The sequence below is a fragment of the Sceloporus occidentalis genome, unplaced genomic scaffold (assembly GCF_023333645.1).
Source record: "Sceloporus occidentalis isolate IW3139 unplaced genomic scaffold, rSceOcc1.0.p SCAF_2, whole genome shotgun sequence".
In the NCBI taxonomy this organism is placed as follows: domain Eukaryota; kingdom Metazoa; phylum Chordata; class Lepidosauria; order Squamata; family Phrynosomatidae; genus Sceloporus; species Sceloporus occidentalis.
In genome coordinates, this window is record NW_028316982.1 from 105,488,569 (window position 1) to 105,549,516 (window position 60,948).

Sequence of the window (60,948 nt, forward strand, 5' to 3'; positions counted from 1 at the left end):
ATATAATGTCTTTTTTAAAACCATGACTTTGAAAGGTAAGATAACAGTATAATTCACTGTACATGTTTACTCTTAAAGACATTCGATAAGAGTATGCCACATTGCGCAATAGTAGCGGTTTGATACCATTTTAAATGCCATTGCACCATCATATAGCATCCTGAGATCTATACTTTCATGGGGTTCTTAGAATTCTGTAGTGAACTCCCCTGAACTTCAACACTAGAGGTCTCTGGCAAGAATTTTAATTCTAAGCACTTCATCAGTGTACAGATCTTAGCATTTCATAGGATGGAGCCATGGCAATGAAAGTGATACCAAACTTTGAAGCAGTAAGTGTATCTTGGATACAGTAATAGATTATATTAGAAGATAAATAGATTAAAAATGATGCAGGATTATAAAAAACATTTTTACTAAGGGGTGTGGCTAAAATATAAAGAAAGGATATCTTCTAAAATTCTGGGTTGGCTCTCTCCATGGGAGACAGTATTTAAGCAGCAGTTGCGAACTGATAAATGGTTAACATACAGAGAGATATTAAGAAAAGGAATAGATGAAGGGAAAATTAAGGAACTACAACAAACAAAAGAGGAAGGGATTAAGCTTCAGTGGCTGACATACTATCAACTGAGAGAAAGGGTAAAAGAGGATTTAAATATTTGGCAATATGAAGAGGTAAAATCTGAATCTGAAAAATTATTAGAGATGGATCATAAGTTGACAAGTAAACTGTATAAATTTTTACTTGAGTGTGACATGGGGGAGGAGCAAGTCAAGGAATTTATGACTAACTGGGCAAAAAGTTTAGTTTAATATTTACTTTGATCAATGGGAAAATATCCGGACAAAAGCTTTAAAGTTTACATGTTCATATGATCTTAAGAAAAATCTTTACAAAATGATATATAAATGGTACATCACTCCAGCAACTCGGCTAAACTTTAAAAAAGAGTAATATTTACTGGAAGTGTTAAAAACCAACCAGGAGCTTTTCTTCATATGTGGTGGGTATATAAAAAAAGCTAAGTATTGGTTTAAAATTAACAAGTGGATGTATATTTTGGGATCAGAGATAGGTTTGGATCCAAAATTATGTCTACTGAATATCATTATAATGGAGTATAAAACAGAAAGGAAATGCCATAATTTAACTAGCTATATGGTTACAGCAACTAGGGTGCAAGATACTGGAGAAGTGAAAGATTGACCAATTTGATGAAATAGGTGGAACAATTGATGGAAATAGCAGAAATGGATCAATTAATTAATTTGATTAAAAAAATAATTCATTGAAGGGTTTCTTGGAAACTTAGGCCTGTTACAGACTGCCAAAATAAAGGTGCTTCGGGTCTCTTTGGAGGTATGCTATTTAAATGATGCATAGGTCCTAAGAGTCCGTAGGTCGCGCCAAAGCCACACTCCATTCCTAAGCACTGGAGTGCAGCTTTGGTGCAGCTTCTGGATTCTTGGGATGCATGCATCATTTAAACAGCATACCTCCAAAGAGACCCGAAGCAGCTTTATTTTGGCAGTCTGTAACAGGCCATGGAGTCCATTTATGGGATATATAAAATGTCAAAGAGGAAAAGCAATGATATTAGGGTTTGAGTTATAGGCATTAAGAATGTAGTTAGAATTAATATAGAGAGAAATACAAAATAATAGATAAATTTTGGATTATTTAGATTTAGTGCATTTGTAATTGTCACAAGTGTATTTGAAAAGTACTATTACAGAGAAAACTGGAAGGAAACAGGACGTCTTTCTCAAAGGAGGTGGAAAGTTGGTATTAAACAGGGATGTTGGTGTATTAGTAATTGTTTTAATGATGTGCTTTATTTGGTTGCTGTTGTCATTATGTTTGTCATATATGCTTTGGTATATGTTTTTGTTTGTATGGTGTTTGTTACTGTCGTATTGTAATATGTAGAAAAATAATAAAATTATAAAATTCAAAAGTAGTACCAAACTGCTACATAGATACACCCATATGTTAAGTAGGATTTATTTTCAGGTAAATGAATCCTAAAGGTTGTACAGTATATCCTAGTATCCACTGTGGGTTGGTTTCAAGATCTCTTGTGAACACCAAAATCTGTGGATACTGAAGTCCCATTACATACAGAGATGTAATAAAACAGTGACCTTTATATAAAATGGCAAAGTCCATGGTTTGCTTGGAATTTTTTGGCAGGTGGGAGGGATATTTGCAAGCTGTGGATATTTTCAAGCTGTGGACACGGAGAGCTGAATGTATTCCTATGCAAATATACTTTGCAATAAATCCCACCAAAACCCTAGGATTTATTTCTGAGTGGATATGCATGGGATCGGGCTGCAAATCTAGTTCAGTCTAAATTTTGTGTGTGTGACATGTGCATGTATTGCTCAGCATATTAAAAGTAAATTGGAAATAATACCGAGATTATGAATCAGAGATTGCATTCCAAAAACTATTTTTGCATCTGTACAGTGATAATATTATGAAGGGCCCGGGTTAACAAACCCTCCTGGCAAGTTCACGCAAAATGCTAAAAGTATAATTTTGACTATAATCCAAAGCCTAGGGAAAATATTCTGTGTAAATGAGCAATATCATAGAAAGCCACTGTAAAGATTGGAAACCTTATTACTCGGTTCCTAACATGAGAGGCCAAGTCTTAAAAGAAACAAACATGGACATTAGGTTAAAAGAAACTTTCATGCAGCAATTATATATTGTGAAATATGCAAGTCCATCAAAAAGAACTGGAATTAGATTAACGTTTCTTGTACTTTATCTCCCACTGCCACCTGGCGGTCCTATAAAAAAATAATGTTCATCTATAGTATTGCAGTTTTTCCCAGCTGTTCTACTGTTTTCTTTCCCAAAATGGGGTCACCAGATTGATAGAAGCATGAGGATTGCAAAGCAAAAAAGGGTGAGGAGGTGATGGATGGAAGCAACTAGCAAACAAACATCCCAAAGCAAGAGGAAAAGAAAATCAATACCAACTGGGAAGTTTTTCAAAAGCCACCTTGGGGAAAAATGAATTTTAACAGAGCTTGTCCAGGAAAACTTCCCAATGAATTGTGCCCACAATTCTTTTGCATGTTTCTGAGGTATTAGGCCTGGGAACAACAGCCCCATGAGACCACTCTGGAAAAACGATTTGAGGCTTGCAGCCAGAAATGCTCTCAGATGTGTATTACCTCCAACATTCACTTAAAGTACAAACACTCCACTTCATGAATGTCTTACATCTTGCCAACGGCCAACAACACCATTATCAGTTCCACGGTAAATAACTCCCTTCCCTATTACCTGACAGTTTTAGATTCCGTACCATGGGAAGCCATTTCTCCCCAGTTCACAACATCACCAAAATACAGTTTGTATGTGTGTTTTAATGCCAAACAACATTATTACATGTACTTTCTTCAGCCTAGCCAGAACAAGTAAGCCTGGGTAGAAATTTCATAAACCTAATCCTAGGTGTATTATTTTACACCACTAGGTTCCGCCATATCATTAGTCTTCAGTAGGGTTGCCATAAGTCAGGACCTCCAAACCGGGACAAATGTAGGACAAATGTAGGATGACATTTTCAAATGTAGGACACAGTTTTAATAAATGGAGGACACGTGGAAAAAATTGATGATTTTTTTTAAAATGTTAATATAAATGCATGTTTCTTAGGCATGATCAAAATGAGGGACATTTTGAAATTTGACAGAAGAGGGCATGTCCTGGAAAAGGAGGAGGATGTCTGGTCACCTTGTCTCTGGTCCAAAATACACTGCAGAAATAAAACATAGCTGGACTGAAATGCCCAGAGTTCCCAGCATTCCCAGGATTCCCTACCATTGAGTTAAAGCAGTCTCAAAGTGGGTTATTACTCCTGCAGAGTGTGAGAGAGATATAAAGGATAGGGACTGGATTCATTCATTAACTCACAAAAGGGATATATGTGTCCAAAACACACTGCTTTGACTGCCAGGGCTCAGTGCTATGGAATCCTGGGAATTGTAGTTTATTGTGGCACCAGAGCTCTCTGACAGACAAGGCCAAATGCCTCACAGACACCAGAATTCCAGAGCATTGAGCCCTGGCAGTCAAGGTTAGAAAAAATACACAGGGGCAAAATAAATATTGAAAATGGCCACGCACCTCCTCCTCCTCATCATCATCATCATCATCCTCGCCTCGGTGCCAAAGGAAATGGCCCTCTCCCTGCTGCTGCCTTGCTGGGACCAAACAGGGGAGGAGCTCCTCTTCCTGAGTCTGGCAACAATTGTTGCCAACAAGCCTCGAAGATAATTCCCCAAGCGTTTGGCCAAAACTCACCAAATCCCCCCCCCATCTCTCACCAAATATTCAGTCAAAATCCCTGGAAAGTCCCTGTAATGTTAATATGGCAATAAAACGTAGCCCTAATTGAATAAAAATAATTGGAACTTATTTCAACTCTCAAAATTACCATTAAAACCAACCACCAAAATCACACCAAAGGCTCTGAAAGTACCCATTTTGGTGTGAAAGTCACCAGATTGGCAAAACCCAGGACAAACCTGAGTCAAGGAGGAAACCGTGCAGGGACGCCCCCTAATGGTGACAAACCGGGAATGTCCCGCCGGCAGGAGGGTTATGGCAACCCTAGTCTTCAAAGAAATGGGGGCTGTTTTACTACAATGGCTTTATTTCCTGGTACAGACATGTCCAACAGTAATTTAAGAAGAGAGAAGTGGTTGCAAGAGGAAACAGACAATGGGTCTGAAGGGGAAACAGCCATGAGATGTGGTTAAGCAAAATGCTCTCCTCTTGATCACACTCACTACCCAGTGCTTTCACTGCAAGTGGAGAGATGGTTTCACACAGGGAGAGAGCAGCTGGAATATCATTTTAAAGAGGAAAATAGTCACTCATTAGTTATTTTGAAGACATGTTTTCATGGAACTACTTAGCATAGTAGGCCACATGTCCTCTTTTACAGAAGACAGTCCTCTAATTAAACAGCTACCAGAGGACTTGACAGGCTGTTCAGGAGGACCAAGGCTGATATATATACAATGAACCATAAGAAGGAAGATCAGGATCCCTCAAGTTGCCCTATTCCCACAAACATTTGAAAACAGACTCAAGAGTTTATCATACAGGAGGGACACACCCAAATCCCATGAATAAAAGGGGTTTAAACCCGGGAATATCCCTCAGGAGCGGGATTATTTTCAGACAACATCACACGACTTGGGCATTAATGCGACATTAACATGTGCAGAAAGCCACAAAATCACACCGCTTTTTAACATCAGGAAAATCTCATAGTTAAAAAGCAGTGAGATTTTGTGGCTTTCTGCATCGCCTGACATGTCTGAAAACAATCCCGCTCTTGCAGGATATTCCCAGGATTTAAACCCTATTTATCCACAGGATTTGGCACTTTGCTTGCACTGTGATAAAACTCTTCAGTCTACACACAAGTTATCTGGTCACATTCATCTTGCCCAGGTTAGATATATCGTTATCCTGTTTAAATAACAGGAAAAAAATTGCCTAAATTTGTAAGTGTACATACATATTAACTAGCATAGGCAACTAGGTAAAGAGAACCTCTTTGGATATGTATAAATGGCCACTCTTTCTGTTAATTGTTATTATAAGAGCAATTGGTTAATCATGTGCTACTACATTCCATTAAGTTTTCTAAAAAATTAGTAATACGCTTTTTAAAAATATAGAAAAGGCCTCTAATGCTGAATAGTCTTTCCCTCTATTGACTGATTTCCAAGTGAGTCCTCAAAGCCAAGGTGCTTTGGCAAGGCTGCCTTCGGAAATCACCTGTCCTGGGGCACAGGCAGTTTTCCAAGGCAGCCTTTCTAGATAACCCTGGCTTCAAGGAGAGACCCAGAAGCCAGACAGTGGAGAAACAGGCTGCTCAGTGCTGGCAGCATTCTTCACCCAACAGTGATGGAGAAAGGATTGCGTATCTTCCTTTTAGTAAAACACAATCATGAAAAAAAAAATCCACTACAGAAGTGCAATGAACTGTTAGCTAGCAGTATGTACCAACAGAAATTTGCCCAATGTTACCATTGGCATCAATATTCCGTATAGAAGCTAGCACATAGATTTAAAATGATTCACATTTAACAGCCCCTCCTTCCTAATTTTTTAAGCAGTAAGGTGCTAGAATGTGTGTTTAGACTTCTACACAGTATTTTTTAGGTTACATTGTCTATTACAAATGTTAGGTTTATAAATTGAAACGGACCACTGGATTTTTAGACATTTCCTGCCATCTAGAGCATTGCAATGAACACTGCATACAGAAAATGTCATTTGGATTATTTGGGTAGGCAAGTTTCACCCATATTTAATGTTTCATTGACTAAGCAGTGAAAATTCTGGCAAAACCATGTGTTTTCCTCTCAATGCACTACTTTATTTTAGGACCCAAGAACCAGGGATGTGCAGGTTATGAGCCTCATAGCTCACAACCATTGGCTAAGAAATGTAAAATAAAGATGTTTTTGCTGCAAAATTTGATTATGGATGAAAAGGAACTGTCTCTGTTATGGTAAAAACAAGTAACATTGTCTGGTTTCCAAAAAAGAAACATTAAATCAGGATGGGAGAACATAGGAAAGCAATAATTTTTAATGATTGTAAAACAAAAATATGGAACCATCTATACTGCCAACCCAGTTCATGATACCAAATGCAAACTGATTTAACCACTTGATATAAATTTTCTTGCTCGTACTACTATTATACATAATTGTTTAAAGAGTACATGAACATGATTCCACAAAGGTTATGTGCATTTTAAATCTCCTGGTTTCATTGGATAATTAATGTATATAATCATGCATAAGTCAACCTCATGTATAACTTGAGGGCAGGTTTTTGGGCAAAAATTAAGGATGTTGATACTATACATGGATAAGTTGAGGGTAAAATATAAAGATGTGTAAAAAAAGATGTAAAAGATGAAGCAAAGGAAAAAATGCCAAAGCATATACATAATTCTTTCTGTGCTGACCATAAAGGCTGGATGGGTGAGGAGAAAACTACAGTAAATGGTGGCTGTACAATGTGTGGAGGTGGCGACTAGGCCTGGGCAATGCTAAGAAAATAATAATAATAATAATAATAATAATAATAATATTTATTTATATCCCGCCTCTCCCTGTATTGGATCGATAATGTGCACATGTCAAAAAGGATGAAAAAGCAAAGCACAGAAAATGGTGACTACATTAGCAATTATTACAGCCTTTAACTTTAATGTGATAATATTGCCTGATTTTAACCCAGAAAAGCTGACTAACATACACAGATGTTGTATTCAAATCCTGCAAAGCTTGCTTTCTCATTGCTGGAATCCCTTCTCTGAGCAGAGTGGAGAAATGTGAGAGTTTAGACCATCCCAGCAGAACCCAAAAGAAGCATCAACACTCTGTACTCTCTTGATGCTCCTTTGAGAGGAAACATCGAAGAGCTGCCATCATCACTATTTTCCCATCTGGGCATTCAAAATGGCCAGGAGCAGCCCCATGGCAGAAATAATACAGGGGCTTAGTGCTTCTTTCAGGTTTTCCCAAGATGAGCTAAACTCTTGCCATTCACCATTCTATTCAGAGAAGGGAAGGGCTCCTTTAAAAACAAACAAACAAAGAAAGAAACAAATAAGAGTTAATGTACAATACTTACATTGATCCACATGGATAAGTAAGCCTAGGTTTTTGGGGTTGGTTTTTTTAAATAAAAATTTTAGACTTGTACATGAGTATATACAGGAAGCATTGCTTGATTCTCCCTCACTTGTAGCCTAAAGATGCTCATCTTTGCCTGAATCATGGCTCTATAGTATACCTAGAAATGCAATTTTTAAAAAGGTTAGAAAAAAACAGAGAAAGTTAAAGAAAAATTCTGAGTATCTTAAAATTTCAGATTATGATACTATGGTATTATGATATTATGATACACATGGGCCAAAAGTGGTGTGGCGCCGCCAATACTAGGGTTCCAGAGCGCACAGCAACCACATGCTCCAAAACCCTAGTCCATACAGACTCCATCATCATGGCGGTCTCCTGTCCACACGACGGCGGCCATGATGATGTTGCCGTGTCCCTTCCCCTTTACAGCGCCACAAAAAAGAAGCCACTTAGAGTGGCTTCTTTTTGGCAGTGCATCAGTGCTGCGCAGTGCGGCTGCTGTGGCACCAAGCCGTCCATCTGTACTGCCCTTATAGCAATTTTGTTTTCAAACAAGGGCATGTATCATGGGTAATTTCTGGTACCCTACACTAGTGCAATGGCTCATTACATTAGCATCTGTACCTCTTCCAGGTTTACAGAGTAACAGCACGGGAAGGAGATAAGGCTGCCACTGTTGTCACCAGGGGAAATTATCAGGTTTCAGCAGTCTGTTTCTCCAATGCCTTTCTTCTAGAGGAATCCTTGGAGTATAGATATTCTGCAAAGGCTGGCTTGGAAAATCATCTACCCAGTATATTTTCAAGCCAATATTCCCCAGCTCCAAGAACCCATTCAGAAGCTAGGCATCAGAGAAACAGTCTGCTCAAACCTGGAAGCCCTTCCTTCCTGAGAACAGTAGTTTTATCTGACTTTTCTTCATGGCTGCTGTATCTTAGGCCTTTTTTCTCTTACTGCTACAAACATCTACAGTGGGTTTTTGCTTACAGTGTAGTTACAGCAGAAATATGACTCTTCCTCCACTGAACACCAGTTAAATAACATCACAGTTGGTGGGCAGAGAGTCGAGCAACATTTGGGTAAATATTTCATTCTGTTGCTTAGTATTCAGATGCACTTCACTGGTTTTCAATAGTATTCTTGCTGAAGTTTGCAGTTACAGTACTTTAAAATTTATCCAGTTCATAATGCTTGGCTACATTACAGACTGAGTGCCATTTCTTGCAGAGGTTGTTCTCTGGATCACAATGTACTCTGCCCAGGAGAAGTAATAATTTGGTCAACCAACTACCCTAGGTTAGTTGCTTTCCAAGGACATGCAGAAAATTTGTTTAATGCTATCTTCTTATTCACAGTTAAAATGCTGTTGATTGCTTGCTATAAATTGCATGATAAGACCATGGGACCTAAGAGGCCTTTTGTTTGGTGACTGTCTTGCTTCTTTGGATCCCTCATTTTGACTCTTTCGGTGGTTGGGCTCACATTGTGGAACTCCTTTCCAAGGGGGACCAGGCTGCTGCCACACTGCAGAATCAATGCAGTTTAATCTAGGGATTTGTAGTTTATTGTGGCATAAGAAGGCTAAATAGCCCACAAAACCACAAATTCCAGAATTCCTTAGCATTGGTCCATGGCAGTTAAAACAGTATCAAAGTGCATTCATTCTGCAGTATAGATGCAGTCTAGGCTGCCACTCTTCCTGCTGTCCTTTCATCAGCAGGAAAATATGTTTTTATTCAGGAAGAGTTTGGGCAGCTGACTGATTGCTGAGGAAAGGGTATTAATGAGGAGGCCCTTATGATGTCTTTTTAATTGTATTTAATTGTTTTAATGTGGTAATTTGTCATTTGTAATTATATTTTAAGATGATAAATAATTGGCTGAGATCCTATTGAATTCTGACAGAGGCTGAGCCCAACAGTGATCAGCATCAAGTTTGTCCAGCATGCACTCCCCAGTGGTAGCCAGCTTTATTCAGAGCTTCCTCCTGCTTCAATGGCTGGCTTCAAGGGAAACTTCATTTTAAAAAGGCTTTATGGAATGGGTGGCTTAGGAAATCACCTATGCCTTTTTGGCAAAGTTTCCCATCTCAGCCTTCCAATAGTGCCATGACTCCAAAGATCCTGTCAGAACCTGATGTTGAAGCAACAAACAGCTCTGAGTATAGCCAGCCTCGGTTGGGGGCACTTATTGGGTAGTCACCGTTTCTTTGTCTGCAGTCCACCACAATTCATTATTGCTGGTGCTGTCATTTCCACATGGAAATCTTGGACATCTCCTTGCATCAGCAAATGAAAATGTCCAACTGGTGGTGCAACAAGGGGTTGTCTCACTGTAGTGCCTTCATAGTATTGAGGCCTTAATATTTGTTAGCAGTCTTTGTATAAAATAAATAAATAATAAATTAACACATATATAAATTTTATACAATTTAGTCATGTCTCCCATCCTCATCCAAAACCTTATTTTGTTTGCAGATGTAATTGCTGGGCAAAAGGAGAGCTCATCTTCCAAGGGTTTGTCCTCCGTGGCCAGTGTTCCATGGTGGAGTAGAGGACAGTTGACACAAAACTGCAATTCCTACAAGGCAATGCAACAATATGTGTGTGCAGTGTACTATCAGCACTCACTGTAAGCCAGGAAAGAGCTCTCAGAAAACAGTGGAGAATTTTGCCAAATGCTTACAGGGAAAGTATGTGAATACCAAGCTGATTCTGAATTGCCCTAGTAGGAGTTGGCACAAATTTCCAGTTGTTTAACAAATGTTCAGCCCATGGTTCCTGAAATCATTTCTAGTCTATTGGCAGGTGTCCCCCCAGCAAGGCTTCATTGTACCTAGTGCTACCACTGATTCAAATTCATAGCAGCACTACATTCCAGAATAGGGGGTCCACGTTTGCATCTCACAAACAAGGTAACTATTTCCCTCAAAGATGAAATGGTTTCTCTTGATGGATGGAATAAAAGAATCAAGAACAATAATGACTGTGATGAAGAGTACAAATCAAGCTGCCTCATGCACTGGAGTTGGGAAGTGATAACAGCTCTGTATTGCACAGCAGGAATAACTGCAAGGCTAGCAAGGAATTGAAAGCGAAAGGAATGTGCACAATTTTGTCATCAGGAGGGAATGGCAAAACAAAATTCAGAACGAAGGGCATTGGGAGATGTTGGAGATTATCACAGGAGCCTTCATTCTCACCATGATTGCATTGATGAAAGGAAATGCATACACACCAGCTTTGGAACAATCCCTATTACACATGTCTGCAATCACTGTACCAGCCATTGTCAGTTCAGGGGTCTCTTTCCAAGCATGCTCCCTAACCCCTTCTCCCCTTATTGCTTTACTAGCATGCCTTTATTTTATTTTAATTTTTAATTTTTATTTCTCTCTCTCTCTCTCTCTCTCTCGCACAATTTAGGCATTATGGCTGTGATGGGAGGAAGAAACTAAAAGTAAGTTTTAAATAAGAAAACATGCTGCTTGGGAATAGTGGTGGAAAGGGAAATGTGAGAGCAGGAAACTGACACCACATAAAGGCCCAATGCTGGGACTGCAGCCCAGACATTATCATACACAAATCTAATGCTACAGCTATGATACTGGCAGAAATTGATGAGGAAAGCCCCTCAATGAAATGTTGTGAAAAGTCATGGAGAACAGACCAGCTACAGCTTAGCCACAGTGTCATCTGATAAGATTCAGCCATAGACATGTCTTTTCTGCTTTCCACTTTTTAGCCTCATGTAATAATCTGCCTAGTATTAAGTTCTACCCTGGTGGAATACACTACATTTCCTCTCACACTTTCCACAAGATGCAGCTACCTCCCGGACCATTTTTTAGCCAATGGAGAATGAAAGGCAGCAGGAAAGCATCTGGCTATGTGACTTTAGCCAGATACAAAATGGCAACATCTTCCTACAAATGACCCTGGGAGAGACTGTACATCTGTGGTAGAGACATAGCTAGATGCTTCTCTGATGCCCCTCTCCCACTCTCTATGTTGTCGATGTGTGCCTTTAAGTTGCTTCCCAACTTATGATGATTCTAAGGCTAACCAATCATGGGGTTGTCTTGGCAAGATTTGCTTGGGGAGGAGGGTTGCCTTTACCTTCCTCTGAGACTGAAAGAAAGTGACTTAGAATCATAGAATCGTAGAGTTGGAAGAGACTACAAGGGCCATTCAGTCCAATCCCCTGCCATGCAGGAACTCTAAATCAAAGCATCCCCGACAGATGGCCATCAAGCCTCTGTTTAAAGACCTCCAGGGAAGGAGACTCCACAACACTCCGAGGGAGTGTGTTCCACTGTCAAACAGACCTTACTGTCAGGAAGTTCCTCCTAATGTTGAGGTGGAATCTCTTTTCCTGGAGCTTGCATCCATTGTTCTGGGTCCTGTGCTCTGGAGCATCAGAAAACAAGCTTGCTCCCTCCTCAGTATGACATCCCTTCAAATATAAAGGCCAGCCGGTAGTTTTCCATGGGGGATTGCAACCCTGGCCTCCAGAGTCCCAGTCCAATCCTCAAACCACTACACCACAATGGCTCTCTATGCCATGCTGGCTCTCTTCACACTGTCCAGGGGCATCACTAGAGGGGTGCAAGGGGTGAGGACCATACTGAGTGACACCCTAATTTGGGTGATGCTACTGCTCCCAGATGTCAAAAGTGGGGGGGTGTGTGTGTGAGGTGTGGCTCAGTGGGAAGAGAAAGGAGGCACTTGCCTTGCTCAGAGTCATAGAGTATCTCCTCTTCCCACTGAGCCTTGAAGGCAGGGCAGAGAGTGAAGGTCAGTGGGCAGAGAAAGGAGATGATTGCCTTGCTCACCGTTATAGTCAGCGAATGATGTGAGCATCAGCCATGGATTCCTCTCCTTTCTTCATCTCCCTTTCCTGCCCAGCCAGCACCCAACCATCCAGACCAAGAAGAGGGTTTTATTAAATATAAGAAGAACCAAATATATTTCATCTATATATCTAAAACATACATATATAAACAACAAGAAAACTATAAACACTACTAAACAACAAAACAAAAAACTAACAAAACTAACATTACTGACTTCACATCCCCTAACAAAACTAACATTACTGACTTCACATCCCCTAACTGATGAGTATGTTTCCCTGTGTATTTCCTTTAAATTATAATATATTTATGCTTCTACATCGTAATAAACTCTATTTAATTTATAAAATCTAAAACTTGTATAAGACCCCCACGAGACTGTAGAAAGTAATAAACAATTCCCAGTCTTTCTTTAAAATATTCAAGAATTTCTCCTTAATCAACCTTGACAATGTGTCTATTTCAGCAAGTTCAATTATCTTCACCAGCCATTCCCCTTTTGTTGGAATGACAGCATCCTTCCACCATCATCTGCCCCTTACTTTCTTTACCTTATATATATTTCACCCTCCCCCATCTTTGCTAACCTTCAGCTGAATCATCCCTCCCATTTAGTTTCACTCCAGTTTTTATTAGTCTCTTGCTACGTTTTCCTTCATTCCTCTTAGATTTATGGCTCCAGGAAATTAATTATATATACTGCTGGAGCATTCTGAATGCATTTTCCAGGGGTGGAGTTGAGATGAAGTTAAACTCTCCTGGGTTTTCATCTCTCTCTTGCATTTATGCTCACTTCCTGGTCTTCTTGCTTGTCTGTTGATCATTGTGACATAGGCTACTGTTAGTCTTCCTTCTCATCCATGTTTGTTTCTTCCTCTGTTTTTTTGCTACAGATTAAGTTTAATAAAGCGTATTCTTGCAGTAAGAATCATAGAGTTGGAAGAGACTGCAAGGGCCATCCAGTCCAACCCCCTGCCATGCAGGAAATCTAAATCAAAGCATCCCGACAGATGGCCATCCAGCCTTTGTTTAAAGACCTCTAAGGAAGGAGACTCCACTACACTCTGAGGGAGTTTGTTCCACTGTCGGACAGCCCTTACTCTCAGGAAGTTCCTCCTAATGTTGACGTGGAATCTCTTTTCCTGGAGTTTGCAGCCATTGCTCTGGGTCCTAATCTCTGGAGCATCAGAAAACAAGCTTGCTCCCTCCTCAATATGACATCCCTTCAAGTATTTAAACAGGGCTATCATATCTCTTAACCTTCTCTTAGGGTCATAATGCTACTGTATATCACAACAGTTTTAAAGGAGAAATCCTACCTATACCTGAGGAGGTTAAAATGTGGTTTTAAGACATGTGCCATCATAATCTTACATATTTTGTACCTGTCAATTGTTTTTACTTTTTAAAAGTTATTTAGCAAAATGCAACAGGAGATGGAGCCCCTAAGCATCTAGTCCACCATGTTGTGGTAGTGACATATATATCCTTTGGTACATATTTACACTGATTTCAGTGAGACATCTTCCATTGCCCTCTGTTATAGTGAGAAGCGAAGAAGAAGTGGTGGGGTTGTTTCTTCCAGCCTGGGCCTGAGTCTCATTCATAAACATGGATGGGGCTGTGGCTATTTCAGTCCAGGCTGATCTACATCAGGGAGCACAATCTCCTTCACTATTGATTGATTTATTTTATTTATTTCCTTTATATCCTGCCTTTCTCCCCAGAGTGACTCAAGGCGGCTCACAGATAAAACCTTTAAAATCGTTGTAGAATTCAAACAATAAAATGTCTGTACAGTGGTACCCCGGGTTACGAAATTAATTCGTTCCGCCGCCGCTTTCGTAACCCGGAAACTTTCGCTAGCCGAAAAGCCCATAGGCGCTAATAGCGAAAGCCGCGATTTCGTGCGAAATCGCGCCGAAAAGCACCAAAAATTTTCTTCGTAACCCGGAATAACCTTCGTAACCCGGAACTCTTTAATTGAATGGATTTTCTTCGTAACCCGGAAATTTCGTAAGGCGGCGCATTCGTATCCCGGGGTACCACTGTATATAAAATCACATAAAATACATTGGGCTCTTGTTTTCCGCTGGGGTTTGGTTCCAGGATCCCCCATGGATAACAAAATCTGTGGATGCTCAAGTCCCATTAAATACAATGGCACAGCAAAATGGTGTCCCTTATATAAAATGGTTTGCTATTTGGAATTTATACTTTTTTAAATATTTTCAAGCCGTGGATGCTTGAACATGGATAAAAAATCCATGGAAAAGGAGGGCCAACTGTATAAACAATATAAAATATAATATAAAATTACATAAAATATACACAAGTTACAGACTAAAAACCCACCTGCTCCATTTCACTATTCCATTCCCCGCTTTAATGATGCCACTAAGGGGGTGCAGGGGTGTGATCCACACTGGGTGACACTCCAAAAGAGAGGTGATACCAAGTCAGACCATCCTCCTGCTGTGAGGTGGGAAGGGCTGAGCACACCCCTCTTGGCTTGCCATAGTGGCAGTGGCCTCCTCACAAAGACGCCTCTGCCACCATTACAAAGGAGAAACTGAGTACACCCTTTTGGCTGCCCCCCCCCAACAGCCACCCCCTGCACCAGGTGACACCAAGGAAAAGGATGCCATTAACCAGCTTAACTCAGTGTAGTCAAACAACCCTGAGAAAGAACAGGTTAGTCTATCTGTACTGGAGGAAACAAACCCAACCAATGTTCACATGGAGCATCCCTAAATCTGTGCTGCTGTCTGTCATAAATGAATATTGTGAAAGACTGGTACCACCCAGCTTTTCTCACAGTATCTCATTTCCAGATATCAGCTCTTGCTGCCAGAATCCCTGATTTTGAGGAAAAAAAAGGGAAACAATGGCTGGGTGGGAAAAGTAATGCTATCTCTGGTACAGTAAGGCTTCACCCTTTGCATGCCAAGGGGAGTTGCTAGACTGAACTCTTGGAAGAACTTGTATTCTCTCTGTCACTTACTCAAAAAGGCAGAGTCTTAGGCCATCTGCCTCCACTATAACCACCAAACTTATAGACAGTCCATTTTTATAAAATAAACACTAGTTCTGGGACTATGAAAGAAATTAGCCCCATCTCTGACAGAGCTCTCAAAGCACTCTGAATTAATGATAAGTAGGGATATGATGAAGAATGCACTTTGTTGCAGGCCTCTATTATGGAAATTTAAGTGAAAAAGAACTCCATTCATCCGTCATAAGATGATACAGATAATTATAATTGCAGAGATGACCCATGAGCTGAACTAACGGAGAACAGTCCCTTGAGTAATGCCTGCAGTTCCATGGAAGCCATTTGTCATTTCCTGGAGAATCAATCCCCATGACTGGCAAATGGGTCCTCTTTCTTCTTAGCTCAAGATGTTGATGAAGGAGTTGTTAATGTATTTGAGGTGAATTGAATTTGGGATGAATTCCATTCTTGAAATTCCATCTGTCACTCATGTGCCTAGCAGACAATGCTGGGGTTATCTATCCATGCAGATGACTAATACTGAAATATTGATAAATGGGTTCAGCCAAAGTCCTGAACAGAGCTTACTTTGATCCCTATACATGTAAAACTGAGGACCCTGCCAAGGAGCAGTGAGCCTTTAACTTCTGCCCAGACTTTGAGCAGAGATCCAAGATGGCAGGCACAAGCTCACATTGTCATGCCTACAGATATACCCATAGGGCTGTATTCTAAGGTGGGGGGGGGGGAGTACGCTTTCTAAATAAGTTTTAGGAGACATGGCCTAGCATGCTGTTAGTGGCCCACTGAGTCATATGTCCACCTTAATCTATGTATGTAATTGGTTTGGTCACCTTTAATCTCCACAATGGCCCCATAGCCAGACACAGAATCTGATCACAATGTTTGTTGAGACCTCTGGAACTCTCCAGCAGATGATTTAATCATTCTGTGTCTAGTTATGGAGACGATGGTAGGTCTAGGAGAGTGGTTCTCAACCTTTGGGCCTCCAGATATTTTGGACTTCAATTCCCAAAGTCCCAGTCAGTATGCTCATTGTTCAGGAATTCTGGGTGTTGAAGTATCAAAAATCTAAAGGACCAAAGGTTGAGAACCACTGGTCTAGGAAGTGTTGAATGGCCAGCTGTAGTGTAGCTTCACATGCCGAACCCCATTACATTATGCTGTGCCATATAGAATCTTGGTCAGTAATGACTGGAGGACTAGATGGATGCCACCAGTGATATCAGCAGCCCCACTCCAGCCATGCTGAGGTAGTCAGTCCAGTCAGCCACTCTGGACTTGGAAGATCAGTGGTGTATTGGAGATAGGACTCACAGGGTTGAATCCCCAGGACATTTTGAGTAGGAGGCATTATGGCATCATCTGCCCCTTCCAATCCTTGGACCTCCTTATTCCCTCCAAGTTCTGTCGCAATCCCCACAATAGCTGAAGAGGAAATGGACATTCCTAGTCACAATGCATTGTTATGAACTATCCTCTAGTAACTGAAACAATGTTAAGAAGATGGCAAGATCCATAAACTTTACAAAAGACTTGCTCCCAATGGAGATGAAAACTGCCCAGAAGTTAGGGTGGGAAGGAAAGCAACACAACCATCTGCATTTATTTATTTATTTTACTCTCTTTGGGGATGTTACTGTAGACTGGCTGTCCTGGTGATTCACTATACTTCTAAAGGAATTATCCAAAATGCTGAAGCTATTTGGAGGCTACATTTCGGTCTCTTGGATACCTCCTTTAATATTGGGGCTAAAACCCAGAGCAGACTCACCACTACGCCAACATGGATGCCACAAACTGCTCCCAGTAAAGGGGAAGCTATTTTAAAGTTGCTGCAACCCCAGTAACCACAATCAGATATGGTTCATTCCTTGTTATTAATGGCACTGAACCAGAGATCATGACTTCTGGGGAGGGAGATGAAAACCTTCTTCGATCAGCCAGCACAAATTGGATTGCCGCTCCTGCATTGCCACTACTGATCAGTAGCAGCAGTTTGGTCATGTCTACGTCTAGGCTGTGATCACTCCTTCTGAGTTATCAGCAAAGGGGATGCTGTGATCTGTGAGGAGGTGATCCTGCTGAGGTGCAAGTCCCCTCTAATGACCTAGTATTTTTCTCCCCTATATAATCTGATTTAAAATTAGAATGTCTTACCTGAAATTTTACTTGACATCTTCTAATTTGGCAACCCTTTCTTATATTCCTTGACTTTTGGGTCACCAAAAGTCAAAACGACTTGAAGGCACATCACAACAACATAGCTTCTGATGATATACGAATCCAACTACTTGATTACAGTCACCCAATTTGATGTACTATCTAACGGGACCAAAATGATAAACTGTAATAATGTTTTGGTCTTGTACTACCAACTACTTTTGAGTAGCTCCCAAACAAAATTCAGATTTTTATTCCAGTTCAGATTTATTTATTTTGCCCTCAAATACACATTTATGAACCAATTGTGACCAAACATGGCACTTAGGCTGAGATTGACAGTCCAAACATTTTAGGGCAACTTTCTAATTAATCTGCAAATTTTGGGTTTTGGAGGACATCGCTTATTTTGGTCCATTTTGCAAAGAATGTAACATGAAACAAATTTTAAGGAGTTTAGGTTACCAGTCTTCATTCTTCATTCAAATCATAAGTGAAATCATCAACATCAGTTTAGTAATGCTGGGTAAATTTGCTAATTCTTTAAAGGATTTATTCAAGACTGTTTCATCTCCATATGAAATTTATTCTTACAGTATGAATGGGTGAACTTGATACTGCAGTTTACACAAGGCTCTTACTAGCTTTACACGCAAAATGAGTTACATACTTTTTTATTTAGTTGTTTTTTATTGGTTTATAAGGTATATTTAATTAGTGTCCACACATCAAGGCACATAAATTATTTGTGCCAGACAATGAAAATGATAACAACCAGAATGGACCAGAAGAAAGCCAAATGTTATGCCATGTGATGTATCTCTTATGAGAATACATATATTGTAGATAAAAACAGACTGAAAATGTGAATGATGCTTCATCATTTGTCAGTCTCAACCGGTAAGTAAGTCTCACTGTACAAGTGTGTTCTGCACCCTATGATATATTGAGTTTTAACTTCAGCACTACCTTGAAGCTGGATATTTGTCATTTGCAGTATGATGGATTTAAGTCCTAGGTTTTTGTATCCACAGGAACAGACAGCAACTCCAGTTATCATGCCAGTGAATTGGCCATTCCACATCACAAGTACCTAATACCATATACACAGGAAGGATTGCACAGAAGTATCCATAGGGATACTTTCCATAACAATGGAAAGAATATTCAAAGTTATTCATTCCCATGGTGGAAAATGGGTTTCCCACTTGGGGAACACCAACAGAAAGAATAATAGACCAGCAAGAATTTTGTGCAATTTCCTCCCATTATTCAAAAGTCCTGAAGTGCTGGAATCATTATACACAGAAAAACATGTAGTTCCCTACACAGAAAATAGGTTCCCAGCATGCATGAATGCACGCACATGTGCACACACACACGAAATCAGAACCAAAATCACACTATTTCTTGCACAGGAACTCATTCTCTACACAGAATACAGGATTTTTCCACAAGCAAGGCACTCCTTTTGTCTGCAAAATAATTTTAGGACATTTGAACAAAGAGAGAATACTGTAGAGGAATATTCATTTTCTCCCAAAAGCAAGGATAAAATAACCTAAGAGCGCTACTGCACAAGAAAAGAAAGCTGAAACAGAATGAGGGAATAGCAAATTTCTTTGTGCCTCTCTGCATGCCATTCTAGCATTTCCATTCTCTTCCGAGGGAGACAATCATAAAACTGTGCCTTTTGTTACAACAGATTTTTTCAGCACAAAAAAAGACATGTTTTTACAACCATTTCCCTTGGGAAGTGAGCAGAAGTGCTACAGTGCCATACAGAGAGGCATGCAGAAAACCACTAGCCTCTCACTCTGTTTCAGCTTTCTTTTCCCATGCTGAAATTATTCATCCTTCCACTGGTGTGTCACCTAGTGCCGACCACACCATCGCACCCCCTAGTGATGCCATTGATTACTAAGAGGGGTACAAGTGTTCATTTCTTGATATCTTGATTAACAAAAGCTGGTATAGAAATAGTCTGGTATAGAAAATCTGGGAGTACAGGCAAAGAGACAAGGGAGCCACAGGCCCAAAACAGATGGGCCAAATAAAACAGCTTCCAGCTGCTTTGGTGGCATGGCGTTTACATAATGCACATCCCTAAAGTGGCTGGAAGTTAGTTGGAGGCCATGCCGGATAAGCAAGAGTCTCTTGATTTAATCTGCTCCCACCAGTGGGACCACGGTGGCAGCCCACTTCAGGAGCAGGCTGTGCAATCACCTCAATCCTGGCGTGATCAGAGCTGGAGTAGCCAGAGATGGCTCCTTTTGGGCTGTCTGCTTCGGCCCATAAGAATATTAAGACTACCTAGGTAAGAGCAACATACAGAGAACTCTGAGCCAAAGCAGACGGCTTGGAAGGAGTGGCCTCAGGCCGCTCCAACGCCAATCACACCAGCACTGTGGTGATCACACGGCCCGCTCCCAAATCAGGCCACTGCTGTGGTCCCAAGCAGGCCACTGGCAGGAGCAGATTTAATCGGTTCCTTTTTGGCCAGCTCTTGCTGCCTTCGCGCAGCCTCCAGGTGGCTTCTAGCCCCTTTGGGGACATGTGTCATGTAAATACCACACCCCAAAGTGGCCAGAAGCTGCTTTATTTGGCCTGTTATTTCGGGCCACTGGTGGAATGACAAAAGTAATTATTTTACACTTATCATAAATATATGAAATTAGTGACTGTCTTAAAAAGGCAACGGGTGACACAGGAAATACAGAAATGTAAAGCACTGCATGGTTTTTTGTTGGAGTTTGTAGCAAACAGCCCCACTTATTTCAAGGAAACCTACTGAAATTCTAAATGTGCTTAGAATTTCAGATCCAGATACTCTTTACCCATGCTAATATACTTAATATTTATTAATAAGCAATGTTCTATACATGTCTGAGGATTAACTGTTGAATGCATATTGATACCATTTATACCCATTTAACCTTGATTAGTATCTGGCTTGTTCTCTCTTTATCATCTCCAGTTAATATTTCCTTTTGCTTTTTTCAACAGATACCAATTAGTTGTAAAAAGCAGGGCAGGGAGTGTGGGACAGATTGGTGTGGTACAATGCTATGACAAGTTCACAGAGGTTTTTTTTCCTGGGGGTGGGGGGGGGTGGTTGTTCTATGTTTCAGTCCCTTAAACTTCCTTATGTCACTTCTGCAGGTTTGAGAAATCTCAGGAGTGCCATTTGATGTAGCATGAAAGGCTGAAGCTTAATAGAGCACACAAAAAAGGGGGCAACCTCTCTACACATCCATAGCAGCACTTTTCCATTCCATCACAGATTTCTGGATCTAAGTCTTTATATTGATAACCTACCTCATCCTATGTCTAATCATAAATAACTTTCAGTTATTAAAGCCTCAGTGCATTAAGCTTCAAACCTACTCCATTTAACAAATCATTGGCACCTTCTTTGCTGGGCAGCACATCAAATTTAGCTGTGAATCCCAAAATCACCCAGTCGGCAAAGGGAGAATCTGACCTTCTCACAGCTAAGTCTGATGTGCCCCAGACTATTTTTTGGCAATTCCTGGCACCAGTGTCTACATTTTAGTCCCACCCTCACAGGGACGTAGCGGGGGGCGGGGGTTCTGGGGGTCCGGACCCCCCCCCCTTCCATTAGAAAAATGAATGGTGTGTGCTGCTGCGCCGCCGCACTCAAGCCCCATTATAATGGTGGCACTTAGTCTGGACCCCCCCCTTCCTAAAATCCTAGCTACGTCCCTGACCCTCAAGTGAATTGCTTTTTAATTCCAAGCCATATTGCAACAGCAACAACAAAATCCTTCTTTTTTCCCTCCCACATACAGTTACACTGCATCACTGAAATGGCACCTTTGCACTGTAACACAATAAAGTAAAATTTCTTTTTAAAAGAGAAAGAGAGAGCGAGGAGGAGGAGGAGACATTTTTTACTTCTGAACATAGGATCACATCAGCAAACTATGACCTTGATTTAAAGAAAAAAAATTGGAATAATGCTAGTGCAGGTCCAAAAAATTGTTACATAGAGCCCCAGAATGGATGTGGAGGAGACAACTGGCAAGTGTGAAGCAGATATATTGTGTCTTACTGGTTTTGTTGTGGGGATAAAAGTAGGATGGACATACATGTCACTTTAGGTTGCTTGGAAAGAGACTAAGAATAATAAAACAAACATGCAGTTTAATAATACATGTGAATTATTGTAATTGCACTAGCCTTTAAAAATAAATATCCTTCTTTCACTTTAGTTAGTTGGGGTCACATTTCAGAATGGTAGGCCATTGAAAATACTGTTTTAAAATTTGTTTGTTATAAAATTGACTCAAACTGTTGATCAATGCAGTCAGTATATTGTCATATTTTCAGTGGGATTTTGTTCCCTTTTGAAAGAGAGAACAACTTATTCAATTTCACAAGTAATTAGCTTCCTTGCACTTTCTGTTAAACACATCAATATTCTTGCTTCCTACATTTGTCTTTTTTCAATATTCCAATTTGCACAAACTTGACTATTAAGAAAACAGAACAGCTTGTACCGATCTTTGGTGTTTTACTGTAAATGAAAAGGTAGCTTAGTCAGTTGGAATCAATCTTAAAATGATAAATACTTGATGTGCTATCTATAATCTACTAAAAGAGGACTGCTTATACTTAGTTGTTTGCAAATTCAACATTATTTAATCTCACTTAATTAGATTTTTCATAATTGAAACATTGATAGTTGAGTGTTATCCTATTAAGCATCTGTCATGTGTACTAAGTTCCTCCAGCTCCAAACTTAGAACCCAAAAATAAGCAATAAAAATATAAACCCTGCCAATTATATTACTTCTTTGCTGGTTGATTATTAGTTTATTTTAAAATTCAGGAGGAGAATTTTAAGGATCAATATTAATAATATTCCACAAAGTGAAAGTGAGTGGTTTATTCTGTCATATGAAAGCTATGAATCCAACCTTCTGCAACATGTGCATCTCCAGTAGCAGCCCAATCACTGCATATATCCATGTATAAGTCTAGACATTTTAGTCAAAAATTGATCCAACCAATCTGAGTCAATTTATCCACAGGCCAAAGCAAGTACTTTACTTTAACATTTTGCTTTTTAAGAAAAGGAACAATTCCCTGGTGGTTTTTGGTGGGTTTTTTGGGCTATGTGGCCATGTTCTAGATTTTCTTCCTGACGTTTCAACAGCATCTGTGGCTGGCATCTTCAGAGAAAGATTGGCAGTCACATTAATTTGGTATGAATATATTGATTTGTAATTAGAATGACTTCCTTAATGGATATTGATATTATTTCAAGAGAATGTAATTAAAGAGAATGTTCACTAAAGAAAAGACCTCACATTCTGAAAAACCTTGCTGACTACCTTAAAGTCATTGAGCAAAACAGATGCCTTCCAACAGGAAGAGTTTGCTAGGTGTAAATTATATCTGTGTTTCAGTAATCTTAACACAAGAGATACAATTTAAGTTTCAGGTTTACAGCTGTAACATTGATTTTAGCCTTTGAAATACACAAGTACCTTCAGATTTGGATGACAATATTAATAAACAGAATTCCTACAAATTACTAGCTACAGGATATAAGTACTCAGTGCAAATCTTCTAGAAAAATTGGTTACCATTTATGGGATGTGAGAACCGATGAAGATCTGATGAATTAATGAGTCTGGATGTTCTGAACGGGACATAGGGATCTTCTACTGAAGTTGTATTAATCTGAATAGTCAACATATTTACCTTCTCTCCTATATGACATCATGATGTTGATGGAAAATGAAGAATAGGCAATTCCTTCATCCTGCCATCTTCTTTCCATGCTGACTCTTGTTTAAGTCGACACAGGTTCTTTGGGTCAATTTTGTAGGATAAATTTTCAACTTATAGATGAGTATATATGGTACTTCAATCAGATTTTGACTACTCTGGACATGATGTAGAACGATTGCGAATAAGGTCACTTCCTAAGAGAACCTAGAACTGACACAAGCATGGTTTATAAAATTTAGTTTGTTCTTAAATTCACTATTGAGTAAAATTTCTAATAATTAGATTAATATGATGAATTATATAAATATTCCACTCTTGGTTGATTACATGATTTTGCTTTTGGAGGACACTGCTGTTGTAAGGCAATGCCAGTATGAAGATCTTCCAACGGTGACATGTTTTGCACAAAACTAGGGTAGAGCCTAACCTGTTTTCCGCAACTTACCAGCTCCTGTTCCACCTTTCACTTCAGCCAAATGTTTTGCGTATTCATATTAAGACTAAAGATAATGGCAAATACTAGAATTACATGAAAGAATTTTATGTAGCTTATGTATAGAATGTATCTTGTGTGTGTGTGCCTTCAAGTCACCTGTTGGCTTATCACGACCCCATGAATTTCACAGGGTTTTGCTAGGCAACGAATACTCAAAAGCATGTTTTGACATTTCCTTCCTTTGAAATATACACCCACAGCACCTGGTATCCATCTTAGCAGGCCAGAAATGCTTGGCTGTCATCTTGAACCTCAAGTAATCAGAAGGACATACTCAAAGTGCATCCCCATACATATTCTTCTCTCTTGCTCATAGATCGCTTCTGTTTCTTCAGATAACTTTGCGTAATAGTTCACATTCTCACTGTCAAAGTACTGAAAGGATTTTGCCCTGAATATCCAGACAAGGTGTTAGCTTAGCAAATCATTTTCATATAAATGCACAATTTGATTTAAGCATAAATATATACATCCTAACAGAAAAGAATACAAATAACTGTATTTAAAATGCCATTTTGTTTATTAAGTATTTTTATACCACTGGAACAAAAGGAAGGCAGAATAGCCTCATTAAAGATACATTAAATATTTACCATGAGAGCTATTTCATCATGTGGCAATAAGCTTAGGGAAAATTATCTAGGCAACAGTTTTCTGCTTCCACAGGAGCAATATTTTTTATTGTTTACATCATATTTTTATTACAAAAATATAGATTTATAAACCTTTCCATAATAATAAACCAAACTCCACATAAAAATTGGTCACATTTCCCCCCCCCCCCCCCCCCGCTGTTTGGACATTAGCATTGAAGGAAGGTAATGGAGCACCAAATGACACTTAGCAACAGTTCTGCCAAGTATGTTACAACTTACAAAAATGAAATGTATGAAGGACCAGAGCTTGGAAAATTTACCAAGCATGATGGGGGATTCTGGAAAACAGAGTCCAAAACAGTAACTTTTCCAAGGTCTCAGAAGTAAACATAAACACACACACATGAATTCTTGATAGTCTACCCAATTTGCTCCCTAGTTCTAATACATGATAAATATGTAAATAAAAGTGTGAGATAGTCTTGGTTTGCTGGGTTTTATTTGGTTTTCCTATGTGTACAGCTTCTTTTAAAAGGTGACCTTCAACTAGTTAAATCCAAATGTAAGCCTCTGTCAGCTGAGTTTGCATCAGACATCAACCTGACTTGACAGTAGTGAGCCTGAATACTGCAAACCACAAGCTCATGGCTTAGAGAAACACAGGCTGTCAAAAATACTACAATTACCCTCAAGGCTCCCCTGCAAATCAAGGCCAAATGCTGTGCAAAATATTCCTGTCCTTCAGGTTGGATCCAAAAGAACTTCACATCAAAGTGTAGCACAGCTCTGCACATGATTATGCTGCAGACAGCATAACAGCACATGCAGTGCTACACTATGTTGATTCCGCAGTGGAGAAGCAGAATGTCTGGCCCACATATCTGGGACTCTTTCACACTAAAGAGTTGTAACACTGTAATTCCACTTTAACAGCCATAGCAACATCCTGTGAAATCCTAGGATCCTAGTTTGTAGTTTGAGGAGGTACTAGAACTCTGTTTTAAATACCCCTGAGTAAACTACAAATCCCAGGATTCTCTACAATGGAACCATGGCAATTCATAGCTTATAATGGTATAGTATGAGAGGGCCCCTCTGGCAGATTAATTCTGGCCTGTGAAGGTTCCCAAAAGCCCTCTCTCTTCAAAGCCCTGCCCCTTCCAGTTGGGAAGAAACACAGACAGGAAGGAATTTGTTCTCTACTTGTCTTTCTCATGGCATGGTTATGTAAAAAGATACAAAAACAAACAGAAGAACTTTGGGATTTACTTTCACTCTTACATCTTGTACTAGAGAACAGCTTTTCTACAAGCAGATGATATTTTAAGCATCTGGAAGAGCACCTCTGGATCCATTTCATTGTCCTATGCACCACTAGGTTCTTGTTACTGTCTGCCATCATACATAAAGGCAAAGAGAACTATTCCACATGCAACTTGCAATTGCTAGCTGACCCCTTACTTGTTCCCAACACCAGATGTGCACTGTGATACATTGAGCTCATACCTCAGATATGATATACTGAAGCAGTATTCAAAGGTATTTTGGTCTTTATAAATATTTTGGAACATTCATTTCAAATCATTAATATAAAAATATTGGCAACATTTGGAGCTTGTAAAAATTAAGAAGTTGGTCTGTAGTCCTCCAGTCTGACAGTACTGGAAGAAGCAGTGTGCTGTTAATTCCAAGTTTTACTCAAGAGCCTATTTATATATGGCTAAACACAGAGACATCAGTTAAGTGTTATACTTTCTGCTTGTCCATGTGTTTAGGTTAACTGTCAAAACTGCCAATATGAGATTTTACCAGCAGCCTTCCAATATGTTCAACTACGGCTCCCATCATTGCCAGGCACCATAAGGCTGACCGAAGCCCTACAAGAATTATTCCCTTTGTTACTCAAATGAAACAACCAGATACTTTTGAATGTCCTAGAACAGAGAGTGCCAGTTTAAGATACATACGTAGCCACTTAATATCTCCTCATCTGTTTTTATAACCCACAATCACTACTACCACCAATCTTCACAGTTTATGTGCAAATATATCATTCAGCATAGTGGAAATCCCAAAGTACTTTTCAGTGTTGCAGTGTGATAATCTTGATGGCACCACATCTCAACAGGGGAACCACGGTTGTCATTTTCAATCAGATATGGGTTTTGCAATATTTAACTGTTTTCTTCTAACTGATTTACCTGTTAAATAGATGGAGAAATGCATTATTATTGTTGCTGCTGCTGCTATTTGATAGTGTATAAACTGCCTAAAACTTCCTGCAGCAAAGAGTCGTGAGGCATCTTAAAGATGAATATGTTCTATTTGGCATAAGCTATGATCTACATCCTATTTTATCAGATGCACTGGATTGGATATCATAAACATTTATGCCAAATGAAAACTAATGCCTTTAAAGGCACCACAGAAGACTTCATTGTGATTTTTACTAACCAGATTTTCTAAGCAATGTAGAGACTGAAAAGCAAGTTTAAAAGACAAAACTGTCCTCTGCTTGAGGGCACACAATCTAACAGATATGGTGAAAAAGAAAACAGGAATGAGAGACAAGAGGAAAGAAAGCAAATTCAGATGACAGAAGTAACATCAAATTTTTATTAGACACATGCCTGGCCTTTAAGAACCGATTCACCCCAGCAGACCTTAGTCCTCTGTCTGATGAATATCAAAGGCCAAGATAAGCTTCCCTCTGGTCCTGCAGTTCTAGAGCAATTGGCAGCTGGAGCAAAGTGACACTGTAACTAATTTATCTGATACCAAGTTTATATGTTATCAAAAAAAGAGAAAACTAATGTTTACCTTTGGTTTTACCAAAACAGGAAAATAAGAAAACAGTATGCTAAACTCCCACTGGCTGTGGACTGATCGGAACAGTGAAAAAGGACATCAACAATGGCAGAGCGAGGTCCCCTGCTTGGGCTGCCAGTATGCTAAACAATCCAGTCTTCAATGATGTCTCATTCTTTCAAAGGTTTTATTACATGAATATTTAAGGACTCGTAAAAGCTACTTGTTAGATTTCACCATAGCTAATTATCTAATTTATATAGTTATAATCCTATATTTGCTTGTGAGACTTTCAGAACTCCCTCCCCCTAATACTCTGTGCCACCCAAAAACCTGACTCTAATGGTCTGGAGGGCCACAGGAGGCTGCAGTGGAGAGTCAAACAAGATCCTACATTTCTGCAAAGTTATCCTAGAATCCTGACTCTTTCTCCTCTAAGTTTCAGAAAATCCTACAATTCTGTCAGCAGAAACCCACAATTGAATCCTACTTCTAATAAATTATCATTTATAATTCTATACTGAACACATCTGCATGTGTTAGTGGCTACATGTTTTACATCAAACAATTATTTCTGAAAAATAATTGTCCAACTCCTTTTGTTTTGGGGGAGAAACATCTGACTTTTTTGTTTCATCTGATATGTGGCAGAATATGGTCAGATTGCTTACCTGTAACTGTAGTTCATTGGGAGGTCATCTGTGAACTCACACAAATAGGTTATTTGTGCCTGCACAGTGCATCATCTGGAACCTTCTGGAGCTATTATATAAGCTTTGTGACATCAGCCCTGCCCACACTCCATGTGGCTAGCCAGTGCACTTCACATCTAAACTGTCAGTTCCATGAATGCCCTAATGCCAAACTATCATGGGGTTTTCTTGGCAAGTTTCTTCAGAGAGGGGGTTTATAGGATTGCTGATGTGGTAGACTTAGACATCACTAGACCACTGATGTGATATACCTAGGTTAACCTAGCAGACTTTGAATAACTCTGGCTCAAACTCTTCAATTCAGAGTGTACCCATCCATAATGTCGAACCCAAGATTAACAAGATCTTGAAGAGCTGTGAAGGAGAGCTGGAGGATGAATCTGAGGATGAAGTCAAATCCCTAGTGATGGGATTGCAAACCTCTTGAAAAGGGGACAGGTGATAACGGGTTGTCCTTTGACATAGATGGAAGAGTTGCCGAGGAATCACAGAAATTCGAATGAGTGAGGATGACTCCAAGATTTCTCCTTTGGAAACAATACTCCTTTGGAAACCCTCCTTGTGTTTCTGAGACCACTTTGGTATATTCTGAAGAACATTTAGATCCATCCAATGTCTGAACAGAAGGGTTCCCTTTGTCTGAATTCTGACTGAATTGAGGGACCAGTTGAAGGCTCACTCTGTCTGGATTGTGACTGGACCAAGGGATCTGTGGGTTCTGACACAACTTGTGAGGAGTTTCAAACATGAGAAGAGTCCTTGGAGAAGTGCCAATCCTTCTCCTTCCTTCTCTTGGAGAGAGTGGATGAAACTATCATAGCTAATTACACAGAACGAAACACAGTCCCAGCAGTTTGAATGTCAAGATTCAATGTTCAGAAGAAGAAGAAGAAGGAGAAGAAGAGCAGTATAACGAACCACTATGCATGCTACTCCTAGAAAGAGAAGACACTTAAGAGTAGCTGTCCCTTTTTGGGATTTTGGCACCACAGGACATACGCTTCTTAAATGACACCAGTGAGACAATAACCCCAGCCTATATCATCAACACTACGAAAGCCAAATCAGAGAGTATTCAGGAAGAAAGTCCAAGTCGGTCAGATCAAAGTAAAATAGAAGAACCAAACCAAAGAAGAAACCAAATCAAAGGAGAATCCAAAAAAGGGAAATCCAAGAGGAATCCAAGTCAAAACTGTTAAAACCCAAAAGCTCTAGCGAATGTTTTTTATCAAGACTACTCCAGCAGCAGACGAAAAGGAACTGAGGGTTTAGGTGGGAAGTGTGCTGGAAAGAAGTGCAGAGAGTGGGCAGGGCTACTGCCCAAAAGCTTGTGTAATAGTTGTAGAAATTCAGTGTTCTCTACCTACATAGGAGACTGTGGCTTCACAAAGAAAGGAAATATGTTGGATTCCAAGGAAACATCTTCTTTGAATTGAAAATGGACATTAAATTTCCTTGTCTTTGAAAATCTACCAGTGACCGCATAACCAAAGGGGGAGGTGCCAGCCTGCAGATAGCCCTCCCTACCATCTGAACTAAGACCAGAAACAGAAAATGCAGATCTATGACTAACATCTTCCATTTTTTTCTCCTGTTTGCCTGATGAAGAAGCCAGTGTGTCTTCGAAAGCTTGCAACATGTAATTGTGCATTCTGGTTGGCCCAATAAACGTATCATTGTTTGGATGTTATTGGATTTGCTATATGGCCAACATGGCTGTCCCTACATGTTTTTTTCAATTCTAGAAGGTTTTGAATGATGCACTGAGCAGGCACAGATAACCCATTTGCATGAGTCACACAAACCACGAAGAAAAATTGAAATGTTCTATGGAAGATTTCAAAAGTTGACATCAAACATCTGTACTTTCTCAAGCTTTGCTGTAACAGGATCAAAATTAAAACATATATTTCTTTTTAAACTGACTATAATGTACTTAACTGGTGTCTATCCATTAAAACAGACAAAACTAAGATATTGTGCAATTCCATTTTTTTTATTTGCCATATATCTGATGTAGGAAAATCTTCCAGATGGTTTTTCTAGGATGAATGAGAAATATGAAACCAAGAGCTCTTCCTGGTATCACTTATTAAACAGACTGCCTGTAACTATGGAAAAACAAGCAAGGTGGAGAGTGAACAAGATGAGTTGGGAACTTTGCCAGGCACATCATGTCATATACAGTGATTAAAAACAGATGGCATTCAACATTTTGAGAAATTCTTTCTTCGTCGATATAGAGAAAAATATTAAATATATGTGCCTAAAAAGGAAAATGTATTTAATTCAAATAAATGAGAAATCTTTTTCATGTTCCAATTGGTATTGAAGGTGCAGCTAAAAAATTACCAAAAATGAAAAATAAAAAAAATAAAATCATTTTTACTCTGCCTTTTTATTTTTAAGCGTCTGATAGGCAGGCATCTGCAAGTCTTCAATGGTCTCTGGAATAGGCTTGTTTAGAGTTTCTGGAAGCAGAAGGGTCAGAAAACCAGCTGATAATCCACTGATTCCGAAGACCCCAAATGGTACAGATGGACCAAGAGTTTTCTAGAGTAAATCAAAAATAAATGTTACAAACTTATCAACAGACATTTAATCATAGTAGAGAACAAACAACCTGATCTATTCCATACTCAATACATACAAAAATTAACCAGGGGAACTATGCACATAGTCAGTGAATCCTCAAACGGTTAAGCAGTCAAAAAAGACATACAGTTATGTCATGACAGCCCCATTCTTCTACTGTTGTCAGTATTTGCTGTGCTAAAGATGCTGTTGGAAAGACTAGCAGAATCACATACACACAGTCCAACTATCACTGACTTTTCTTGACTCTACAAAAGTATCATTCATATGGGGCTCACCAAACCACCTATATTTTCAGAGACAGAAGGAGATTTAAAAAGCAGTTTGTGGGCCCCATACTGCTGAAAAACAAAGAAAGGAAAAGCCTTTAAGTTTCTGTGTCTAGGATATAGCCAAATTAATATATGTTAATTAACAACATTGCTTTTTTTCCAACTAGAACATCCACAATTCCCCTACCAGCATGGCTGTGGATGCTACTTACTTTATAATTCTACCTGAATACTACTAAATCATATTTATCCAAGCTTTTTTTTTCACCAGAGAAATGGGCTGTGCCACAACATTTTCAAGACATAAAAGGTAACCCATTTTTTGTTATCTAAGTCTAAAACACTAACAAACCCATCAATCTCCAAAAATGTTGGCATCCTTGAAGCATCTTAACACTAATGTTGTTGTTGTGTTTCTTTAAGTTGTTTCTGACCTATGGTGACCCTAAAGCGAACCTATCATGATGTTTTCCTGCCAAGTTTCTTCAGAGAGGGTTTGCCATTGCTGTCCGCTGAGGCTGAGAGAGTGTGACTTGCCCAAGGTCAACCAGTGGCTTTTTATGGACAAGCTGGGATTCAAACTCTGATCTCCAGAGTCACAGTCCAACACTTAAACCACTAATACAGCAATTGTTAAATGTAATTTTGATCTGGTTATTTGCTTTCAAAACTGCTATGTAATAGTAAAATAAAAGGAGCGGGGGGGGGGGGACGGGGGACGGGACTACTTACCAGAGAAGGAACAAATGGAGCCAAAATGCCACCAAATCTACAAGTCATTGAACACACGCCTAAGCCAGCATTTCTGTTTGAAAAGAAACATCAGTCTAAAGTATCTGCAAACTATTCTGAGAGTTAAAATTTAAAAAGAGACACTATTTTAATACATAATGTTATTATTCAGTGTTTTACATGTTTACATGATTTACATTTTAAAAATAAAGTACATTTCTGCTTCTCAACACAGAATAGTTTCTGACCTGTCTCACTAGACAACCTCACAATCTAATTAGGCTCAACAGTGCTTAAGTCACCACCACTTATTCTCACTACCTATATGATTCTCAACACTTGGTGCTCAATCACCACCTGGAAGCCACTGTTTGCATGTTCACACACACATACACACTCTCACACAAGTACACATGTACATACATGCACATATATATACACACAAAGAGTCAAATATGTTATCGATCCTCATGAGGCCAAAATGCATCACCCATGGGTGCAAAATGCCTATTGTTGTAGGTCAAAGGGGGGGGGGGGGGACCACACTTATATGTGCTGGAATGACCTCCATAGTTACAGAGCTAGCTGGCTGGAAACCTAAACTCTGTAATACTTTGTTGCTAGTTTGCTTCAGAAACTATAGTGTAAATGAAAATTCTCCAACTGATAGGTATATCTGGAATGAGAAGGATATGGAATCTCTTAGGTATAACAATCTTTTCTTGAAAGACATCAAAGTTGACAACTTTGTATGTGTATTTTAAATGCAGAGCATATATTTACAAGCGAGGACTGTGATTCAGTACTATAGTTATACCTATAATAGCGTTACTATAGATAGATATAGATATAGCACACTATAATCGGATGTTCCTTAACCATAGTCCACATTTAAGAATCCTGTACAGCCATAAAAACCAGCAACGTGTAATTCTAACTGTGACTAACATACCACTTGCTTTCTAATTACAGCTTCTCAGAGCAGAATTGGTTTGGACATGCTCTCACAGGATAACCTACCTAACTGGGCTGTTTTGAAGATAAAATTTGGAGGGAGGGGAACAAATCTTATAGCTACTTTAAGTGCCTTGGACTAAACTTCTCACTATGAAGAAAGTACAGTGGGCCCTCAGGGATCTATTCTGGACCCCCCGAGCAGATACCAAAGTATACGGATGTTCAAGTCCCATTGTTCTTAATGGCAGCGCGGCCGCATGGCTGTGCCATCATTAGGGGGAATGGGACTGGAGTCAGCCCTCTATTCCTCCCTCCCTGTCTTCCTCCCTCCTTCCCACCCTCCCCTTTCCCTCTCTACTTCATTGCCTCCTTCCTTGCTTCTTCCGAGGCTTCTGCCCCAGCTTGGCTTTGGGGAAAGAGTCTGCCACTCAGTCAGCCGGGCTAAGGCTTGAATCTCAGAGCCCCTGTCCCCAGGCCCAGCACCCAGGACGGAGCCTCTGCACTCCGAAAGCCAAGTTTCAGTCATGGTGCTGGCTCCCTCAGAATCCTGTTGGCCAGAGGGAGCTGCAGCCAAGGCCAATGCTTGGCTTTCAGAGCACAGAGACTCTGTCTCAGGTATTGGGCATGGGGACAGGGGCTCCAAGACTCAAGCCTGACTGGCCCGGCTGACTGGGCAGAAGACTTCGGCTCCAAAGCCAAGCTGGGGCAGAAGCCTTGCAGGGAGCAAGGAAGGAAATAAGGAAGGGAGGAGGAGGCTGAAGGGTAGGAGAGGGAGGGACCTTTATGGTGGTGCGGCTACATGTGCACTGCCATTGGGGACAAAACGGGCTTGCCATCTGCATATGCTGAAATCTACGCATGGCAAATCCGCAGGTAAGGAGGGCCAACTGTAATAAGCAACAGGGGAAAAGAACGTTAGTGCCAAAATAGTTTTGACTGTCAATTTAAAATAATTCTAGCTCACAGTAAACAATGTATGCTGAAATAATGATCAAGTAAGCTTTACAATAAAAAGCCACAATCTGGTTATTAGTTACCAAATATTTCTTTCCAAATCAATAACATGCTGTAAAACTCGGAATTAAAAAATGAGGGAGTTATGCAAAGCTACATCTGAACACTAGGTGGTAGCAAAACTCTATGCTCAAATTACTCTATAGAGTTTGTTGTCAGTCATTAGAGACATGTATTCCTGTAATGTATTCATGCAAGAAATAATATTTTGAATGGGATTAGCTGTTCATATAAGGGAAAAGATTTTTTTTCTCCAACACTTCTCTGAAATACAGTACATGGATCATTTTCTCCCAGAAATATGCATTTAAATCTTGCAGTGGCCTCCACATATCAGGTCATTTCCCCTGATAATAAACATTTTATCATTAATAGATGAACAGTGACATAACTTAACTTGCTACCATTTTGACGCACAAGACCGCAGGTGGCCAACTGTAGTAAAGGTCTGCACCAGTCAAAAATAAAAATAAAACAGCTGTCACTTTTGGTTTCAACATTCAATTTCCAGTAAAGTCTTTTTTTTTTTTTTTTTTTTTTTTGACAAAAGACTGGTATTAGGAATATACGTAAATAATTGCTACAGAAGCAGTGGATTATTAGGGACAGTGGGTTTGTTTTCTTTTGGCATTTGGGAGAAAACAATCACACTCCACAAATTAATATATGGAGAGTGGGAGAGAGAGAAAAAAAAGAGAGGGGTGGAGTGGCTTTTCTGTAAGGGGTTCGGGAAGCCTGGGGGACACACCTGCAGGCCATGGGTCATACTTTCCTGAACCTTGTCCTAAAGTGAATGACACATTAGTTTTACAGTTTGTGCCATGGAATCTCAAGCAACTATCTACATTAATAAAAAGAGTAGATAGTTGGACTCTGCCTTACCCAGTTCTTTAGCTAACAAATGGCTGATTAAGCAAAGGGGTTTTCATATCAGCTGACTTCTTCTTCTGCCTGTGACAGAATTTTTCTGGCCTTTCAAAGAGCAGTTCAGGGAAATGAAAGTGCAATTTTACTTTGACTGCTGAATGGAATCACTGCTTAGATTTAAAGTGGCCCAACTGTGTTTGTTCATTATTGTAGTCACCAATGGAATCTTGCAGGATTGGAAATAAATATAAGAGCAACAACTTCATTTACCTCACTACTGTTGGGTAGAGTTCTGAGGTGTAAATATATATGATATTGAAGGCTGCGCTTACAGTCAGTTTCCCGCATAAAGCTAAGAGGCTAGGACTGAAGAAAAATCCTAAAACAAAACAGAAAAGAAACTATTTACAAATAAAGAACATGCAAACCTATTCAGAAATCCTGTTCATGTGTAATTTTGTTTAATGTTTAATGATGGGTGTATTTTAGTTAAGGGATGAGGGATGGAATTTTAGTTTGTATATGTTATGTACTGTTTAGGTATTTTATTTATTTGTTTTTGTTAATCATTTATGTGTTATGTATTTTTTTGTAATTTTGTAAACCGCTTTGATCTTATTGGAAAGGCGGTATATAAATAAATTTATTATTATTATTATTATTATTATTATTATTATTATTATTACACAAAAATAAATCCCATTGAATTTGATGGGACTTTTTCTCAGCATGTCAAGCATCTTATTTCTAACCATTATGAATGCTGACCATCACTGATGAGAGTTAGAATCCAAGACCTGGAAGACCACTAGATACCAACAAAATATTGGAAACCACAACTTTCTCATCTCTGGGGAAGATGTGCACTCAAATCCCTGCCCAAAAAGCCATCAGGAGATGCTACAGTCAGTGCTACATAACAAGGTCTGATAATGTCAGAGCATGATCATGCCCTGTGATGTAATCCAGCCTGAAGAGAGAAACTGCCCAAACCATGCCCCATTCACAAATTATTACCTTGCAGAAACACAAAGCTTGCCAGATATAAAACTGGAGCAGGTTCCTGTACCATTCATGGTTGTGTAGAATGGGGAACTTCAGCAGAAGTGAATTACTCATTGCCTTGGTGCATGACAAGCAACACCCACTTAAATTCCCTCTCCAGCTTTCAGTCTGACAGCCCTATGTGGCACAGTGTTATGCCTAAACATCCACCTGCCTGCACAAGTGAGGATGTACTGTGTAGTTGGTGAGGAGTGCATATGCAACTCCCACTCCCAGCTTCTCTGGACAGATGAGGAAAGTCTTCTAAAAACCTTTCACATCAAAGGAGCTTTGCATGTGGTTTCTACCAGGGTTCAGTTAAATATCATTAGATGACTTCAGGCAACCAGGAAAACTCAAAAAATTGCAGGCCTGAATTATATACCCCTCTTCCACACAGTTTTTACTCTTACATGTACAGAGCAAAATACAGTCACGCCTCCATTTTCGTGGACTTGAGATCTGTGTCCCTTGCATATACATGAGTGGGAAATGAAAGGGGAAACAATGGGGGTGCACCTATGTCATGTGCCCACAGCTGCCCATCCCCATTCAAGCATGCCCCCATTCAAGCCAATGGGGCTTGAATATATGCAAATTTGCATTTTCACAGGAGGTAGGGTCTGGAACAGATCCCCACAAAAATGGAGGTGCGTGTGTGTGTGTGTGTGTGTGTATTTGCACTGTGGGTCACTCCAAGCAAACTTCTCCACATAATACAACCTAAGAGTGGCCCCCATGTAGTCACAGTTTTAGTGTAGAGTTGGAGTCATGGAATCAGAGCTGGAAACATCTGAATGGAGTCCAAGTTGGTAGAAATGTACCAACTCTGACACCAGCTTCAAAATAAAAGCTTACAATAATATGCCATTTTATACTTACATTATGTACTTAATCAAATAAATATATATTTATCTAAGCAGCCTCATGATTCACATGGTAGTGATAAAATGGCTTGTGCTAACACCCCCAGCTGCAGTGGAGTAAATTTAGTACAGTAAATTTGGTATTACTAATTAATATACATTTGTCACTTATAAGGGAGCTGGTGTTGGAGAGTAGAAAAACGGGTGAGTCGGAGTCAAAGTCAAAGGTTTGGTGTACTGATTTCACAGTGGAGTCTCAAAGCAACATTGATGGTTAATGATTTACCCAGAGAAGCCATTTGAAGTTACTCAAACAATGGAATAGAAGCACCTATGAAAAGTACATTAACCTCCTGGTGTTTTTACTAACTTTATAAAAAGGTTCAAATCAAAAAGGAAACTAAATTAGTAGCATGACAACACATTTCAAGGCATTCTGGTGACATGTAACTTTCTCAGAACCCAAACATATGCATGGGTTAGTAAGACATGGTGCCAATTGGGTGGCTGGCACAGAGGTTTACACAGACCAAATGCTTCATGTAAGCAGGGATGTTGTAAGGGAAACTGCATTAAAATGTTGGCTCTCCCTCTACTCCCCTATTGCCAAATACTGATTTGGCAAGACACATATTTACAGGCAATGCCACTGAAATAAAGGAACCTATCTTACAATTTGTCTCTCTATGATTCAGGTTTATCTTCAGAGACTCTTCTAATACTGTTCTAGATTGGCATTATAGCAGTCCATGCACTTGCTACCTTATCTTCTAATAAAATCAGTTTTATACCAACTGGCAAAACCTATATTCGCTTAAAACAGAACATTATACTCACCACTAGCATTTTCTGGTAAGCACATTGTAAATATACAGGCAAGGCCTGCAAATATCAAAAACATAACTGTACTTTTACGTCTTCCTGACCTAAAAAAGAAAGCAGCACAAGCTCAGAGTAAAATCTATACCATGATGCATGTTGTCATTATTGAAAATATCCTAAGATTTGTTTGCTAAGGGCCAATAATTCAAATAACAGTGGGAGGAATGAAATACATTGTGCATAGATGACTCAATTCTCTCCATCTCTCAACAGGTGAGCAGATGAGTGGGAAACAAAACATTCCCTTTCTGTGAGTTAAGACGATGCCACCAATGTTGTACACATTAAATGGGTCTGGCTGCACCACACATACAGAGAGATGTTGAAGTACTGCTGAGACCAAGAAGATCTCAGGTGTGTTGTTACAATCACCAAGCAATTGCTCTGGGAGCGATCCATGATCTGAGCCAGCTTTTCAAAGCATATTCCTTGTCAAACACATGAATAAACACTTTAACAAATCAGAAGTGAATGCAAAATATTTCATGGTCACATTATCTATTAAAGTATATAAAGAATGAGAAGGTTACTAGACTTACCAAGGCTTCTCAATGAAGAACATACAGAGGGGAAATGCTGGAACTTCTACAAGGCCAGAAAGTGCCACATTCAGGTAAAGATTCCCTCCTAATTCACCAGCATTCAGTGTTAAGCCATAATATACGAGACTACACACATACCTAAACATTGTCAATGAAAGACTGATTGGTTATATTGAGCAGTACAAGACAGGGATTTATGCTCTGTTAACCTTTATTTGTATGTTATTATTATGTGTGCAAATCCTGAAAAACCTCAAGTCCCCACCTTTATCAATGAATAAACCTTTCCTGCTTTAACATCCAGAAAAGAAAAAAAAAGGCTCATACAGCTGGCTTCCCAACAAGATAGAAGCTCAGTCTTTTTCCTTCTTCATTCCCAAGAAAAAAAGATAAGCAGAAAAGTAGGCATGTGTTTATGGTAATAAAATGATAATCACTCATTACAAAAGATGTTGTAAAAACAGACATTCTACCTTCTGAATAGCAAGGCCTTTCTTGATATACTGCGACAAAACCCAAATATACTGTATGTGAGCTTGCCCAAGTATGTTAAATACTATATAACAGATATTTTCAGTTGTAGCCTTCTTCGTCCTCTTTAATCCTACCAAAATTACTGAAATGTGGAAAAAGAAACAACCCTCAATTCTTTATCCCTTAGTTTGGGGAGTAAGACGGAAAAAAACACAAGACAATGATTCCTCAAGGCTCAGAAAAACTGAGCTCTTTCAAACATGGATTATTCTCTGAAATACCACATAACAATTAAACTGTTCTAATACAGCATCAGCATAGTAATTTTACTTCCAAGCAACCTAGAATTACCAGTCAGAGTTTTCTATTTTTGTGTGTGACTAATTCACGTAGCCTCTGAATCTCTTTTTATTAATTACCAGATATACATCAAGATGACAGTGCGCCACCGAAGGACCGGATGTCTAACTAGGTTTAGGACACCAGGTGCTGAATCATCCTTTTTCACGGCTGCTTTGCAGTGTTTCAGCTTCACAGCCAACCTCTCCTTCCCATTACCAAGGGCTATGTATTGCAGTACACTCTCTGCCTCTGCGGTTCTGCCTTGAGAGTATAACCATCTTGGGGATTCAGGAAGCATACTGAAAAAAGGAACATTCAGACAAAGACACAATAGAGGAAATTGACGTGTCTATCCTTTTTTAAAAAAAAAAAATCCTGTGCATTATTAGCCTAAGTAAATTCATTAGTTTGTCACGTAGTAATTCTTTTCCAAACCTTGATCAAAGCTGAGTTAGAAAGCAACTAAAAATAAAGAAAACTCTCTAGTGGTTACTATCATTTAAAAGGGTGAAAACATACCATAAATAATTGTGAGAATAATAGTCTGATATAGCCAAGAAATCTTAAATCAGCATTCCTCAACCTAGTACCCTCCAGATATGATATTCTGCAGCTGATCCAAAATACTGGTGCAGGCTGTAATCAAAAACATCTAGAGAGAACCAGATTAGGAAACATTGTCTTAAACCTCCCTGGAACAGAAAATGATTGAAGACAAGATGACTATTAGCTCCTAAGTTAGCAAAAGCACAACCCTGTATTTTTTATAATCAACACTTAGGATCATAATCAAGACATATTTTTTTTAATTATTTGCTTTCATGAAACCAGAAAAGCACAGAAATTAAGAAAGCTATACTGTGCATGGAAAAACTCCCAGCTCTTCCACTCATGCATGGCAAAATAAGTCTGGATCACAGCCAAACACATTTTCCTTCATATAGCACTGTTCTGTACTATCTATGTGGTATGTATAAAAAGCTAACTAGAGCATATCACGGTTCCCAAATGGCAAATGAAGTACCAGCAACACAATTCATTTTAAATTACCATTACTGGGTGTGAAAGACTGACTAAAAAAGCTGTTTCACTCAATATGACAAGAGAAAGACAAACCTACTGGAACTGACACATTATAATTGCTTGTTACATTAGAGCCATAACCAATTTAACTATTATTACAGTAGTATTATTCCATGTATTATAATACCATAGACACACAGAGAAGCGCAAGAGGGAAAGCATCTATTTGATTCAATTTATTTCTAATTAACTTTCCCCTAAGACGTCTTTTCTAAAACTCAATTCTCTGTCACTGTTCTAACTGCTACTCTCTTATGAAACTATGCATTTTACAGATGGCTTCTAGTTATGTGACTCTTAATTTCCTTCTTGGATTGTACGGTCAACTGCAGAAAGGCATGGCTCCCAAGGTAACTTTAGAACATTCTTGGAAATAAACTTCCCCATCCTCTTATCTTTCCAAAACCTCACCTTGCATCCCACTCTACATTGTTTAACAGGCACCCCAGCTCTTTGGAGAGGCTTTGAAGAGTCTGCAGGCGGTTTCAGAGGAGGAAACTTTTCTTCCCTCAATTTAATTTAGGATTCAAATTCCACTGGTTAAGTAGCAGACTGCAGGTTTATATGCTGCTTCCCTTTTCATCATTGAGACATCACATCTTTAAATCAGCGCTAGCTTGATCAGCTTTATTTACTGCTAACATAGGCACGGGACAGACCGCCCCAAAAGGGCGGCCTTCTGGTAGGCTAATTCCCCCCGGAGAGAAGCTGCAGCCACCAAACTGCGAGGCTTCCCTCCGGAATGAAAAGAACCCAGAAAAACGGGTTCTTTTAGCACTGCAGGGCGGACACTGCACAACGCTTATGTCACAATGGCGGTGCACATGTACACAGGACACCACCATTTTTACGCCACTGCACCGTGCTAGGGTTAGGGACTGTGCGGTTGTCGCGCAGTCCCAAATCCTAAAATTAGTGTCAGCACAGTGCAAAAGGGCGGTCTGTACCACTCCATAATCACCACTATACCAGAAGTCTAAAGTCTGAAGTCGCTTTGCATTTGTTCACCAACAAGGAGTAAAATGACAAAAGCTTTGTTGTGGTCTCTCCCACCACCATCACAAAAGCACTCTTGCCACAAAGTTACTTTTATTCAATTTTATGTTGAACAAAAGAATTTTAAAGTTCCACCTCTATTAATGGAGAGCCAACATTGTTTGAGTGTTGAACTATACTGTAATAGTCATACTTAGCAGTACAGGAAGCCAACTGCAAATCTACTCTGGATAAATCTGGACAAGAAAAACCTTTGACAGGGCTAACATACACTGTAGCTGGCTTGAAGGCACAGAACAGCAACCACTATTATTCTCTCTTCCAGCAACACTACTATATTTCTAGTTAAGACATTTCACATTTATACAATATCTATTTCACCATTACTTACAATGAGAGAAGAAAAAAGAAAAGTCCTGGAGAATTTGACACGAAGGCAAGTAAACGCCACTCCCTTATATAATAACCCAATAAGGCATAAATTGCTATGCCAACTGCAAATGTCAGATTTGTTAATGAGCCTGAAAAGCAAAACACAGAATGGCTATTTTATTAAATACTGGCTTCTCAGCACTATACATCATCAAACATAAATCTAAGATCTATTGCTCACAATGAGTCAAAATAATTCCAATTAGATGCTTCATGCATGTTTTATTTTATAAGCTTCCAAAAGTTTTTTTAAAAAATGTCTTTGTGAACTGACCAAAGTCACGATATTCAACAAAATATAAAAGACTGCATTTTAATCATATACTGTCTTCATCTTTGCCCTCTGTCTTCTTAAATCTTATGACAGCTAACACAATGTAAAACTGGTTTCAGAAATTCAATTCCCACTGTGCTTTAAAATTTAGCACCTAAAGTCAGAGGAACAGAGGACATGCAAGAAACAAAAACAGAGAAAAGATGATGCAAGGAAATGTGATAATGGTTACTTCTCTGCATGCTCTAAAGAAGAGGTGGGCAACTGTGGTCTTCCAGATGTCTTTTGACTGCAGCTACCATCATCACTCACCATTAGTTATGCTGGTATATCTTGAGGGTCACAGTTACCCACACCTTCTCTAAAATTTAATCTAGGTTAAGGATATGATGCACTGGGCAGAAAGGCATTTTTCAATAATTATTAATATTGTAATCCTAAAATGATATAAGGGGAATGGAAATCTCACCAACCTTGATGAAAATTATCCCAAAGCAGTGGTAGGAATTATGCATGCCACAGGCATTTAGGAATCCCCTCTTGCAAGACCTCAGAGCCCTCAATGTACACACCAATTTCTTTTTAGGCTAAACTCCCATATTTTGGAGTTTAAAAACCCCCACTCATGTTATTTAACACCCAAACCACCCAATGTTATTTAAATGGTTAAATAGTTTGGGAATTTCTGAATTAAATAGTGTTTCAGTGGTGTCATCCAAAATGGGGGAGGGAGGGGCTTAAAAATTCCTCCCCCAAGTGACTAGGTGTGATGCAATGTGACTTCCGGTTGCCCTCAACGGGCAGCTCCATTGGGCATTGTGGTCCTCCAAATTCCCAAGTCTGCCCTGCCCTACCCTGCCCTGCCCTGCCCTGCAGCTTCAAGCCTATGCATGCTTACTTGGAAGCATATCCCACAAACTTAATAAGGACTGACACTTAGGTAATTGTGCACAGGATTGTACTTCACATCTCCATTTTCATGGGACTGAAACCTGATTAAGATGCTATTTGAGTTTTCAGAACTGTCTGAAGAACAATGAATAAGTACAAGGAATGATGCAAGAACAAAATTCTTGCCATCTATTTTGTGCATTATTAAATTACCCTAGATACCATTACGAACAGCTCGCAAAGCACACTTCAAATGCTGGGGCTTGCAGCGTCTCAGATGCTGCTGTCATGACAACAGACACATCACCAACGCTGTTGTGAATGACAATAATCAATGGCTCTTTCTTCTTGCCAAGTTTTCAGCAACTTATTCCCCTTCCCACTGCCATTCCCTTCTCCTTTTGTGTCATGTCTTTTTTAGATCGTAAGCCTGAGGGCAGGGAAATGTCTAATTAAATATCTGTAAGCCACTCTGAGAGCCTTTCTGGCTGAACAAACAAACAAACAAACAAACAAACAAACAAACAAACAAACTGCCTCTGCCTGCTTGGTGGCTGAGAGGAACTAAACCCAGGGTTTCAAAGGCCAGGCTGTGGCAGCAGGGAATGGAGCACCATTTCAATCTCTCTGGGGACGGCTATGATGACTTGAAAAATTAAGGGGATGATATTTTAAAGCACCACTCCAAGGTTACATTGTGTTTATAAGTCATCCAACATGGTATCCAGAATTACTGTAACACTCCAAGGTTACATTGTGTTTATAAGTCATCCAACATGGTATCCAGAATTACTGTAACACTCCAAGGTTACATTGTGTTTATAAGTCATCCAACATGGTATCCAGAATTCCCCAGCTAGCTGTCCATACTTCCTGGGGAGTTTGGGGACTCGTAGCATCTTTCTCTGGGTATTGCTAAATATTGGCATATTCATTCTTGACTCAGTCTGTGAACTGAGGAGCACAATGCCATAGGGAGGTTCTCTCTAAAAATGTTTTATCCAAGAAGGTTCCTCCTTTTCGTATGCAAGTCATTGCTTGAACCAGCAATTGCTACTGGTAAGCATACATGTGCAAACTGGCCCTTTTGCATGGGGTTTCTTCAGCAATGTTTGCTTTAGTTTACAAGAGTTCAGAGTGTAAGCCATGAGGCAAGGGCATATTATTCAAATAATTCTATGCAGCTCTTAATATATTTGGAGAGAAGAAAAAGAAGATAGTATAGTTTTTTCTGTATACAGTAAGGACCTTGCTGGATATCCAAACCCAGGGGGAAACTGGGTGTTGTTCATGCTCTCACAGGCCACAAAAACAAGGGACAAGGGCTAGGTGCCTATTGACAGCTATTATTTGCATGGGATGACTGGAGAAGAAGGAGTGGGTGGAAGAAAAATGGTAGACAGTTCTGTTGTGCGGGAAAAAACAGTCCTGCCATTTCCTCAGCAAGAGACTTACAAGTATTTTAAGAACAAGGAAATTTAAAAAAAAATGTTTTAAAAGGGTTTTCACAAAAAAACAATTCTTTGGCTGAAAGCATTCAAATCCCCACAGTCAGAAGTTACGGGAAAGAAGAAGCACTAGAGTCTGGATTGTAAACACTGACTCATTCTAACCGTAAAATCTACTGAATATTAAAAACCCTTAAGTTGCCAGAATTTCTTTTACAGACTATGCCAAGCTTTTATATCTTACCTGTCAATGCCCAGAAGGATTTTCCAACATATTCTTGTGTCAAAACAAAAGACACTAGAGACATACCACCGTTTGTAATCCCAACAAAAAAGCGTGACATTGCAAAAATTTCATAGTCTGGAGCAAATGCTGAGACATACCCAAAAACGACATCCAAGAAAAGGCCTGCACAAAACACACACAGTTGGTAAGTATTACTAATTTTGTAGCTCAATCCTATGCATCTCAGAAACAAGTCTCAATGCGTTTAATAGGAGTTGTTTTAAGATATTTTACAGAATTCACTTGCAACCTTCAATAGCAACAACAAGAAATGGGGAAAGAGAAAATAATACCTACTTATTTCATCCTGGGTGAAACTCTAGTTCCTCCCAGATAAATGCTCTTTCAGTATTTTAAAATCTGAATATACAAACCATGTTCAAAAATGCCTAAAACCACTTAGGTAAAATCCTGTTAGCATCAATTTATCTCAAAAGGGATAACATATGCAAGGTAAATATAGAGAAATGTTAACAATGGGGTCAACATGAAGTGAATTTCTCACACACGTATATTGATGTGACCTAAAATTAAGATTTGCTGACTAGAAATTATATTTAATTTATATTCAAAGACATAGCATAGAAAATCATATGCAAAGGAATCTTGTAACACCTTTGAGACTAACTGAATAAGGAGGTTGGTAGCATGAGCTTTCGTAGACTTGAGCCTACTTGCATCTGAGGAAGTAGGCTCATTAGGCTCATGTCTATGAAAGCTCAAGTTACCAACTTTTTTCTTTCAGTTAGTCTCAAATGTACTACAAGATCTCTTTGCATACTAATTTAATTTATATGTTACAATTATAAATGGGTGTACAATACTACTTAAATCTATAGTGCTTTCATAAATTATATCAAAGAATCTGTGTGGACACAAATCTATAAGTTATATGAAAATATGGTCATAATGCTAAAAATCTTTCTTTCATTCAGAACATACTGGAAGAGCCAATACAATATGTGACTAAATAAGTATTATTTATTGTGGGGGGGCATAACTTATCTTTCAGATTACATTGCCCTCACAAGACACTTTATGAAGTGATGAAGCACATACACAAAAAAAAACCCAGCTATAGCCTCTCTCTCTCTCTCTCTCTCTCACTCAAAGCTAGAGCAGCTGTTAAAGTTTATATAATTACAAATACAGATGAGAATAAACATGTCTTCACTTCTCTAACCAACCATTAATCCAAAAACCAGCAGAAGTGAGGCCATAAGTGTCTGCAAGACTCTGCATCAAAGGTGTGGGGTGAACAGAGAGTAGGTTTTCTGACACTAATCCTTTATGCTGTGGTAGCTTCAAACAAATGTGATTGGTCCTTGAGATCATATACTTCCAAACCATTTAGAGTTTTAAAAGGCAAAATCAGCATGATAAATTGCATCTATTATAAAATTTTACAACTGTACTGAGGTATGAACTTTTACAATGTGTAATTAATATTGACCATGTATAAATCAGTCATTTCAAAATTTTGTTAAATGTTTAATTTTACAATTTCATAATGTTAAACAAAAAAAAAGAATTCAGAGACATAGCTGTGTTAGTCTGGAATATCAGTTTGCAAGGGGATCGTGCAGCTTTATTGAGACTATGCAAAAGAAGTTGTGGCGTGAGCATTCACAGATATGGTCTACTTTCTCAGATCCTCAAATGTTCAATAAAAAAGAGTTAACACACTTATTTGAAAGTATGATCATTTCACAGACAAAATTTCTCAGATAAGAGTTGACTTACATGCCATTGTTAAAGCAAAAATTAATGTGTTATCCAGCAACTCTGTGGTTAGGATTACACTGGATCAGTTTTAGTTGGTGAGTACCACAGATATGGACAAGCTGCTAGGATAGTTAAGGAAGACAACTTGTCCTCTTGATCCCTGTCCTTCTTGGCTGATCATCCAGGGAAAAGTTGAAGTTAGATCTCGGCAACAATTAACTTTTAATGCCTTTCTCAGGGAGGGAAATTTTCCATCTTGTTTAAAAGAAGCCATGGTATGACTGATTCTTTAAAAAGCCCTCCTTGACCCCGGGACTTTAACAGCGACAGATTAGTATCAAATCTCCCTTTTCCAGGGAAGATGATTAAGAAGGCAGTTGCTTCCCAACCTCAGGCAGTCTTGGATGATACAAATTGTCTACATGCATTTCAACCCGGCTTTAGAGGAGGATATGGAGTTGAGACAGCTATGGCCATCTTAATGGATGATGTGTGGGAGTGTGTCCCTCCTAGTGTTTTTGGACCTCTCAGTGACATTTGATACCATCAACCATGGTAACCTTCTGGAATGCCTGATCTGTTTGGGAACTGGAAGGGCGGTGCTTCAGTGGGTCCAGTCCTAACTCTCAGGTAGATTCCAGATGGTGGTGTTTGGGGACAGCTGCTCTTCCAAAAAAAGAGCAATTATACGGCATACAACAAGGTGCTATTCTAACCCTGGAGTTTATCACCTGATGCTGTTCACATGAAACCGCTGAGAGGGATTATCTGGAGGCATGTGGCAGGGTGCTATCAGTATGCTGATGACACCAAAATATATTTCTCCATGCTTTGAAAAAGAGTCTCAGCTAAGGGCAGTGTGTCTCCTCTGAATGAATGCCTAGAGAAGGTAACTGGTTGGATGAAGAAAAACAAACTTGAAGTTTAATCCAGATAAGATGAATGTGCTTACTATCATGGGTCCTCACCTGGGTTTGTAGGTCTGTCAAGCAGTCTTGGATAGGGGTACACTCCCCCAGAAAGGCTGTGTTTGCTGCCTGGGAGAGCATCTGGATCTGTCACTCCAAATGACAGCTCAGATAGATGCAACAGCCAGTGCCTATTACCAGGTTTGGCTGTTATGCCAGCTGTACCCTTTCCAAGAGCTGGGGGACCTAAAGATGGTAATATACACACTGAACTTCTGTAATGAGCTGTATATTAGGCTATCTCTGTACCAAATATGGAAACTTCAGTTAGTTCGAAACATGGCAGCCAGACTGGTTACTGGTACATTTAGGGATGAACATAATACACCAGTATTAAAATTGCTCCACTGGCTGCCAGTTAGTTTCCATGCAAGGTGCTGGCTTGGGCCCAGGTTACCTATGGGATTGCCTCCTCCCATATAATCTGCCCTGTACACCCAGACCCTCTGGGGGACATTTACTCCAGTCAGCCTAGTTCTTTATAACTGTCACCCAGAGGCCTTTTTCTTCAGTTGTTCCTAGATTGTGGAATGACCTCCTGGAAGAGATTTAACAGCTGAATGCATTGTCTGGATTTAAAACAACATTAAAGACCAGTTTCTTCCAGCAAGCCTATTGAGATGATTTTTAAATTCTGAATAATAAATTATGAATGTTAAACTATAGACTGATTTTTAAAATATGTATTGGTCTTATACGTTCTTTTAAACTGATACTATGCGTTGTAACTGGCTTATGTGTTTTAACTGATGTTATGTATTTTTAACCATTGTTATGAGGTATTTTTATCTACTGTATTCCCAACCTCAATACATGGGGAGAGGCAGATAAGAAATCACCACCACCATCATCATCATCAATTATTAACTACTACTGCTACTACAACTACTACTACTACTAATAATAATAATAATAATAATAATAATAATAATAGTGGACAGATTAATTGTTATAAACTAAAACAACAACAAGAATTAACATTGACCGCAAAAAATGAAAGCCTTGTCAGAGACCTTTCCTCTTATCATCTTACCTGTAAGGTACACAGGCTTCCTGCCCAGTTTGTCTGATAATGGACCAAACAATATGTTTCCAATCAGCAGTCCAGCGAAGTATAAAGATGATGCCAGGCTCACTTTATAAGCTTCATCTCTGATTAAATACCACTGTTGAAAACATAAAGGGATCTTTGTTAGTTAAAACACACTAACAAATCAACAATAACTTATCTTACTCAACAGGACAAGAGAGAAAGTGGTCATTATGATGGAAGGCTCCAATGTCATAATTAAAGCTTTACAGATCTCAGCAGGGCTGTGGAATAGTGGTTATTTTGGGATTACTCAATGTTACTCCTACTCCTACTCCTTTTATACTCCACAATAAAAAATAAATAAAAAATGGTGTTTGCATGTGCAATATAATAACAGGAATAAGGAATATATATATATATATATATATATATATATATATATATATATAGTTACTCCTTATTCCTACTCCTACTCCTGCAAAGACATCTCACTTCTTTACTCCTTACTCCTACTTCCCAGCCCTCGATCTCTGGCTAGGAGATCCATTCCTGCCAAGAGTGATTCCAGGCTCAGTTTTACAGTTGATCCTCCCACAAATGCTCCAGATTGTATGGTAGCTGGAGACTATTTTTCAAAGAGATTTGGCACCAGAAAAGCTCTTGTACAGCCTATAGCAGCTGCAAAACTAGAGTCTGTTAAACTAATACGGAATTTGCCACCTGCACAATGATGGAGCCACTGGCTGCCCACAACCAATAAAAACATTTGGGGGTGGGGAGCTCAACTCATTCCCTGCTCATGTTTCACCTATTCTTGAAACTCACCATGCCACTACCTTCCTGAAGTAGTGAGATTTGTGTGTTCCAGCGAAGCAAGAAGCTATGCTGTCGGCTTGCTGAAACTGTTACTCACACCCTCCAAAGAGCTCCAAAACCATAAATCACACCCCAAAAAAGAAACCTAATTGGAGCCAGGCCGGTTTTTTGGGTGGGGTGGGGATGAGACATTGATAGCATACATATCCTTTTTGCATAGCCATCCCATTTAAAAATACTGCAAGAAGTATGCAGGAAGCAAGTACAAGCCCTTTTTTGGCTTCTTCTCCCTTCCACTCCCAGACACTTTATTAGGACACTTTATTAATACAGCTTTTAGGGAGACATTATGATTAAAGATGAAATGTTTGTGCATTGTGGCTTCCTGTTGCTTCATTACAGAGCACTTTTTATGGTAAGACGTGGTGCCGGGCTTTCAGAATAGCAATATGGGATAAACAAAAATCATGACGTGAGAGTTGATGATCATGAAGTACCTGTTAACAAGCTTGTGTTCTACATAAATACGCAATGAAAGGATGGATTCCAGTTTACCTTTGTATGTAAAATTATTATACTGTCAACATTCTTGTTACATGATCTGCACATTTATGTCTATATAGAGGGCTCACATCCTAAAATACATAGCCAAATTAATAGCCAAAGGCTTAGTTACGTGCGGAACTACAATATCCTAGAATCAAACAAAAGGAGCAGGGGAAAAAGTCTTCTATGACCTGCCACAGTCAGAAGTAATCTCAAGAGGGGAGCACATTAGCACATCTGTCTCAGGCTATCAGAGTGCTCCTTGGTCTGGAATACATTTTAGTTTTGCGTAGGTAAGAACTGTGATCTCACATTGGTTACTATGGAGACAAGCAAAATACTAAGCTGAATTCATAACAGCTACTTGTTTAAACAGCTGTCCCTCATTTTCAATGTAATTCTAGGAAGCTACAGATTTAAAGCCTCCAATGAAGCCTTTGCTGCGTAGGTTGGTGAGCAGCAGCAGAAACAAATAGCAAACAATGCAATTCAATACAATGGAGTGGTGATCTAAATGGGTGAGTGGAGCAAGGGGAGGGATAAATTACCAGAACTACACTTGTAATAAATGTAAAGGCAGATAGGTAAAACACAGAGTTAAGAGATGATACAAGAAAACATTTTGATGTTGTTAACTGCTATCAAGACGACTTCGACTGGCAACTCTGCGAATGAGAGACCTCCAAGTCATCCTATAACCAACAACCCTCTCAGTTCTTGCAGACTCAAGACCATGGCTTCCTTGATTGAATCTATCCTCCTATAATGTGTTTTTTCTCTTTTCCTACTGTCTTCTAATTTGCCAGGCATTACTGTCCATTTCAGTGAGTCATCTCTTCTCATGACAAGGCTAGGGTATGACAGTTTCAGTTTAGTCATCTTGGCTTCCAATGCGAGTTCAGGTTTTTATTCTAGAATTCATTTATTTCTCTTTTTAGCATTCCACTGTTTCTATAGAACTCTCCTCCAGTACCACATCTCAAATAGGTTTGTTTTCTTCCTATCCATTTTCTTCACCGCCCAGCTCTCACATCTGTACACAGAAATGGGAAATACAATGGCATGGATGAACCTAACTTCAGTATTCAATAACCCACCTTCATACGTCAGGATCTTGTCTAGTTCCTTCATAGATGCCTTTCCAAGTTCTAGTCTTCTCCCGATTTCTTGACTACAGTCTCCATTCTGATTAATGACTGAGCCAAGGTACCTCCAACTCTAATCCTGCTTTATGTATGAGATGTTCAGTGAACAAGTTAAACAAGTAGGATGTTCTTGGTGCGTATCTAGTTCCTTCTAGCCACTGTTCCAAGGCCTGTTCTTATTTCATGAGTACAGTATCCATCTCTTCTCTCTATTAATACCATTCCATTTCTTTTAAGATATTCATTTCCTGAATAAAACCCTGCCTAATTGTGGCCCGTTACAAACGGGCCTTTGCGGCGCCCCCGTCACATGCTAGGGGTTGGCCGAGGGCCTAGCGTCCACACCGGCCTCACCCCTAGCATGTGACGGGGCGTAAAAATGGCGGTGCCCTATACACACGAGCGCCGCCATTTTTACGTGCCGGACACATAGCGTCTGCACGTCGCACCCCGGATATGATGCCGCAAGTGCGCGAGTAGCTCCTTGCGGCATCCCATCTGGGGCGCAAGAAGAAGTGCCATTTTGGGGCTTCTTTTTGCTCCGCGAGGGAGCCGCGCAGTTTGGCTGCTGCGGCTCCCTCACAGAGCAACCGGCAGTGGCGCTAGACCATAACGCGCCTATCTGACTTAAAACGTCCCATTCCTGTCCACTTTAGCTCACTCACCGAAGTACAGCAAAGTTTGTATGTTCCATTTCTTGTTTTACAATGTCTAGCTTCTCAATTCATGCTTCTTATATTAAATGTTTCAATTATATGTGTTGTGCAGCTTAGGGTTTTCTGAAGTCATGGGTTTATGTGAAATAAAGCTCAAATCTGATGTACTTTTACAGTGATTTGGGTAGTTATGGCCTTTTTTTAAATTTGACGAGGGTCTCAAGGCTAGTGGGGAGACAATGTGGTATAGTGCTTTGAATGTTAGACTTAAGGCTCCAGGAGGCCAGGATTAAAACAGATAGTCCATGGAAATCCACTGAGTGATCTTGGACAAATCACATTCTCTCAGCCATAACACAGTAAACCAGCTCTGCAGAAATGTTGCTACAAAAGCCCTATGATAGAATCATCATAAAACAAAGTTGACTTGAAGCCACAAAACTACTCAAAGCTGTGAGGTTGCCTTAAAAGGTTGCACAATAGGGATGGGAATACATGCTGCCAATGGGCCACAGTTTCCTCATCTTACTTTGCATGTTTGTTTCCAATGTAGCGCCTTCCTCTCAGATTTGCAGTTGTCACATACATAAAACTCTAATGCAGGAGTAAAAATAATGTGGCCAGAGGCCAAATGCATTCCTTCCCCATTTTTGTGGCCTGCAGTCTCCTCCCAGACTCCCTCCCCCCCACAAAAAATATTTCAACTGAAAAAGAACCACTGCCTTTCCCAGAAACCTCCAAGAATGGCAATCCACTCATTTTAAAAGGCATAGGGACTTACTTCAGTGAAGGGGGGTATTTCTAGTTTTGTTTTTTTCAAAACTGGAAGAGATTTCCATGTTAATTCTGGTTTGGGGGTGGTGGGAATGTGAATAATGTTTTTTGGGAGAGGATGCAGCCTGTGAGGGCCAGATTGACATCAGATCCCTGGAACGTACCCACCCCTGCTTTGATGTGTGGACTTTTACACAGCTTAAAAATGGGGGTAAATTCAAATACATTTAGCTAGAAACTCAATTCATTGCTGAGAACATATAATGGAATAGTTCAAATTATTAAACATTTTCCAGGTATTTCTCCTACCCAAAATAAAAATAGAAAATAACTTTCAAAAGCTGAAGGGTAACATTGCAATATATTTGACAGGTTTCATCTTGCTTGTTTTGGGGGGGGGAGGGGGAAATCAGCTGAGCAAAACATACTTCAACAATGTAAAGAAAATGAAACCACTATATATGTGTGTGTGTGTATCTCTCTCTCTCTCTCTCTCTCTATATATATATATATATATATATATATATCACACATATAACGTTTAGTGATCTCACTGTACCTTCAGGCCATCAAAGGGTTCTTGAGTAAGGACAAAGTAAAAGGTCTGACGTGTCCAGTATCATCTAGCTTGTGAATAATGCATGTATAACTATCAGTGTCATGCACACAACTTTTATGATTTTTTCCCTGCAGAGATTTAAGCAAAGCACAGAGGTGCAATGTTCCAGATAACCATAAGCATTCCACACATGCATCTGTAGGAGCAGAAATTTCATTATGCCATAAATCATCAAGAAATTTCTCACTCCAGCCATCTTCAGTCCCCCCAGAATATAATATAGAGTGTACACTGAACATAAATTCTGCCTAAGAACACAAAGAAATTACACTGGAAAGGAGAAAAGGAATTCATATGCACATCTGCTTTCAATTCATTTTAAACACTAGCAACATAGATGTGATGCTGCTAGGAAGATGTCATCTATTGTATGGATGTTTCTTTTGATGCCCACCTTTGGCCCAGTTTTAAACAAAATATGGATTGTTCAAAATGAAGTTGCCCTGAAAGGATTTAACGTAATACAGCATTGTGTTTCAAAGGTTCGGAATATGTGCATTAGCCCACCCACACCTCCACAATGCATGCAACTGCTGTATATTATTACAGTCTTTCTGCAGGAAACATATTGTTCATGTGTGAGTAGAACATGGTTACAGTCAGAATGTGGATTAAGAGTGCTTTAAACGTGAAAACAGGCACACTGCACAAATATACTTTACACTCACAGCACTAAGACAGTGCTTTCAGTATTAAAGGGTACAATCATGCTATGGTAAATACTAAACCTTAGAAAATTAAAACTAACAAATTATTTTAAACATTTCATTGAAAGTCAGGGCAAGTGGTGTTTAGAATCTGAATTGTACATGTACTAAAAATGAGGAGAAGCTGGTCTATAATTTTAGACAAGACAGGGTCCAAAGTAACATTTCAAATGACTATTCCTTTATCAGCAAGTTACATTACCATATTTAAAGAAAAAATGTAAATGAAAGCAAGTCCAGAGTAAGCATTTCTTCTTCCAAGATTTAAGAGGCAGCATCCTACATTGAAGCCATATGGAAGAGAGAAGAAACCTAAAATGCAGGCAAATGTTAAAGTAATAGCAACAACATGTACTTGCCTCTGTTGCTATGGATGTAAAGTTACTGGCAAACCTGATGTGTTTTGCAAGAGCTTCTGTACTAGTTGAAATCACTTCTTGGTCAAGATGATATTCTGGCACAGCTCCCACTAGTACAATAAGCATAGACTGAAAGGCCACGAACACCTTTAAATAAAACAAAGTTTATTTAGGATGAGTAATCAGATACATATACATGCTGGATACCAAAACTGTCAAACCCCTGTGTGCCCAAAAAACTGAACAAAGAGGGAGATATGCAGACAGAAAGCAAAATATTCTCAACAAGTCATTATAATTAGCAGAGGAAGGAAAAGCATTAAACTAATTGGAACCAGATTTCTCTCTCTCTCTCTACCTCTGGTGTGGGGAACCTTGAGCTCTCAACAAGACTGAACTTCAGGAAGCCTAGCCAATGTACCTCATGGAAAGAGGTTTATGTTTGAATTGTAACCCAGAACATTTGGAATCCTTGAAGGTTCCCAGCCCTGTTTTACTTTCACCTGTATACATTTGCTCCTATTTACTCTCACAGGACAAGGTGGAACACTGCATTTAGGGATGCTGTGTCAATGAAAATAAGTGCTTGGTAGACCTGCTCTTGCTGACATGAATCTTGCAGTAGTTATGGTGCACTCAGCACACGGATATATACTGCAGTCCCAGTAGTTACAACTCTTTTCTTCACAAACATACCACCCATCATAATGATGGACGCTTTTTCAATATTTAACAAGCATTGTTTCAGGAAAGAAAAGATATGAGCAGAGGCTTTCATTGATGTTGAGTAAAACCATAATCCCAAGCGCATTTATTTGGAACTAAGCACTCGTTTGATTTAGTTCATGCTGTTTAGTTATTAGGAACCTTTGCCAACTTAAATGCTGTAGTGTAAAGTGACATCTACCCTACAACTATTCTTAGTGTGAAAGTGAAGTTTTGGAATTTTGAAAATCTTCTCTACCTCTACAGTTTTTCAAATATTCAACGATTCAATGCTTTATTTATCCAGCTCAAATGTTACTAACTCGGTGCTTATAACTTAAGCCATAATTTCATTTTATTTAGTAACAACAGGCTTTGACTCAGAATGTGAATAGAATTATTTCGATACATTAATAAATAAAACATAGTAGCAGAGGTACATTTATGTACAATTTTCTAAATAAAGATCAGACATAGCAAACATGGAAACAATAGACAGCAATATTGCAAAGTCATGAAGCACCAATGTTGTTACAGTGTGACTTCCATACTCGGATCCCTTTCCCCCAAAATTAATGTCTGTGGCCTTCAACAACAGTAAAGGTATTCTCTGTTATAGTATTCTCTATATGCTACAACATTAATATATATAGTTATAGTATTCGCTATATATTACAAAATTTTAGTATATAGAGAATAACCTTTCTATTTTGTGCCAGCCAATGTACACATACTCCGACCTTAAGAAGCTACTTTAGATAGCATAATGCACAAAGTTTTTATCTCCTGTTTATCTCGTTTGTTGAGTTGTTCAAAAATGTTCAAAGGCCATAATCATTAGTGAGGAAATGACTTTATCTGTGTTTGGAAAGAATATACTCAGCTCCCAAGCTGCTAGGAAGTCTGGGGGTAGATAAAGGTCCTGACTACTTAACTGGGCCTAACTGAGCTATAGCTAGTTTCCTGCTTTACTATTGTCTTGCTGGTTTGTCCAGTGCCCCCCCCCCCCTCCCCATCTCAATACTATGATTTTGATTTCTGTATTCCTGGGCAGCCCAAGCAAATGCATCTGGTATGTATAAGACCTAAGGTACTTAGCTTTTGTATTTTACTGTGTGTGTTTTTGAATGGTTCTTAGTTCTGCTGTTCTCTCCAATTTTCCACTTACTGTGTGTAAATAGTAATTGTAAATATCTATTGTAAATAGATATAACTTCATATAAAGTTGTGTGTGTGTGTTATTAGAAAGAGCCTCATCCTAAAATCTAGGATTTGGCTCTTTGCTTCTTGCTACTGAATTCTGAATGTTTTAGCTTGGGAGCAGTCAGGCCTAAAGTAGGAGTTCTCCAAAGGTCTGTCGACTTCTAACTTCCAGAATTCCTGAGCACTGGCCATACCAGCTGGGACTTCCAGTTCCTAAGTTCAAAACATCTGAAGAACCATAATTCACGAACCATTGGCCTAAGGGATGTCCAGTAAGCTCTGGGTTTCCCTTGGCTTGGGCTGAGTTGGATAAGAAAAGATGGTGCTGGTTCTATCTTGCAGGATCCTTGTGTTCTTTCAAAATAGAAAATTATAGCACCATGAATCCTGGAGTTTGTAGTATGCAGAGGCAGTAAAGCTTTCCAGCTGAGAATTCTGTATATGCTCAGGGACGTAGCCAGGATTTTAGGAAGGGGGGGGGGGGGTCCAGACTAAGTGCCACCATTATATTAGGGCTTGGGTGCAGCGGCGCAACAGCACGCACCATTCATTTTTCTAATGGAAGGGGGGGGTCCGGACCCCAAGAACCCCCCCCCCCCGGCTACATCTCTGATATGCTCCTCCCTAAACTGTGAATCCTATTTGCCACAGCATTTAAACGGGCATCATAGTGCTGAAACTATATAGGCCTGTTACAGACTGCCAAAATAAAGCTGCTTCGGGTGTCTTTGGAGGTATGCTATTTAAATGATGCATGGGTCCTAAGAGTCCGGAGGTCGCGCCAAAGCCACACTCCATTCCTAAGCACCGAAGTGCAGCTTTGGTGCAGCTTCCGGATTCTTAGTGTGCATGCATCATTTAAACAGCATACCTCCAAAGAGACCCCAAGCAACTTTATTTTGGCAGTCTGTAACAGGCCTATATAGTTTCATTAAATCAGAGAGAGATTATGTGATATTATGTATATTAGGTGATATATCCCACTCCCCCCAAACATGGTTATTTACTGGCCCATAGAGGAGGAAGGAGCAAAGCATCCATTGCTTCCTGTACAACACCTCAGTCTCATATTGTATGAATCCAGCTACAGCAATAGAGATGGATTCTTCTCTCCTAACCTACTCTTTCTACTGGCCAGCAAATGACCATGCTAGGGGGTGGCTGCTCCAGCTAAAAGATGAGTTATAGGGGGGAGGTGAGGGAGGACAGGTGCTGTAGTGTCACCTGATGGGGCATTACTGCTTGTCTTTCTGAGCCAGGATCTGCTAACTGTTAAACCTACAGGGTTCTTGTACTGCATTCAGCATGGCACCCATAGTCTTGACTGTTGTATTTGTGGAAAGGACACAGGCTCAAAACAGAAAAGGCAAAGCACCTCACTAGAGCCAGTTGCAGAAAGATGAAGGTAGTCTGAAGCTTCTGAAGCAGTAATTGTACACTAGGGTTTATGACACCATAGATGAATATCTGGAGGCAGTCAGTGAAACGGGCACACAGAAGCATAGCTTCAGCCTTGTATCTGATGAGACCATCTTTCCATTTAGCATAGAATGGACTGTACTGATTGTTGTCAGATCTCTGGTCTCAGGAAGAAGCCTTTGTGTCATCTGCTAGCTGATCTTTTCAACTGGAGATGTCAAGAGTTCAACATTTGACCTTGTGTGTGCAGATCGTGTTCTCTGCCACTGAGCTCTTATTCTTAAGGAAGCTGGATAGTAGGGTGGCATTCTTGTCAAAACTGTACTGTTATGAATCAGACGGCACTAACTTATATGTGTTCTTCACAGTCTTGACTGAAAGGGTTTGTATGCTCATAATCTCTCATCACCCAGGGTGTTGTTTATCTTATGGCCAGCCTTGATAGAAACCATGGATGTGCAACTTGTGACCCTTTAGATCGGCGGTTCTCAACCTGTGGATCAGGACCCCTTTGGGGGGTCGAACAACCCTTTCACAGGGGTCGCCTAAGACCATAATCTATCATATTCTAGTACAGCGGTTCTCAACTTGTGGGACACAACTCCTATGTGGTTCTCACCCTGTGGGTTGTGGCATTAGAAAGGTTGAGAACAACTACTTTAAATGTTAGGCTACAGTGCTCATCAGCTCTCCCAAGTGCTGGTGTTGGCTGGGAATTACAGTCAAATGACATTCAGAGGATCATAAATTACCACCTCTGATCTAAACGTAACCCACAAAAATCCATTTTGAAATCCAGAAACGATTCTGAGGTTGACACCATTGCCCACATGTTGTATTGTCATACAGAAGATTTGTTTGTACTCTCCGTTTCGAATACATCAAAAAAATAAAGACTTGGAAAACATTAACCTTGCAAAGAGATCATATTTCGCTACGTGCAACACATTTTAGCCCTGAGAACATCTTCACTGCTATCGTTTTCTAACATGTAAATAATCTGTTATTTGCATTATTCCTTAGAAGCGCTCACTCTTTAATGGAACAGTTCAGGTCTGCAACTGGGTTCACAACTGTTACTGTACCCTTCTTCCTTGGTTACAACCTTTAAGAAATCCAGAGTGGTATGGTGTCTAAAGTCTTGTTAGATGACTTTGAAAAGACCCGTTTTTGAGTTTAGCTCCCACTGCCAAATTGAACTGCCAAATCTTGCTATCATTGTCCTTTTTCATCTGCTTCTGGGCTAGTAAATGGGGTGGAACAGCTGGTTAAAAGATGCATGTGGAACAGAAGCCAGGTACACAGATTTGTACTCCAGACAAAGGTATAGAAGAAGGGAAACCGAAGGTGTGTGCGCAGCCCCTACCCACAACATCAGTGTCACAAACAGTGTTCATGGCTACACCTAGGGACTACCATGTTTAAAGATTTACTTTTTTTGTAGGGATAGAAAAGTTACATAGGTTGTCGGAAGTACAACAATATATAAGGTTCGCTTGCTAGATAAAGGTAATGGAATTATGCGTGAATAATGTTTGAGACTCGTATGAATATAAACAGGAATTACATAAATGAAGCAAGCATCCATAGCATACACTTGTTTTACTCTATACAAATAGCTATATAGATTAATATATAAGAAGGTCAGTATATATTAAGAAAGAAACCAGTGAGAGAAGGAGGTCGAGAGCGAGGGAGATGCAAGAAGAGTGAATGGGAATATAGAAATAGTCAATTGCTACAGAGGGATTAGGGATAAGAAAGTAAAAGTGGGGATGTGTATGAAAGAAAGAAGGAACGGTAAAGGAGATAATAGAAGGTAGGTAAGACGGGAAGGAACAAGGAAATACAAATAAGAATGGATACTAAAAGAGGAAAAGGAAGGATGAAAAGATAGTTGTAGGTGGAATAGTAGTTTGGGAAGTAATGGAAAGACGATGGAAAGGACGGGAAGTAAACAAGTAGTAAAACTTCATATAAATCTAAGAAGGTTACTGGTACTTATTACTATTGTAGAGATCTCACTTTGAAATAGATGCCTCTGTCTACTATCATTCTGTACTATTATTATTATTATTATTATTATTATGTATTTTGTCTATTGTTATCCTTGTATTATTTTGTTATTATTGATGTTGTAACAGGATATTGATATGTATACGGAACTGAATGTAACGGCCTGAATGTAATTTTTAAAATTTAATTTGTTTAATAAAATAATAATAATAATAATAAATCATAGTCAATGTGCACAAATGCAAAATGCATGGGTAGCAGATCCTATTTTAGAGGGGCATTCCTCCCTTTCCCACAAATAAGAAGGTAAAAAAAACCCCTTCATTAGGAATCATAGGATGGTAGAGTTGGAAGAGACCGCAAGGGCCATCCAGACTCAGTACAACCCCATTCTGCCATGCAGGAACTCCCAACCAAAGCAAAGGAAGGTTGAGAACCACTGTAGGGCAGGGTTTCCGTGCTAAGGCTTTTCAGAGAGGCTTCTGGTGTTGTCTCCTTCTGAGGCTGAGAGAGTGTGACTTGCCCAAGGTCACCCTGTGGGTTTCTGTGGCTGGGCAGGGATTCGAACCCAGGTCTCCAGAGTCACAGTCCCAAGGCTCAAACCACTAGGCCAGACTGGCCCTCATGACCAAGTAGTCATGCTCTGTGGTGGTCATTCATATGTAACAATTCATGCAGAGCTCATATGTTGTTATCTAAAGGTTTCTTTAATCATGTGGCAGACATTAACACACTGCAGAAATAACCCACTTTAAGACCGCTTTAACTGCCCAGGGAATTCGGGAGCTGTAGTTTTGTGAGACACTGAGCCTTCCCTGTCAGAAATAGCTCTGGTCCCACAACAAACTACAGTTCCCAGGATTCCCCAGTACTGAGCCCTCAGGGCAGTTAAAGCGGTCTCAAACTGGATTATTCCTGCAGTGTGGACGCAGCCAAAGAGGCTTCTTTTGCCCTCCTCGCAGGAAAGGCGTGGTAACCTCAAGCAGGAAACCAGCCCTCCATTTTTGTTGGACTACAAATCCCATCGTCCCCAGTCAGCTCTTGGAGAGCAATACCATCCGGGAGGGGGGAAACGGGCGAGATTGGTTGCATATGGCGCTGGAAAGGGAACGGTTTCCCCCCTTCGTTCCAATATGGTTTGTTCCACGTTGTTGCCTAGACAACGATAGCAGCTCTCCCCTCGCCCCCCTCTCACTTCCGCGCGCGCACCTTTTGGCTCCTCCCCCCGGGCGGCAAAAAGGAAACAGGGAGGGAGGGGGAACAAGAAGGGAATGGGCGAAACTATTCGGCGAAGGGAGTGGGGGGGTTCCCACCTGCAGCAGCACCAGGAACGCGGTGAGCCTCTTCTGCTTGGGGCCGAACTCCCCCACCAACCCGAAGGCCTCGTCCAGATCCATGGTTCCGCGGCGCCTGTTCGCAACATCCCCATCAAACTGATTCAGGCAGCGGGGTCTCAGGCGCTAAACTCGCCCGTCGTCGTCGTCGTCGAGGTGATGAGGTGGCGCTTGAGGGAAGAGGGGCTGAGGAAACAGCGGCCTCTGCCGGCAGAACGCCGACGACGACACGTTGTTGTGAGCGGCGCAAGAGGCTGCCACTCAACTTCTGGCCACGCCCCTCCCTAGTCGCCTGCGCAGAACCCGCGAAATGGGTGGTCTATCTTGAAGGCGGTTAGAAGCAGCCAAGTCGAATAGAACGTCCGTGGCGTAGTGCGTTGAGCATTCGACTCTGGCTCTGGAGAACGGGGTTCGATTCCCAGGTGGAGCATGAGGGGAATATTTGATCATTGGGGAATATTTCCCCATAGTGGATCATTGGGGAATATTTCCCCATAGGGGATCATTGGGGATTATTTTCCCATAGGGGATCATTGGGGAATACTTGCCCATAGGGGATCATTGGGGATTATTTCCCCATAGGGGATCATTGGAGTATTTCCCCATAGGGGATCATTGGGGATTATTTCCCCATAGGGGATCATTGGGGATTATTTCCCCATAGGGGATCATTGGAGTATTTGCCCATAGGGGATCATTGGGGATTATTTGCCCGTAGGGAATCATTGGGGAGTATTTGCCCATAGGGAATCATTGGGGAGTATTTGCCCATTGGGGATCATCATTGGGGAATACTTGCCCATAGGGAATAA

The 60,948-nt window shown here is 39.8% G+C and overlaps 1 protein-coding gene across 2 annotated transcripts; it reads right to left on the minus strand.

Annotated features, from left to right (window-relative positions):
* Nucleotides 1–24,543: 24,543 nt before the first annotated feature.
* On the minus strand, nt 24,544–60,396 carry LOC149318824 (solute carrier family 22 member 15-like). 2 transcript variants are annotated; one of them, XM_089510525.1, is made up of 12 exons: nt 60,116–60,396; nt 53,460–53,606; nt 47,838–47,970; nt 44,070–44,234; nt 41,172–41,301; nt 38,779–39,000; nt 37,883–38,023; nt 37,299–37,387; nt 34,822–34,930; nt 31,714–31,786; nt 30,509–30,667; nt 24,544–26,794 (listed from the first exon to the last, which is right to left on the minus strand). In XM_089510525.1, the coding sequence occupies exons 1-12, from the start codon at nt 60,197–60,199 to the stop codon at nt 26,768–26,770; spliced, it is 1,479 nt and encodes a 492-aa protein (XP_089366651.1). In that variant the 5' UTR covers nt 60,200–60,396; the 3' UTR covers nt 24,544–26,767. The 2 variants fall into 2 exon arrangements, with proteins under 2 accessions (XP_089366651.1, XP_089366652.1); XM_089510526.1 differs by lacking the exon at nt 60,116–60,396 and adding an exon at nt 57,820–57,883.
* Between the last annotated feature and the right edge of the window lie 552 nt (nt 60,397–60,948).

Coding starts and splice junctions, on each gene's coding strand:
- LOC149318824 (XM_089510525.1), bottom strand. CDS start 60,199: ATGGATCTGGACGAGGCCTTCGGGTTGGTGGGGGAGTTCGGCCCCAAG. Junction 31,787..34,821: donor CTCTACCCAACAGTAGTGAG/GTAAATGAAGTT, acceptor CTTTTCAAACAG/AAATGCTGGCTTAGGCGTGT. Junction 30,668..31,713: donor CTCCATTTGTTCCTTCTCTG/GTAAGTAGTCCC, acceptor GATTTACTCTAG/AAAACTCTTGGTCCATCTGT.